The 70,579-nt window shown below is 42.5% G+C and overlaps 5 protein-coding genes across 10 annotated transcripts in view; all 5 read left to right on the forward strand.

Annotated features, from left to right (window-relative positions):
* Positions 1–4,359: 4,359 nt before the first annotated feature.
* On the forward strand, positions 4,360–10,148 carry LOC106603545 (etoposide-induced protein 2.4 homolog). The gene is made up of 11 exons (XM_014197382.3): positions 4,360–4,497; positions 5,678–5,825; positions 6,359–6,504; positions 7,109–7,169; positions 7,318–7,384; positions 7,499–7,623; positions 8,630–8,749; positions 8,970–9,081; positions 9,191–9,302; positions 9,434–9,508; positions 9,632–10,148. The coding sequence occupies exons 2-11, from the start codon at positions 5,784–5,786 to the stop codon at positions 9,795–9,797; spliced, it is 1,026 nt and encodes a 341-aa protein (XP_014052857.1). The 5' UTR covers positions 4,360–4,497; positions 5,678–5,783; the 3' UTR covers positions 9,798–10,148.
* A 1,595-nt stretch (positions 10,149–11,743) lies between these two features.
* LOC106603544 (dolichyl-diphosphooligosaccharide--protein glycosyltransferase subunit STT3A) lies at positions 11,744–20,068 on the forward strand. Of its 2 annotated transcripts, none has more exons than XM_014197378.3 (17): positions 11,744–11,944; positions 12,867–12,994; positions 13,154–13,214; positions 13,334–13,455; positions 13,803–13,948; positions 14,074–14,164; positions 14,258–14,364; positions 14,606–14,770; positions 15,014–15,194; positions 16,925–17,080; positions 17,236–17,327; positions 17,591–17,746; positions 18,004–18,309; positions 18,444–18,546; positions 18,937–19,125; positions 19,214–19,329; positions 19,721–20,068. In XM_014197378.3, the coding sequence occupies exons 2-17, from the start codon at positions 12,907–12,909 to the stop codon at positions 19,757–19,759; spliced, it is 2,118 nt and encodes a 705-aa protein (XP_014052853.1). In that variant the 5' UTR covers positions 11,744–11,944; positions 12,867–12,906; the 3' UTR covers positions 19,760–20,068. The 2 variants fall into 2 exon arrangements, with proteins under 2 accessions (XP_014052853.1, XP_014052856.1); XM_014197381.3 differs by lacking the exon at positions 11,744–11,944 and adding an exon at positions 11,964–12,045.
* An 8,597-nt stretch (positions 20,069–28,665) lies between these two features.
* LOC106603543 (cytoskeleton-associated protein 2) lies at positions 28,666–33,096 on the forward strand. 2 transcript variants are annotated; one of them, XM_014197376.3, is made up of 7 exons: positions 28,666–28,780; positions 29,068–29,136; positions 30,227–31,041; positions 31,147–31,501; positions 31,584–31,635; positions 31,807–32,071; positions 32,251–33,096. In XM_014197376.3, exons 2-7 carry the CDS (start codon positions 29,098–29,100, stop codon positions 32,525–32,527), a joined length of 1,803 nt encoding a protein of 600 aa, XP_014052851.3. In that variant the 5' UTR covers positions 28,666–28,780; positions 29,068–29,097; the 3' UTR covers positions 32,528–33,096. The 2 variants fall into 2 exon arrangements, with proteins under 2 accessions (XP_014052851.3, XP_014052852.3); XM_014197377.3 differs by having other exon boundaries at positions 28,668–28,780; positions 31,147–31,486.
* A 9,679-nt stretch (positions 33,097–42,775) lies between these two features.
* Positions 42,776–48,184, forward strand: LOC106603542 (52 kDa repressor of the inhibitor of the protein kinase). Its single transcript, XM_014197375.3, has 5 exons — positions 42,776–43,030; positions 43,584–43,704; positions 45,663–45,770; positions 45,888–45,924; positions 46,136–48,184. Exons 1-5 carry the CDS (start codon positions 42,942–42,944, stop codon positions 48,025–48,027), a joined length of 2,247 nt encoding a protein of 748 aa, XP_014052850.2. The 5' UTR covers positions 42,776–42,941; the 3' UTR covers positions 48,028–48,184.
* Positions 48,185–61,039: 12,855 nt separating this feature from the next.
* The window catches only part of LOC106603541 (uncharacterized), a 17,589-nt gene continuing 8,049 nt past the window's right edge, over positions 61,040–70,579 (forward strand). The window contains exons 1-5 of one of the 4 annotated variants that reach the window (XM_014197370.3): positions 61,040–61,342; positions 68,117–68,237; positions 68,867–68,977; positions 69,202–69,250; positions 69,509–70,579. The exon at positions 69,509–70,579 is cut by the window's right edge and continues 740 nt beyond it. In XM_014197370.3, the coding sequence (XP_014052845.3) occupies positions 61,242–61,342; positions 68,117–68,237; positions 68,867–68,977; positions 69,202–69,250; positions 69,509–70,579 (1,453 nt within the window). In that variant the 5' untranslated portion in view covers positions 61,040–61,241. The remainder of the gene's footprint in view (positions 61,343–68,116; positions 68,238–68,866; positions 68,978–69,201; positions 69,251–69,508) is intronic. The other 3 variants (XM_014197372.3, XM_014197373.3, XM_014197374.3) reach the window with 3 other exon arrangements.

Genomic DNA, 70,579 nt, shown 5'->3' on the forward strand with positions numbered 1-70,579 from the left:
TTAGAATTTGTAATGCACAAATTGAATACTTGAATTCAGAAATTGAACTTGTATTTCATGATTTGAAACTGAATTGAATATTGCATTAATTTTTACAATTCTATTTCCAATTGAATATTCAAATTCAATATTTATATATTCAGTTTCAATATGGTAGATATTGCATTCGTTGTCTGTGTATCAAGTTTACAAACTATAATTTCATAAGTTTATCAACGTTTCATATATTCAACTTCTCAGATTCAGTCTCTAAATTAAGATTGAAAACCAGAGACAACATCCTGATAGAATCAAACACTCTCTGTGGTCAACAGCAGCTTCTGGCGGTGTCTGAAGCCAATGTGGCATGTTAAATACATTTTCTATCTATGAATTTGGCTCTAGCGTTTGAACCATTTGGGTTAGAAGCTATTATGACCGTTTATGACCCATTCCTAAAAGCTAAGACTGTAACATGGATGTCCCTTCAATTCCCCTCTATGATGATTACAGGCTGCACAGAACACGTTAAAAGGGAGTGTGATAAAAACCTCAATTTGGCCCCCGTAAGAACATAGTTGAATAGCCCTGTCATTGCACTTCTAAGGATAGCCTTTCCACTCCATATTTAATCTTGCTCTTGTGACCTACTGGGTTCGAACTGGGTCTCCTGCCTGTCACAAGACTGTGTTGGCCCACTTAGCTAAAGCCCATAGGGATTAGTTCAGGAAGCTAACACAAGTCTTAAAGTTTATAGCAAGGTTACTCATCCAAAGAGCGTGGTTCATCGAACCACCTCAATAACATTTCACCCCCTTTGACCTCAAACTCAGATCCCAGAACCAATATAACTGACTGGGTTCAAAATCAGGCATACTGCACAACAATAAAATGTATTGTGGCAAACAGAAGCAGAAGGATCTGTGCACCCTATTTAATGAGAATGCGATAGAGATGGTTTGGTGATCCGTGCATGTGATGAGCAACTTCGCCTAAGATCTCAAGAAATGTGTTAGTTTGACTGATGGGATTCTAACCCAGGTCTCCTGTGCGCCAGAGAATGCCATTTTCAGGTCTCAGACGAGTTACTCATCACGTGAGCGTGGTCATTGAACCACCTGTGTTACACTTCACTCCCCTTTGACCTCTTCCTAAAAGAGACCCATCCAAGTCACAGGACCAATCCCTAGGCTTTAGCTCAAGAGGCTAATGATTTCTTAACACAGTCAGTCACTATACTAACAGTAACACATTTCTAACACAAACGAACTTGTCAAACTAACAAGTCTTCCGGTTTCAGGCAAGGTTCTCAACACATAAGCATGGATCACCAAACCACACTCTTTTATACGCAACCTTAAGTAACCTTGCTGGATCTTGACTTCTATTAGTGTTTCAGATTGGGATTTGTGAAACTCATTCCTCAGCCTAAAGGGTTGCCCCCTGTGCAATTGAATAAGGCCTTTTTCAATAGAGAGGTGGGTTGGAACGCTTAAGGTGGGTGGTCACGTATGTTTGCGAGGCATAGGTCCTGAGTTTGAGTCTCGGTATGAGCTGAATCACGGGGAAGCGGTACGTGTTAAGCAAGCAGTGTATCCTCCTTTACATTAACTTCCTTAAGTTATCCCTATAGGCTTCAGCTAAGTTGACTAACACAGTCTTGTGACATGCAGGAGACCCAGTTCGAACCCAGTAGGTCACAAAAGCAAGATTAAATAGGGAGTGGAAAGTCTATCCTTAGAAAGGCTATGGCAGGGTTATTCTATATTCTTATGGGGGCCAAGTTTTTATCCTTTCTAACATGTTCTGTGTGGCCTGTGATCATAATATTTTATTTATATTATTATTTATTTTTTACCCTTATTTTACCAGGTGACTGAGAACACATTCTCATTTACAGCAATGACCTGGGAATAGTTACAGGGGAAAGAAGGGGCGATGAATGAGCGAATTGGAAGTTGGGGATGATTTGTTGGCCTTACTGAAGAGCTCAGTGACTTTCAATGTGGCATCGTCATAGGATGTCACCTTTCCAACAAGTCCTTTCATTACATTTCTGCTGTGCTAGAGCTGGGCATGGTTGTGACGACAAGCACTTCGCTACACCTGCAATAAAATCTGCTAAATATGTGTGACCAATAAAATTTGATTTGATGAAGTATGTGTGGTTACATTGTTCAGTCTACAGTGGACTGCTCTGTGACAGAGGAACTCTTTTAACCTATTTTAAAAAGCTGGTATATCAGGGACAACATTTAAATGTTATCTTTTTTTTATTCATCTTCTTCCTCCTTATATGCTGCCCTAGCTTTCAGGTCTCAACTTTTCTCTCAAAGTGTTCATGTGGTTTTGGCACAGAGGAAAAGATAGACAGTGAATTTGTTCATATTGTTATTCATTCATATCCTGGAAAAGTGGTTGTCTCTCCATTGATGTCACACTTTGTTGGTCCCATTAGTTCCCAGCATGAGAATTATTATAGTGTCAATAAGCCCATCATTCAAAGTATTTTAGTAATGGGAATGGAAAAATTATGTAGGCCTTCTACGGTGTTAAATTGTATGAAATCCATGAGTGATGATTCCTTGGAACATTTTATTTACAAAACAAAACCCTACATTAGGCCTACATCAATAGTTGTCACAAGTGCTTCACCCAAGGGTCCATTCTAGAACAGGGGTGGGCAAACTTCTTGGCTCGAGAGCCACATCGGGATTTTGAAATTCAACAGAGGGATGCATTTTTGGGGGGACCAATTGTATGTTAAATTTGCAGGGGCCTCCCGAGTGGTGCAGCGGTCTAAGGCACTGCTTGAGGCATCACTACAGACCCGGGTTCGATCCCAGGCTGTGTCACAGCTGGCAGTGACTAGCAGCACACAATTGGCCCAGCGTCATCCGGGGTAGGAGAGTGTTTGGCAGGCCAAGATTTCCTTGTCCCATCGCGCTTCTAGCGACTTCTGTGGTGGGCCAGGCGCACGCACGCTGACACGGTTACCAGGTGTACGGTGTTTCTTCCGACACATTGGTGCAGCTGGCTTCCGGGCTAAACGGCATTGTCAACAAGCAGTGCGGCTTGGCTGGGTCGTGTTTCGGAGGACATTTTTACATTTTAGTCATTTAACAGACGCTCTTATCCAGAGCGACTTACAGTAGTGAATGCATACATTTCAAACATTTTTTTCCGTTCTGGTCCCCCGTGGGAATCGAACCCACAACCCTGCTGTTGCAAACACCATGCTCTACCAACTGAGCCACACGGGGCCTCATGGCACTCAACTTTCGCATCGCCAGAGTCCGTACTGGAGTTGCAGCGATGGGACAAGACTATAACTACCAATTGGATACCATGAAATTGGGGAGACATTTTTTGTAAATGTCTCGCGGACCGGATTGAAGTGCCCCACGGTCTAGAAGCATGGTTTAGACTACTCCTACAGTTTTGCTTCGGTACTACAGTTTAACTGACTCCTGGCCCAGAAAGAAAATTCCATAATGGCCACAAGTCAGGTTTGAAAATTCCTAATAAGACACTTTAGTCATCACCTTTATGCACAGAATATCAATTGAATTATTCCAATAATTGTCGCTGGGGACAATTTTTTCCATCCCTCACAGCCGAAGATAGTCGCTGCCCGCACTGCTCCCTGTTGGTCCGTATAAACTGATGCAACTCGGATATAGACAGTCCATGAATCGGCGAACATGAGTAGATTACCTTGAAAACAACGGACGGACAAATTAACAGTCTCCAGTTAATATTATACCTCAGTGGCTTCACCTGGCCTAAATCCCAAAAGTGCAAGCATAACAATGATTTATATACACTAGATTACTGATAGGGGTGCTGTGTTGAAGCCACCATGACTCCACCGTCGTAAAAAATATTTTGGAAGCTATAAAAATTCAAATGTATTTAATGTCTACGTTCATTTTTGCCACATTTATTATATTACAGACACCTTAATGCATACTTTTACATTATATTATGTGAGCTAAACATAAAAATACATTATTTTTTTAAATTCCTTAAAGTATAATTTGTTTAGATTACTAATGTTACTGTCCCCACTACAACAATGCCCATGAAACATTTAATTGAAATCCTGAGAATTCCATTCTACTCCTAATGGGGAGTGTCAATATGGCCAGCAGGAGGCAAAGCCTCTCAATGACCAATACATCAGCAATCCAGGGTTTATATACCTTATTGAAGCAGAAGCACTGTGGCAGGGCAAGGAAGAGACCTAAGGGGGACTAATAATCAACAATAGAACCATGATAATTGCCTTCATATCGTGTGAGTGAAGGGAAGTCACTCTGATGAAGTTCAACTTCAGTGGACACAACTTTTAGCCATCATTCCACACCACACTACATCTCCCACAATCCCCTTGGTTGGAGGTTGCCCAATACACAAATTACGGGCCAGGGGTTGGTTTGTTGTTGCAGAAGAAAGAGCTAAAGAAACAGTAATAAAAAAAGTGAAGATAATATTTAAGTGAAAGTGTCGCATGAGGTAGGTCATGGTGACTAAATGCTTGATTATCAGACCTGTCTTTAATGTCCGCTTGATTCAAGTAAATCATTTTCGTTGTTAGCTTAGCTAACAAGCCAGTGAGGCAAGTTAGCTTGCGTGCTAACTAGCTTGCAATGTTTGAATTTGATAGATTTAACGTTTGCTAAGTCAGCTTGCACCGTTTGATTTTGGACGATGTAATGTTAGCTAGCTAAAAAAATAAGTTAGCTACTAAAGTTTGTTTGACACCTAAAATATGAACTATTATTAAAACTGAACGTATGTACTGTATACTAGCTAAATAACGATCTACCGTTAGAATAACTAACGTTAGCTAACTAAGTAACGTTAACGATGTGGTTACTATACCATGTTTGGTTTTGTATGTGTTAGCTAGCGTTACCGTTTCAGTATTGTCTGCACAAGAAGGTCACAAGTCTTTTGAGGCAAAGCGACGTTTCAACCATGACTGGCTAACAACAGATGGCTGGCTAGCTAGCGAGAAATTGAATTCAGAAATGTTTATTTGATAACATTACCTGATAAGGTAGCTAACTGGCTATTCAATATAATAATGTCACCAATAAAGCCAGTGAACAATCAGTTTACAGACCCGCTGAGCAAAGTGATCCCGTTACTCTAAATATTTTCCTGTGTGAATCGTGATGTGACTGATGTTGACACAGCCAGGTCGCTTGGTTGGGTGGGTATAATTTGTGGAACGTTCCAATAGGAATCTGTTCCAAAAACTTCGTAAATAACAAGGTTGCCAACAAACAACACATACAAAGTTGTATAGCGGCAGAATAAGATACCGGGTAGGAGTGGGGTATTTATTTAATTTTTTTACTCACCGTCCACGTTTGTTCCGAAAAATGTCTGTCCTCACTCTGGTAGCCTATGGACAAACATTAAGAATAAGCTACGTGGTGAGTTGATGCTTATTCGGTAGCAAGTTAGCTAGGTGAATTGATCATGCTACTGTGTATGAGTTGTTTGTTGGCATCCTTGTACTTCACAACGTTTTTGGAAGAGATTCCTGTTGGAACGTTCCACAAATTATACCCATTACGCTTGGTTTGCCTCCCTGATGTGAATAAATATAGGCTGTATAACATGACATGTGCCTTTTAATATAATGAGACTTGGAGCAAAGTGACCCTGCTGCTCTCTCTAACAGCTTTCCAATGTGGTGTTGCTGGGTGTGACCCTCCCTGCCATGAGAGCTGACCAGGTCCCCAGCCACCCCTCCTTCTGCAGTTGATGGATCTGCAGCTGGTCTGGAGATGACAGACAGCATCAGGGCCTTCCTCCGCAATGTTGCGACGGTCAGACAGCAACACAACACACCCTGTCTGTCCACACACAAGTGATAGGCCAACACATAGGGTTAAAGGACTGTACAGCTATGACACTGAATCATGAGGATGTGTACCAACTACCAAGCTCTGTTTAGATCCATTGGGAACTATGTTTTTTAGTTAAATTGAAGCCATCCACGTGGCCCATTTAGCATTTTTCCTGGTTAATTAGTTTGTTTTTACACAAGACAAGTGAAATGTTTTGAGAAATTGTAAGCTTTTTGTTTTTGTCTTGTTTTCTCTAGTCTAAAGTGGCTTTTTTTACAAAATGAATTTACGTTTTATTTTAACTGTGCTACTACGTAACCAAGTGCATTAAAGCACATGCGACATGACTTAAATTATTTAAGAATGCATTTTGTATTTAAAACACTACTATTGAACTTTTCAACCCACTAAGTCTAACATAGTGTTGCGTATAACATTAGAAGAATGTGCTGTGTTAATTTCCTTTATAAGTAATTTACCCAGTCTGTGCATATTTTCTGTGTGTCCTACAGGGGACTAAGGACTCCATTTTGGGGATCGGAACTATCTCCAAGCTGGATGCCCGCATCCAGCAGAAAAGGGAGGAGCAGCGGAGGAGGAGAGCCAGCGGGGCCCTGGCTCAGAGACGGGCCCAGAGTGAGGAACGCAAACAGGAGAGGTAGGCACTGGCACGTAGGGCTGCAATACCCTATTCACACTGCCAAGCTGGGCTGTCCTGGTCATGTATCCACCACTGTTTCTGTAACTGTGAAAGGGTGATGGGAAAAGAGAATGTCAGAGCCAGCACACTTCTGTTCAGGTTGGCACAATATTGTGGGTATAAGAAAGGGTATACATGTTACATATCATAAAAGTCTACTGCTTAATAGACACTGATATTTTGCAAATGTATTTACATTTCTCCCTCTAACCTGATATGCTATTTCTAGTTGTGAAAGGTTCATATTAGGGGCTCAATTAAATCCTTAACGCAGAAGTTCAGTGCTATTGCGTGATTGATATCCAATTGAGCCGACATATGCACTGTTTTCTGTGAATGCAGTCTCCGCTAATGTGTGAACATGGCCTTTAAATTTACATTGCTCTATAGCACTGAACTTTCGCGATACAGATTGAGTTGCGCCCTAAGAGTTATGAGTAAAGCCCTTTAATATGGATCCTTGTATGCTGTCCGGTGTCCACGATAGGCCAAGGCCTATACCTTTTTGTGCCTATTAATGACAATGGTGGGTGACAATATCTTGTCATATTCTTTCTTTCAGTGAACCCAAATTAGCCAGTAGGATTTTTCAGTGCTGTGCCTGGAATGGGGGAGTGTTCTGGGTAAAAAAAATAACACTTTTCTATATTTTAAAACCATTTGATAAATTATATCATGCAAATACTGTATTTTTATGATGGGCAAATACTGTATGTAATACTACGTAGACATTGTTTGTGTTAGTAATCCCCCCTCCGATTCCCTTTGCAGCTCAGTCTGTTCCTCTTTTACCGGGTGTTTATTCCACTGCTGCAGACTCTGACAGCAATAATCATCGGTATGTGTGCCTGCCAGGAACAGTGGGGCGGGTTTACTCCATTATCACATGCTTCATAGTGATTTGTTAAGAACAGTGGTAAAACCTGTCACTCAAAGAGTCATTTCCTGCCAGGTGACCCCTCTCTCCATGGCAACGTGTGGTCCTGGCTGGAGTTCATATTGACCTCTGTGTTCAGTGCTCTCTGGGTGCTCCCTCTGTTTGTGCTCAGCAAGATAGTCAACGCCATCTGGTTCCAGGTGAGGCCTCTGTTAGTTAGGACACAGACGATGATAGAGATGTTTTGTGGTTGTTGTAACAAGGGTGGGATATAGCTGGTCAAGGAGAACTGATGCACAGTTGGCACTGGAGAGCACTAGTTGTGTATACTTTTAGTCTAAATGGAATCCTTGGGATGTCCCAACTCTGATGTCACCCGATTTGAAATTGAATACTGTTAGGTAAGGGTTAGGTAAGAGTTAGGGTTAGGTAAGAGTTAGGGTTAGGTAAGAGTTAGGGTTAGGTAAGAGTTAGGGTTAGGTAAGAGTTAGGGTTAGGTAAGAGTTAGGATAAGGGTTAGGTTTAGTTTTAGAGTAGGGACATCCCAAGGATCCCGGATAGTAGGGCTGCACGATATGGGCAAATCGTTTTTTTAACCAGTTATTGCGATTTTACAAAACACTTTGGTGAACTGTTGGAATCATAGAAATCAAACTATTATTTGGATTCTATGTTTGGTGTTGTTTGGAATGACAACTAATGAAAAGGCCTGGTACAGTCGAAGTTGTTGTGACGGGGTAGAAACCTAAGTGTTGGTCAGAGTTTCCCAGGGTACCTTTATTACATTTGAATTGATGGTGTTTTAAAGAAAGATTGGAGCCTCTTGCGATATGGGTAGTGTACATGTCGATATTGCAATTTGATTAATTGTGCATCCCTACAGGATAGCACTAACCATACCTTTTATCATAAGCCGATTTAATGAATAATGGGAAAGGGGGATACCTAGTCAGTTGCAGAACTGAATGCATTCAACCGAATTACGGTCTTTGTTGACGATATAGTTTCCAGCAATGCTTGGGATAGACTAGTGGCTTTGATACAGTTGAATGTCTCACAGTAGTTAAGAATTTCCCTTGTGTTATTGCTATGCTATCTATATTCTCTTCCAGTCTTGAATATTATTGCCTGAGGATCTTGTGAGACGTTAACCTCCCGTTTTACTGTGTAACACATGTTAACGCGCCCTCTGGTTGTCTGCTGTAGGACATAGCTGACCTGGCGTTCGAGGTCTCTGGTCGGAAAGCCCAGCCCTTCCCCAGCGTCAGTAAGATCATCGCTGACATGATCTTCAACCTCCTCCTCCAGGCTCTCTTCCTCATTCAGGTAGTACAGCAGTTGACATTCCCATGTGTCTTCAAGTTCATGAAGACTCACTATCAATCATGATCTCACTATCTGTCAAGAGGGTTCTCTAAGGTTATGTTGTAATTAAAACCTACAGGGGTCTTCGGGTTCAACACTGAGAGCTGTGATCCATTACCTTCAATGGTTCGAGTTAGTAATCAACATGTTACCTCATCTTGTCTTTGTTGTGGTCCTCTAGGGTATGGTTGTGAGTCTCTTCCCCATCGACGCTATTGGACAGATGGTCAGCCTTCTCCACATGTCTCTGCTCTACTCCCTCTACTGCTTTGAGTATCGCTGGTTCAACCATGGTGAGCCTCCTTTCTACTCAAAGATGTATTTCTTGTCAAAGTATTATACTCATTTTAGGTAATAGGAACTGATTCGATTCTCAACCCATTTGTAACCGTTTCATCCAAGGCATTGAGATGCACCAACGGCTGTCCAACATTGAGAGGAACTGGCCCTACTACTTTGGCTTTGGTCTCCCCATGGCTCTGTTGACTGCCCTCCCCTCTTCATATATAATCAGGTAATGCCACTAATGTCTTCTCTCTTTCAAGCCATGCATGAGACACTTCCAATATGCATACTTTCAGTCCTACTGATATCCCAAATCATTCTAATGATCAATTAAAATCATACTATTTTTTTCTGCTATAGTGGCTGTCTGTTCTCCATCCTCTTCCCTCTGTTCATTATCAGCGCTAACGAGGCCAAAACCCCAACAAAGCTATAGTGAGTATAGTGCACTGCACGCCCTAATAATGACCTGTGATCAAACTTATTCACTTGTGTGAAATCTTCCCTGCTCACTCACTCTTTTCTTCCCCCCCCCCCCCCCGTGTCTTCCACACACAGCCACTTCCAGCTGCGCCTCTTCTCTCTGGTTGTGCTGATTAGCAACAAGTTGTTCCACAAGACGGTCCACCTGCAGTCCTCCCTGAACTCGTCCATCTCCGCCGAGAAGCTGCCTACCTCTCCCCACGCCTCTCCTGCCCGCCAGAGACCCCTGCCCTCCCAGTGATGGCCACCGGGGGGAACGACAAGGGAGCAGCTCTGCTCAGTAAACCAATGGAGCAGTTGATTCTGTCTGTGGAAGGATGTCTCTTATCAGGACAGGAGGAGGATGTTTGGGTTAAAGCTAGGTTTTATTGTGTTTTTAACGATTTTACTACGGCCATTTTCATATTATTTTGGAGCACAGGTCAGGTGTGTTTTTAATGTGAATGACGTGTAAGGAGATTTAACTGCTGTGTGCCTCACACTCAAACACACAGGATTCTTATATCTTATTCTCATTAAAATGTTTTGTTTTAATAGTTTTTTATGTATGATGTGCCATTTTAGTGCTTTAAATTCAGCACAAGCAGTCATATACATTGTTTTTCTTCATTTTTTTTTTTTTTGTTCTGCTCTTTTTGATTGCTACTCCAATGTTTTGCTTGTTTAATCTGTTTATCACCCTGTGGCTGATCCCAGACTGCTTTGTATAAAACTCTTGATGTGGAAGAGAAAAAGGGTTACATTTTTGCCAGGACTCATGTTATGTTACTCTATGTTTTGAATGACAGACAGAGCTTTAGACACTGGTCACACGATCCTTGGTATTCCTTTGTTTGAGGAATCAGCACAGGGATGCAGCCAGTGACTAGATGTTCATCAAAGTGTGTGTGACTAAAATAAGCCCCTTCTCCATTGAAGGGGGTGACATGTTTGCGATGTTCAAAAGTAGAGCACAAGAGTTGTGACATGTACATTTTTCTGTGTTGCAAGTGACATTCCTTTCATACTGATGGGATGTTGTCTTGTAAATAAATAGCTGTTTCTCTGTAAAGCCAGGGCGTCACTGATACTCCTCTGGCCGGAAACCCAGGAATAATCTTGTGCGGTGAAAACAAAGGGATATTTTTTTTTTTTTTCCTATAAGTGCTTTCTTTAGACTAATCGTAATTTGTACACTTTCAGCATGGGAGCTGGTCTAAACATCCCACAAAAAATAGTATCCTTAATTAATCCAAATATATCACTGGTTGTTGTGTGTAAAGTAAGGCTAGCTGTTTTCTATAGTTGTGTATTAGACAGACAGGTGAAGCTGTATGACTGCTGCTTGGTCAGATCAGATGACACTGCCAAACTGCTTTATCTACTACTTTGTTCGACTCACTTCTGCTTCGATCAATTGTACACAACACTGTAGTGTAGGTACTAGGAAGATGTCACTGAGCTCCGTTCTGACTGATTTTCTCTTGAAGGAAGAAAGGAAGGTGTATAGTGCATACCTTAACAGACGGGAGAAGCCCTCTGTGTTTATATTCCCCTTTGAGCAGTGGCAAATCCAAACGGGCTATGAGGGATTTTTGTTTGACATATCACTTGGCTCTGAATGTTCAACCAAAACCTCACCATGGGGGTTACCATCAAGCTTTTACCTAATCTTATCTAATAGGTTGGGGGGGGGACAGTATGTAATAATTGTAAGTGCATAGTATTTATGTATCCAGATTGATATATGTGAGTGAGATTTTGTAAAAGTATTATGCCTAATTTCAATAAAATTGGTCAGTATACACTACATCTAATTGGAAGTCATCTTGATTAACACAATTATTTTAGTCTAAAATATTCTATAATAAACTGCTAAATGTTTCCAACGTGGATATTTTATTTAAAACATCTTAACATTTGTAAGAGAATTCAGAAAATGTTGGTGTTATATTAATGTCCCTATTGTAGGTGATACTTTACTGCATAACTGGTTGGAAACTATTAGACATATATAACAATGTTAAAAAAAACAAATATGGACGTTGTTTTTTATACTGCCAGACCAATTCTATCAAGAAGGGGATTCCCAGATTACTGTTCGATTTTGAGAAGCGCTCCTCCCTCACCGCTTTTTCCCGTTCACGTCACTGGCCATAGACCGGTACATCGCAGTTCAGCTTAATCGAACTCCCTCAAGCTATTTTCTCAGCATTAAGGACACGTCACTGGAAGGAACAGGGATTTATCCGGCCTGTTTGAATGATAGCTCATTAACGAATCAGGAATGAGATAGTTTCCTGAGGGCCGACGCAAGACCAGTAAACACGTTGCATAGCTTGGTTGGGCGGGATTCACCGGCACACAAGGTTGTGTGTGAGAAAAGTGTATGTAACAGGAACGGAGTGGGTAAGTGCCGCTCAAAATAGCTGGCAAATCAACGAGATAGATAATTGAAATGCCATATGGTTATGTTTGTATGCATATTCTGAAATTGTGTAACTTTGAGAGTAAGTGGAAGAAGAGCTTATGTTCATTCATACAGCTAAAGTTAGCTAGCATGTAAAAATAAGGCTCAGCCCAGATTCCATTCAATTCGAGCCGTCTTTTTTACAGGAACGGAAAACCCACCAGATGGCTATTTCTTGCGTTTAGGACAATACATGCATGCATGCAGATTATTTGCTAGAAAATTAGCTACATTAACGACATTCGCTAGCTACTTGCATTGAACTTGGCAATTCCTTAATGTCAGTTATTTAGCAAAATTTCTCAATTACCGGTGTTGCCATGTCTACAACATTAATAGCCTGGGTTAATTAATTTGGTTGGTCAAGGTAGAAAAATAACTATGAATGTCAATATAAGGAAAGTTTGCAACCTAGACGGAGTTGTATCCATTTCCTGGTTTGATTCCTCTCGCCACATCCAACCTGGCGGTGCGCGTGTCCTTATCTGGTTGGAACAGAGTTGGGCACGTCTTTAAACCCAGTCAGTGATTTAATTTGGCAAATAGTGTTAGTATTATAGAAATTGGTTAATAGATCGTGTGATGTTAAATACATTCGTCAAGTGAGTTTTTCAACAAACACATTTGGGGTTAGTAGTAGAACTTACTCGCCCAGAGTTTGTAGACTGAAGCCCCATGCTTTTAAACCCAGAAATGCAACAAATAAATAATTTTATTGAATAGATTTCATGACCGAACTACTGATCAAGCTACTAAAAAACTGAATGACTGCTGCTCTGACTCATGCACAAGCAATGCAAATGTGGAATGGTGCATGCTGCCTCACACCTACACGGTTAATTTAGATTTTCTTCCCAACAGGTACTAAGGGATAAGCTAAGTTATCCCTCCCTGCTTGAAGATGACGAAGTTGGGCTTCCTGCGGCTTTCCTATGAAAAACAGGACACGCTGCTGAAGCTGCTCATCCTGTCTATGGCTGCAATCCTCTGTAAGAACACACACTTGACATCCTTTTCTGTTACTCTACACTTATAGTATTCCTTATTATTATTATTATTATTATTATTATTGAGGGCCATTGTCACCTGACTCTGTGACATGAGTAGAGATGATTTAGACTTGTTCTTTATTTCCCCCTTATCCTCAGCCTTTTCCACCAGGCTTTTCTCTGTGTTGAGGTTTGAGAGTGTCATCCATGAGTTTGATCCGTAAGTCCACTACCTTATTTTATGATAGTCCCCCCCAATCGTTCAGATTGATGCCAGTTTACTATTTATAATTGAAGTGGTGTTTAAATCCCTTGTATGCTTCGTTTCTTCATCGTCAGGTACTTCAACTACCGGACAACCCGTTTCTTGGTAGAGGAGGGATTCTACAACTTTCATAACTGGTTTGATGACCGGGCATGGTACCCTCTGGGGAGAATCATCGGTGGCACCATTTACCCAGGTAGGTGGGATGACCTGTTCAACACAAGACTACTTGAAGTTATTGGGTGACTATCTAAACATTAGAATGTTCCACTAAAAGAGACTGTCCTGTGTTAAGGTGGCTTTGGGTCATCAACTCTGTCACCTTTTCCCCCCTGTCATAAAGATCCTGTCTGTGGTTGTGTTGGCCTTGTCCACACATTCTTCGGCAACAGCAAGCTAACACTGATAGAAGCTACTTGCCCTTTGTTAACTCTTTCTTTTCTGTCCAGGTTCCCCCAGGCCAATTTGCGCACTTCGTTGAGGTAGGCAGCTTCGTAGGTGTCGACTTGTCCTGTGTTAACTCTGTCCTGCCCTGTCCCCCAGGCCTGATGATCACATCTGCTGCCCTGTACCACGTCCTGAACTTCTTCCACATCACCATCGACATCCGTAACGTCTGTGTTTTCCTGGCTCCCCTTTTCTCCTCCTTCACTGCCATTGTCACCTACCACTTTACCAAGGAGCTCAAGGTAGGTTGCAGCACATCAGGTAGAAAGCATAAAGAAACAAAGGTAACCTACAAACTGAAAATGCTCAAGCGCTCTGAGATGTACTTGTTTCCATGGTTTTCATATCTACTGTCTACTTGTTGTAGGATGCAGGTGCTGGGCTCTTGGCTGCTGCCATGATAGCAGTGGTACCTGGCTACATTTCCCGTTCTGTCGCCGGCTCCTATGACAATGAAGGTATGGAACATGCCTCTTCCCCACAGACATGCCCCTCTAAAAGACTTGGCCCTTGTTGTGATCTTTAATATATTTTCTTGTTTTTCTGCCCAGGTATTGCTATATTTTGTATGCTGCTGACATACTACATGTGGATCAAGGCAGTCAATACAGGCTCCATCTACTGGTCCTCCATGTGTGCCCTGGCCTACTTTTATATGGTGAGACTAATGCCTCTAAAATAAAGGAAAATATAAGGATCATTGACAATAAGGAACTTTGAAACTGAAAATTACAGTAACTCAGTCCCTGCTAAAGGTTGACACTACTCTTATGAGGCTTATCTGAAGGAGGCTTACCATGGATCCGTTTTAAGATAAAGGGAAAATAGCAAACGGCATTGTTACACTATATAGCAAAAACGTTAAACCAAATGAATACAACCCTTATGTCTGTCTGCAGGTGTCCTCCTGGGGTGGCTATGTGTTCCTGATCAACCTCATCCCCCTCCACGTGCTGGTCCTCATGCTCACCGGCCGCTTCTCCCACCGTATTTACGTGGCCTACTGCACTGTCTACTGCCTGGGAACCATCCTTTCCATGCAGATCTCTTTCGTCGGCTTTCAGGTAAACACTTACCTGTATTCTCTCCCTTCCAACGCATACACAGCAGCTGTCCAGATGTTGCTCTGGACATGCAGTTAGGCTGCATGTTCTTGTGACTACAACATGGGTCCATAAATATAATGGCCCAGTATGATTTAAAAAAAAATATATATGATTATATATCCTATTATCACAAATGTTTGCCATTGGAGGGATTTTGGGATATTACACTCACTCCGTTCACCTCCTTGTCTCCCATTGAAGCCTGTGCAGTCGTCTGAGCACATGGCAGCATTCGGGGTGTTTGGCCTGTGTCAGATCCATGCCTTTGTGGACTACCTGCGCAGCAAGCTGAACACTCAACAGTTTGAGGTCCTCTTCAAGAGCGTAATCTCCCTGGTGGGCTTCGTCCTGCTTTCTGTTGGCACCGTGCTCATGCTGACCGGTAAGAAACTTTCCAATCCACTCAGGAAAATACTCTCAATTACAGCTTAAGTATTTCAACTCCGGGCCAGAGCAATGTCTCTACTCGGTAATGTAGGCTTCTATTTAGACCTGTATAGTTGTTCAAAGCCTGTTTGTTCTTGATGATTAACATATACACTGAACAAAAATATAAATGCAACAATTGAAAAGATTTTACAGAGTTACAGTTCATATAAGGAAATCAGTCAATTGAAATAAATAAATTAGGCCTTAACATGGATTTAACGTGACTGGGAATACAGAATATGCATCTGTTGGTCACAGATACCGTAATAAAAAATGTAAGGGCGTAGATCAGAAAACCAGTCAGTATCTGGTGTGACCTCCATTTATCTCATGCAGCGAGACACGTCTCCTTTGCATAGAGTTGATCAGGCTGTTGATTGTGGCCTGTGAAATGTTGTCCACTTCTCTTCAATGCCTGTGCGAAGTTGCTGGATATTGCCTGGAAATGTCAATCCAGAGCATCCCAAACATGCTCAATGGGTGGAATATCTGAGTATGCAGGGACATTTTCAGCTTCCTGGAATTGTGTACAGATCCTTGCGACATGGGGCCATGCATCATCATGCTGAAACATGAGGTGATGGCGGTAGATGAATGGCACAATGGGCCTCAGGATCTTGTCACGTTATCTCTGTGCATTCAAATTGACATAGATAAAATGCAATTGTGTTCATTGTCTGTCGATTATGCCTGCCCATACCATAACCCCACCGCCACCAAGGAGCACTCTGTTTACAACGTTGACATCAGCAAACTGCTTACCCACACAATGCCATACAAGCTGTCTGCGATCTTCCCAGTACAGTTGAAATCAGGATTCATCCATGAAGAGCACACTTCTCCTGCATGCCATTGAAGGTGAGCATTTGCCCACTGAAGTCGATTACGACACCAAACCGCAGTCAGGTCAAGAACCTGGTGAGGACGACGAGCAAACAGATGAGCTTCCCTGAGACTTTCTGATAGTTTGTGCAGAAATTCTTTGGTTGTGCAAACCCACAATTTCTTCAGCTGTTTGGGCAGCTGGTCGCAAAATATCCCGCAGTTGAAGCAGCTGGCTGTGGAGGTCCTGGTGTAGTTACACATGGTCTGTGGTTGTGAGGCCTACTGCCAATTTTCTCTAAAATACAGCGGTGGCTTATGGTAGAGAAATTAACATTCAATTCTCTGGCAACAGCTCTGGTGAACATTCCTGCAGTCAGCATGCCAGTTGCATGCTCCCTCAACTTGAGACATCTGTGGCATTGAATTGTGACACAACTGCACCTTTTTAGTGGCCTTTTATAGTCCCCAACACAAGGTGCACCTGTGTAATGATCATGCTTTTTAGTCAGCTTCTTGATATGCCACACCTGTCAGGTGGATGGATTATCTTGGCAAAGGAGAAATGCTCACTAACAGGAATGTAAATAAATTTGAAGTACATTTTATGCTTATGGAAAATGTCTGCGATCATTTATTTCAGCTCATAAACATGGGACCAAGACATTACATTTGTTATTCCTAGATCAACATATTCTCTAAATTTGAGATTCTGCAGATAAAAGTATTTTAGGAACATACAGATATGGTTAAAGATAAAACGCATAACCCTATACCCATTAAATATCAGAACCAAGTGATTTGGTAGTGCCTTGTTCATTTGTCTCGACTTGACTGTGTTGTGATTGTTGCATTTCTCAGGGAAGATCTCCCCCTGGACGGGTCGTTTCTACTCGCTGCTGGACCCGTCCTATGCCAAGAACAACATCCCCATCATCGCCTCTGTGTCTGAGCACCAGCCCACCACCTGGTCCTCCTACTACTTTGACCTGCAGCTGCTTGTCTTCATGTTCCCAGGTAAACACACTCAGTCAGTCTGAAATGGTAGTCTTGCTGGTGAAATGACACAGCAGAGTGATGTTTAGGTAAATGGATTGATCAGAATACTGTTGGGACAAAGGTAAAGAAACATTGCGACGATTTAATGAACATGCTTTTCTTCATACTGACAGTGGGTCTGTATTACTGCTTCAACAACTTGTCTGATGCCAGGATCTTCATCATCATGTACGGAGTCACCAGCATGTACTTCTCAGCTGTCATGGTAAGTCGGCCTGCAGATTAGCTCTTAAATGAGAGGAATATTTGAAATGTATAGTGTCTAATATTCCAATATTTACTTTTGTAGTAGGAATTGCACATGGTACCTGTCAGTGCTCCCCTAGGCTCGATCCATCCATAATATTCACGCAGTCTGGCAACGCTTGATTCGTTTTCCCCTATTGTATGTTGTGCAAGCAGATGAGCTCCCAGAAAGAGACTACGTAGCAAGTTATGTTCAACTGATTTGGCTGCTTCTTTCCTCAGGTGCGTCTGATGCTGGTCCTGGCCCCAGTCATGTGCATCCTGTCAGGCATTGGTGTGTCCCAGGTCCTCACCACCTACATGAAGAACCTGGATATCAGTCGGCCAGACAAGAAGAGCAAGAAGCAGCAGGACTCCACCTACCCCATCAAGAACGAGGTAAGAGAGGAAGGATACATCAAGGCATCATGATGCAATATTGGCCCCCAGATGGCACTGTTCAATAAATGGTGGTTAATGTCACCTAAATGCAGCTTTGGCATGTAGCCATTTGATACTGGATGTCATTCAACTGATGAAGTCAGGGCATGCATTTGATAAGGGTGATCTTGGCCGGGTCCAGTTACAACCCCTAGGCACTGTAGATCTGAAGGTAGTATTAGGTCCCTGATATCATGTGCCATTGTGTCCACCAGGTGGCCAGCGGGATGATTCTGGTCATGACCTTCTTCCTCATCACCTACACCTTCCACTCCACCTGGGTGACCAGCGAGGCCTACTCCTCCCCCTCCATCGTCCTGTCAGCCCGCGGTGGAGACGGCAGCCGCATCATCTTTGATGACTTCAGAGAGGCCTACTACTGGCTCCGCCACAACACCCCAGAGGATGCTAAAGTGATGTCATGGTGGGATTACGGCTATCAGATAACAGCCATGGCTAATCGAACAATTCTAGTGGACAACAACACATGGAACAACACGCACATCTCCAGAGTTGGCCAGGTGAAGTGTTTATTTTTTTTTTCTTCTCTGTATTGATTCCTTTACATGGGACTGACATGTGGCAATCCTATCATCTCTTAATGTGTGGTTGATACCTGTGACTTCTGAACTATATATGAACTGTTTCTGTGTAGGCCATGGCGTCCACCGAGGAGAAGGCCTATGAGATCATGCGGGAGCTGGATGTCAGCTACGTCCTGGTCATTTTTGGTGGACTGACGGGATACTCCTCGGACGGTAAGTCTACAAAGCCAGTGGAAACTATCAATGCCAATGACTCTATGCAATCACTCTTGGATTATTACAGCTTCTTATTATTATAGCTTCTTAACATATCTGTTTCAGATTAAGTTGTCAATGCCACATTCATGAATCAGATCAGTGGTAAATGCATTTATTGGTTTCATTTTTTGATAAGATAAATGCATTGAATTGAAGGATTTGTTGATATCAACATTTAAATGCATCTTATCTTTAAGGTTGTCATTCGATTTTTGGGGTGGGGGTCGCAATAAATTGAGGAAAACATGGGGTCCCCAGAAATTCTGGTAGTGAAAGTTTGAATACAACTGCATTAGATAATCTAAGTCATGCTTTGTGTCTGCCAACACGTCTCTCTCTGTGCAGACATTAACAAGTTCCTGTGGATGGTGCGCATTGGGGGCAGCACAGACACAGGGAAGCACATCAAGGAGCACGACTACTACACCCCCACTGGAGAGTTCCGTGTGGACCGTGAGGGCTCCCCTGTCCTGCTCAACTGCCTTATGTACAAGATGTGCTACTACCGCTTCGGCCAGGTCTACACAGAGGCCAGTGAGTAAACCTGCCTTATTATGACACTGTTTGTGTCAAGCTTCTATTCATCTTGGCCCAAGTCCTGATGTTCTAATCTTTGTTCCAGAGCGCCCCCCTGGCTATGATCGAGTGAGAAATGCTGAGATCGGCAACAAGGACTTTGAGCTGGATGTGCTAGAGGAGGCCTACACTACAGAGCACTGGCTGGTCAGGATATACAAGGTATATCTCCTCCTTGCTCTGTGGCTATGGTCTTCTACTCTCCTCTGTATTTATTCAGTCACCCGTACAGTACCAGGCCAATCCAGACTGTATCGCTACCGGCCGTGATTGGGAGTCCTATAGGGCGGCGCACAATTAGCCCAGCGTCATCCGGGTTTGGCCGGTGTAGGCCGTCATTGTAAATAAGAACCTTCTTAACTGACTTGACTAGTTAAATAAAATAAAAAATAATTCCAGAGGTTTATTAAAAAAAAAAAAACATTACATGTAGACTCTACATGAAAAAGTTGCGATGTGGGAGTATAAATTCTATTTCCTTATTTGATGCCAAGGAGTCAAAATATTTCTTTATTTTTTACGATTTATTAACGGTCTTTTTTACCTCCTTTAGGTGAAAGACCTGGATAACCGAGGGCTATCACGGACGTAAAGCCCTCTGACCCATCAGCGTTCATAAACCCCTTTTAGCACTGAGAAAGCCTTCCCCTGTGGTCTGCAGATGAGTGTGAAATTCAACTTTTTTTTTAAATTGTTTTTTTTTATATATACTTTTGTTGGGAATTGCAGAGATTATTTTTTTTTTTTTACCAATGTGGCGTTTCTCTCGTCTGGGAATGGCAGGAGGTGGTGTTTCATAATGTCAAATTATTTCTGCAATCAATGGCCAAAATAATATTGTCAGTTGGTGAGCTTTGATTTTTACAATGTGGTCAATAAAAGCGGGATAAATGTGACAATGGCATGTTGTCATTCTGGTTTTGAATTTGCGTTGTATTTACATTACCATGTCATCTTTGGCAGATTAGTTTTTCCCAAGAGCTTTGAGTCAAGATTTAGCAACCATGCAACTCAGAATGCTTTGTTTTGCTGAATACCAAATGCATACAATAAGCAATAATGGGAGATGGTATGATTTGAACTGGGGGGAAAAGAGGGTGGGTACTACTGTAGTTGAAGTCAAGTTTACATACACCTTAGCCAAATACATTTAAACAGTTTTTTGCAATTCCTGACACTTAATCCTAGTAAAAATTCACTGTTTTAGGTCAGTTAGGATCACACCTTTTTATTTTAAGAATGTGAAATGTCAGAATAATAGTAGAATGATTTTATTTCTTATCACATTCCCAGTGGGTCAGAAGTTTACATACTCTGTTAGTGTTTGGTAGCATTGCCTTTTAAATTGTTTAACTTGGGTCAAACGTACTGGGTAGCCTTCCACAAGCTTCCAACAAAAAGTTGGGTGAATTCTGGCCCATTCCTCCTGACTTGGCAGGTGTAACTGAGTCAGGTTTGTAGGCCTCCTTGCTCGCACATGTTTTTTCAGTTCTGCCCACACATTTTCTATGGGATTGAGGTCAGGGCTTTGTGATGGCAACTCCAATACCTTGACTTTGTTGTCCTTAAGCCGATTTTGCCACAACTTTGGAAGTATGCTTGGGGGCATTGTCCAGTTGGAAGACACATTTGCAACCAAGCTTTAACTTCCTGACTGATGTCTTGATGTTGCTTCAATATATCCATATAATTTTCGTACCTCATGATGCCATCTATTTTGTGAAGTGCACCAGTCCCTCCTGCAGCAAAGCACCCCCACAACATGATGCTGCCACCCCCGTGCTTCACGGTTGGGATGGTGTTCTTCGGCTTGCAAGCCTCCCCCTTTTTCCTCCAAACATAACGATGGTCAGTATGGCTAAACAGTTCTATTTTTGTTTCATCAGACCAGAGGACATTTATCCAAAAAGTACAATCTTTGTCCCCATGTGCAGTTGCAAACCGTAGTCTGGCTTTTTTATGGCGGTTTTGGCGCAGTGGCTTCCTTGCTGAGCGGCCTTTCAGGTTATGTTGATATAGGACTCGTTTTACTGTGGAAATAGATAGTTTCCTCCAGCATCTTCACAGGGTCCTTTGCTGCTGTTCTGGGATTGATTTGCAGTTTTCGCACCATAGTACGTTCATCTCTAGGAGACAGAACGTGTCTCCTTCCTGAGCGGTATGACGGCTGCATGGTCCCATGGTGTTTATACTTGCATACTATTGTTTGTATAGATGAATGTGGTACCTTCAGGCATTTGGAAATTGCTCCCAAGGATGAACCAGACTTGTAGAGGTCTACAAAACATTTTTTCTGAGGTCTTGGCTGATTTCTTTTGATTTTCCCATGATGTCAAGCAAGGAGGCACTGAGTTTGAAGGAAGGCCTTGAAATACATCCACAGGTAAACCTCCAATTGACTCAATTGATGTCAATTAACCTATCAGAAGCTTCTAAAGCATGACATTAATTTTCTGGAATTTTCCAAGCTGTTTAAAGGCACAGTCAACTTACTGTATGTAAACTTCTGACCCGCTGGAATTGTGATACAGTGAAATAATCTCTGTAAACAATTGTTGGAAAAAGTACTTGTGTTATGCACAAAGTAGATGTCCTAACCGACTTGCCAAAACTATAGTTTAACAAGAAATTTGTGGAGTGGTTGAAAAACAAGTTTTAATGACTCCAACGTAAGTGTATGTAAACTTCTGACTTCAACTGTAGGTAGGTAGTGGTACTTGTGTTCCTTTTCTGTGAAATGTGACCAAGTTTTTCTAAATGGGTCACCAGGTTCCTCAAGATCCAAGACTTGTCAGAACTTTTCGCTAAACACAATTTCTGAATATTAGACATTTCTTGTTAGAATTGCATCATGAGGATGTCGAAGAAACGTCTGTGGTTAAAAAAAATATATATATTAAATAAATTAGCAAGTATAACTAGAAGTTTGACATGATCTTCCAATAATGACCCTTGATGTGGAATATAAAACGCAGTGTACGGTTCTTTTGTTCGTGATCATTTCTCTGAAACAATGTTAAGCCTGGCCTAGTTATGGCTTGTGCTCTGTCAATCAAATGTGGTGGGTAGGATGCCTTGGTTTAAAGGTTGGCTGTATTAAGCATTCATCTTTTTAGAGTGTGAGTTGCGTCAAACACCCATGTAACTGACATGCCATCCCAAAATAATGTTGCGTCCCAAAGACAAAAAGGAGCTTCCAATATGTCAACTGAAGAGCCATAGGTGCTGGACTTTTACTGCTGGTTCATCCTGAAAGATCTTTTGCTACTTGCTGTTTTGGAATAGGAGTGTTCAATCAGTTCTGCAAGGTTTGTCTCATCAAATCCTTAATGGTTTTTCTTTTTAAATAGCCTTTAGAATGTATGAGCTTTCATTATGTATGATACACCTTAATTGCGTTGTAATTTCAGGTGAAGAAATTGGCTGAAGGAGATGTAGAAGGGCCAAGGGGGGCATCTTACAGTAATTTGGTTTTCAATGTTTTGGCTGGGAATTTGGATATACTGTCAGATCCAAAATGATTGTCACCAACCTTTTGATAAAAATTAGCAAAATACATATATATATATATATATATATATATATATTTAAAGGGGGAAATATTTAACAAGTAATACAAAAACAATTATTGCCACCCCTGTTTTCAATACTTGGGCACAAAGTTGTTCCTGTGGAAACAAGATATTGGTGTGCTCTGCTCGCCTTGGGCTGCAACATGCCCAGGTAGCCTTAGCATTTCCCCGGCTCCTGTCCACACTGTGCCCTCTTCACTGTGAAGAGCCTCTGTCGCAGGCTAGCACACGCCAAACTAGCCTTAGTCGACAGGACCCTAACATGGGGGCCGGCGTCCCCGATGGCTCACCAAAGGCGATGGATATCCCCACCGGGAATCGTGGAGCGACGGCTAGTGTGGGTGTCATCCCCACCAGTTCTCAGTGTGGACCTGCAGGACGTGTGTAAACGCGCTGTGAATAAACTGGTGATTCCCTGGCCCATTGCAGTAGCAGAGACCACTACGTCCCGCTACGAGGGTAAGATGCTACCCAAAGCCAAACGGGCAGCCAGGCAATTTCTACCAGTCTTCCCAGAATTGCCTGGAGGAGGTTACTCGTACCTGGAGAACATTTTTCTCCTCCAAGAACCCTGTCCAAGGTGGGTTGGAGTTGGACTGTGTTGACATGGTGGGGATTGGGTTTGCCCACATGCCCCCCATCGAACCCCTTGTGGCTTCCTATCTACACCCCAGCCAGAAGTCCTCCATGACCTTGACTGGCCCCAACTTACCAACCAAGTATGAGCGCTTCCAGCCCTCTGTGACAGAGGTGGTCTACAGGTCGGTCGCCACAGCGGTGAGGGCTCTCAGCACTGCCTCCATGCTCTCGGCATACCAAGCTGAGCTACAGGAAGAGCTAGTGGTCACACTGGAGCCAGGTCTATGGGATGAGATCTTTATTGCCACAGACCTCAACCTGCGTCTGCTTAAAGCCGCTGTCCAGGCGTCAGGAAGAGCAATGGGGCTCATGATATCCCAGGAGAGGGCTCAATGACTCAACCTATCCACGGTGTATGATAGTGAGAAGCTGTAGATCCTGGAAGCTCCAGTAGACCCTAAAGGCCTTTCCGGTCCCACTGTCAAGATGATACAGAAACGGTGTGAGGAGAAAAAAGAGGCAGGGTGAAGCCCACGAAGATACAGCCCTGTGCCTCGCCACACCTTCGCCCATGCTGCAGCAGGTCGACCCCGCCCCCCCCCCCCCCCCCCCCCCCTCGACCAGGCTGCGAGCCCAGGGCAGCAGAGAACCTTAGACCCTAAGAGACCCTGGTCTAAGAAGCCTCCCTTCCCACCCAGAGAACTGGCAAGCATGCACAGTGTCAAGCTGGGTACAGGGCACGATAGACAGGGGATACAGACTGCAATTCGCTTTCACCCCGCCTCGATTCAAGGGAATCATATACACTAAGGCTCAGGGGGAATCACCGCGTGTACTCTGGGAGGAAATCACATCGCTAATAGGGAAAAGGGCAATAAGAAATGTTCCTCCTGAGCAAAGCCTCTGCGGCTTTTACTCAATATTTCCTGGTTCCAAAAAAGGGGGGTGGCCATACACCTGATCCTAGATCTACGTGCTTTGAACAGGCACATGAGAAAGTACACATTCAGAATGTTGACACACTGCTCTGCTACGTTCTGTGTGCCCAGGTGATTGGTTCGTATCCGTCAACCTGAAGGACGCTTACTTTCGCATCTCAATATACCCTTCTCACAGGAAATTTCTCAGTTTTGCTTTTCAAGGTGAAATCTACGAATTTCTGGTGCTCCCTTCCGGCCTCTCACTGTCACCTCATGTTTTTATGAAGTGTACCGAGGCAGCCATAGCCCCACTCAGAGGGGCATTCGGCCGATGACGTATATAGATGTTTGTTTGCTGTGCGCGCAATCGAGATAAGAGGTCTTACAACAGTCAGCTTCTCTTGGAACACCTGACATTTCTAGGTTTCAGAATAAACACAGTAAAAAGTGTTCTGATTCCCACGCCGACAATCTCTTTCCTAGGTTTAATCCTAGATTCTGTATCATTCAAAGCTTTCCTTTCAGTGGAATATAGAATAACTTTACAAGATTGCCTAGCAGAAGGAACCTGGTCTCTTTGGAAACATGCCTGAGGCTACTAGGTTTGATGGCATCGGCTTTAGTAGTTATTTGGATTTTTGAATATGAGCGGGTTTCAACGATGGGTCTCTTCTCCAGGTCTGAGTGTTTGAGGAATGGTGCACTAAATCACAGACAGTGCAATTCCAGTGCTCTGTCCCAGTAATCCTGTCGTTTCTACAGGAAATATTAGAAAAAGGAAATGCCTTTTCTACTATTAAGGTATATCTAGCAGCTATTTTGGCTTGTCATGTGAGTTTTGGGAGCACGACAGTGGGTCAACACCCCCTTCTTGCCTGTTTTATGAAGGGTGCATGTCGTTTGAGTCCGGTGTCCAAACAGCTTGCCCCGTCATGGGATTTATCAATTGTTTTGGATGCTCTATGCCAACAGCCTTTTGAGCCCCTGAATCAGGTGGAGCTAAAGATGCTTCATTTAAGACTGCTCTATTACTAGCATTGGCCTCCGCCAAGTGTGTAAGTGACATTCACGCACAATTTGCACCCAGTAACAAATCAAATCACATTTTATTGCTCACATATACACGTGATTTGGTATCATTGCGGCCTAACTCCTCTTTATCCCAAAGATTATTAACCCATCTTTGATATGTCTTCCCCTTGAGCTGGTAGCTTTTTATTCCCCACTGTTTTTCTCTCTGGAATATCAACGGTTTTATATGTTGTGCTCTGCGCATCTACATGGACAGGACTAAGGGATTTAGAAAATGTGATCAGTTGTTTTGTTTCCTGGGCGAAACCTCACACAGGTAAAGCGCTCACTTAACAATGCCTCCCTCACTGGATAGTGGAGGCTATCGCTTTGGCCTACACAAGTAAGGGTCTTCAGTCTCCTGCTGGCCTACGGGCTCATTCCACTAGAGGAATGGCTACGTCCTGGGCTTTATTTAAGGGCATATCTATCCAAGATATTTCTCTCAGCAGCGAGTTGGCCTTCGCCTCATACATTTGCGAAGTTTTATAGGCTCGATGTCACTGCACTGACCCTGTTATGTTATGTGTAGGATCTTCTGAGGGGCAAAGCCCATTTGTGTGATACATTGCACAGGGCAGTCGGTCGTCAGGATAAGCTTGTCTGGCAATACAGGGGTCAGTATATCCCATAAGTGAAATAACGAAATTAATACTTGTAAGAGAACTTTAGGTTACGACTGTAACCCAGGTTCTCTGATAGTATGAGTGAGGTATTTCACTTATGGGGTATACTGACTCCTGTATTATTTTTGAAAGACTCAGATACACTGCGTTGGACCTTTTTTATAGGGTAGGAGGGACACCCTTCCCCGACACGCACGTCTCGACGTCCAAACAATCATGGCTGGCGTAGTGTAATAAAGGCTTCTGACGAATACGCTGGGGACGTATCCCATAAGTGAAATACCTCACTCATACTATCAGAGAACTGGGGTTAAGGTCGTAACCTAAAGTTTTTCAAAGCCAAACCCACCACTGGTGTTGCATGGCCAAAGAGCTCTATTTTAATGTTATCTGACCAAAGCACCGGTTCCAATCCAAGTGCCAATGCCATTTAGCAAACTCCAGGTGGTGCTGTGATCAGTTGACATACAAATAGAGCTCACTCTCTCTCATTCAAAGGGCTTTATTGGCATGGGAAACATATGTTAACATTGCCAAAGCACGTGAGGTAGATAATATACAAAAGTGAAATAAACAAATGAACAGTAAAAATTACACAAGTTCAAAAGAATAAAGTCATTACAAATGTCATTACGTGTATATATACAGTGTTGTAATGATGTACAAATGGTTAAAGTACAAAAGATAAAATAAATATGGGTTATTTACAATGGTGTTTGTTCTTCAGTGGTTGACCTTTTCCTGTGGCAACAGGTCACAAATCTTGCTGCTGTGATGGCACACTGGTATTTCACCCAGTAGATATTGGAGTTTGTCAAAATCGGGTTTGTTTTCGAATTCTCTCTCTCTCTCTCTCTCTCAAATGGAGGAACTTATTTAGAATAGTGAATCTGGTGATTTGCTTACATGCTACTGTATTGACCTAGGTCATTTGTGTAAGTGATTTTTATAAGTTACACTGCTCAAAAAAATAAAGGGAACACTTAAACAACACAATGTAACTCCAAGTCAATCACACTTCTGTGAAATCAAACTGTCCAGTTAGGAAGCAACACTGATTGACAAATTTCACATGCTGTTGTGCAAATGGAATAGACAACAGGTGGAAATTATAGGCAATTAGCAAGACACCCCCAATAAAGGAGTGGTTCTGCAGGTGGTGACCACTTCTCAGTTCCTATGCTTCCTGGCTGATGTTTTGGTCACTTTTGAATGCTGGCGGTGCTTTCACTCTAGTGGTAGCATGAGACGGAGTCTACAACCCACACAAGTGGCTCAGGTAGTGCAGCTCATCCAGGATGGCACATCAATGCGAGCTGTGGCAAGAAGCATTGCTGTGTCTGTCAGCGTAGTGTCCAGAGCATGGAGGCGCTACCAGGAGACAGGCCAGTACATCAGGAGACGTGGAGGAGGCCGTAGGAGGGCAACAACCCAGCAGCAGGACCGCTACCTCCGCCTTTGTGCAAGGAGGAGCAGGAGGAACACTGCCAGAGCCCTGCAAAATGACCTCCAGCAGGCCACAAATGTGCATGTGTCTGCTCAAACGGTCAGAAACAGACTCCATGAGGGTGGTATGAGGGCCCGACGTCCACAGGTGGGGGTTGTGCTTACAGCCCAACACCGTGCAGGACGTTTGGCATTTGCCAGAGAACACCAAGATTGGCAAATTCGCCACTGGTGCCCTGTGCTCTTCACAGATGAAAGCAGGTTCACACTGAGCACATGTGACAGACGTGACAGAGTCTGGAGACGCCGTGGAGAACGTTCTGCTGCCTGCAACATCCTCCAGCATGACCGGTTTGGCGGTGGTTCAGTCATGGTGTGTTATTTCTTTGGGGGGCCGCACAGCCCTCCATGTGCTCGCCAGAGATAGCCTGACTGCCATTAGGTACCGAGATGAGATCCTCAGACCCCTTGTGAGACCATATGCTGGTGCGGTTGGCCCTGGGTTTCTCCTAATGCAAGACAATGCTAGACCTCATGTGGCTGGAGTGTGTCAGCAGTTCCTGCAAGAGGAAGGCATTGATGCTATGGACTGGCCCGCCCGTTCCCCAGACCTGAATCCAATTGAGCACATCTGGGACATCATGTCTCGCTCCATCCACCAACGCCACGTTGCACCACAGACTGTCCAGGAGTTGGCGAATGCTTTAGTCCAGGTCTGGGAGGAGATCCCTCAGGAGACCATCCACCACCTCATCAGGAGCATGCCCAGGCGTTGTAGGGAGGTCATACAGGCACGTGGAGGCCACACACACTACTGAGCCTCATTTTGACTTGTTTTAAGGACATTACATCAAAGTTGGATCAGCCTGTAGTGTGGTTTTCCACTTTAATTTTGAGTGTGACTCCAAATCTAGACCTCCATGGGTTGATAAATTGGATTTCCATTTATTATTTTTGTGTGATTTTGTTGTCAGCACATTCAACAATGTAAAGAAAAAAGTATTTAATAAGATTATTTCATTCATTCAGATCTAGGATGTGTTATTTTAGCGTTCCCTTTATTTTTTTGAGCAGTGTATATAAAATGCCTCCCTATCCCATCTGGGGTGTTGCAGGCAGCCAGTAGTTTAGGAATTCTATTATGGTTCAAACATTCAAAAGTGCAGATGGATGCCTTCTCAGATGAACCCGCCCAGACCCTCCTCCAAAATGTCCCATGACCTCATCTCGAGACATTCGATTGGCTAAAATGAGTTTCCCCTGACAACATCCGGACCAATCTTATTTGCCATTATACAGCGCGAAAGTTGAATGGGTTTGTTTTGTGAGAGACGTTTTAGCTTTTGTCTGTGCCCGTCGGTTTTCCTCTTTGTTTGTCTACAATACATTCAATAACAAGGTACGTTCGCTAGTTAAACCTTCTGGATTGAAATTTACACCCGACTTGATAGTTTTCCAGCAACTTCTTACGCTCTGTTTCCAGTTAACTACCTAACGTTACGGGTTGCAAGCCAACGCGGTCGAAAAACGTTAATAATATAACATAGTATCACTAGTTACTAAACTGCTAGTTATGTAGTCAGCTAGCCGTAAAAACGTACGTTTTAGAATCAGAATTCCTTGTAAAAACTTTCCCCACAAATATTCTAACTCTGTTACTGATCACCTATATTTATATTTTTTTAGGGCAATAAGGGCCTTTTGTGCCGGAAGAAAATGGCCACAGTTACAAGAAAGAACACCAACTTAAAAAAGGTAAGGTAAATATGGGTGCGTTCGTAAATTGTCTCTGGCTATGTAATCCGATTTCAGAGCAGAATTACTGATGAATTTACGAACGCCCAACACCCGTTGAATATGGCGGGTGTCAGTAAACGTCGGGGAAAAAACGTAATTAAATTTTCAGCAGCACAGTCACCAACGGTCTGGATAACATGAAAACAGCCTAACCAGCTCTGCTAGGGCGAGGAAAATGGTCAGTGTGGTGTGTTCTCATTTTGTGTCTAGAAGTAGTTACCAAGCTAGCCAACGTTAGACAGTTAGCTTGGGTGCTTGACTGCAGTTGTGAGGTCAGAAGGCTTGGATCAATATTTTACATTTACATTTTAGTCATTTAGCAGACGCTCTTATCCAGAGCGACTTACAGTAGTGAATGCATACATTTTTTTCTCCGTACTGGTCCCCCGTGGAAATCGAACCCACAACCCTGGCGTTGCAAAGACCATGCTCTACCAACTGAGCCACACGGGACCAAATCGAGGCTGGTCTCAGATTGCGTCCAAAATGTCAGCCTAATCCCTGTATAGTCCACTACCTTCAACCAGGGCCCCGGATACAGGGAGCAGGTGTGGACTTGGTCAAAAGTAGTGCACCAAATATGGAATAGGGTGCAATTTCAGACAGCTTCAGTAGTTCAAACAGTTTAGGTAATCGATTGCCCTCACCTCATCATGGCTGGTGTAGTCTACAATTTCGGTACAAAGGTTACTGGACTTAATGGTGCCCAGGTTCTGCTGATTGCTCTTCCTGTTGCATGCGTCCTTGTAAATCATATAGGGGGTACCCGTCTCAGTCTGGGACTCAATAATGGCATGCCACACCTGCTGGGCCTTCACCACCCGCTTGACCCGACCCTCCTGCTCATACCTGGTATCGATCAACTTGCCATTGCGTTCAGTGTGCGCTCTGATCGTTCGAGGGCTAAACGCTCTGAATTTACTAACGCACACTGGCACTCCAGATTGAATTTACAACCCCCACCCACCCAAGTGTTTAGGGGTTGGACTATCTATGTATTATGTCTAATTTATCTGTGTTGTTTCTTTGTCCTGTCTGCTATTATTAGGGCAACAAAGAGAATGCCAAACCAACAAGTGGATCCACTAAGTGTTTAATTACCAGAGCTGCTCCTACTAAAACAGTGGCTGCTCAATCTGCTCCTCTGCATTCCAAGAGCAATAAAAAGGAGGACTTGGGAAAGGGAGAGAATGCTCTAAAGAAGGTCAAGACGGAGCAGAAAGATGTGATGGCAACAACCACTGGCGATACGAAGAGACGCAACACCTTGAGCCAAGCCTTTCTCACCAAACAGGCTGTCAGACAGAGAAAGCTGGTTGCAGAGGCCCCAAAGCCTCCAGCTACCGTCCCAGTTAAACCTGTTCCTGGCGCATACAAAGGCAAGGTTGTCCAATCCAAAATAAGCTCCTTCAGGAAGCCTAGTGGCCTGGAGGGAGGGCTAGAAAGCAAAGCAGCTACGATGACCGCTGTGCCCAAAGCTAAGAGCCAAAAGCCTGGAAATTTGACAAAGTCCAAATCCGTTGCTGATTTGCCTGGGCGTTGCACGTTTAAGCCCCCCCAATCATGTCAACCCTCAAGATCCAAGTCTGTGTCCAATGGGCCTCCTCCAGTCTCCAAGTGTCCAGTCTCAGCTATACGCCGTCCCATGGGCGTTCACTCTGCAGTCCCTCCTTTCAGAACTGCTCCATTTACCACAGCTCGCCCAAGCTCCACTAGGTCTGCCATGATATTTAAGGGGAAAGAGCTACCGCAGGGCACCAAGCCTAAGATAACAGTGGCAACTGACAAGAAGGTTCACAAGATTCCAGTTGCCAGCACCCGAAGCCAGTACAGGGCTAACACAGAGACTGCTGAAGAGAGAAGGTTTGCGATTATTATTTTTTAAATTACATTTATGAAAATTGTCATAACTTTTGGTACTTAGGTCAAGTGCTCAAAATTGTTTTAAGTTATGTTTTTGATTCCCAGGACAAAGCTGGCAGAGTGGCTGGCATCCAAGGGAAAGACTCTGAAAAGGCCTCCCATATCAGCAGTGGCACCCCCAAAGTCTAAACCATTTCTGCAGCCAGAGCCTGAAGTGCACCCAGAATCCACAGCTGTCTCTCAACTAAAGACCAATGTTGCACCTCAGCCCGTTGACCAGGAGCCACAACAACCTGTTGATGAGCCTGAACCGACTGTTTGGCTTAAAAACGACCAGGTGGTCATTGAACAGGAGGCAGCCTGTGCCTCAACTCCACTGACAATGAACACGACATTGGACCTGCTTGACAACTCTGATACAGATTTTCTTCCTGTTGATCCAGAGGTCAGAATGAATGATGTAAGAAACCTATATACGGTTGTTTTATTCATCAAAACTCTTAAATATAACCTCATTGCCTCTGTCCTATGTCTTATCACAGATTGTGGTCAACCTTAGTGATGCATTGGAGAAGCCCTCAGCATGTGTGGATGGTACATTTTGTGGTTAATGCATTTACATTCACAGCGAACACAAATACAGACAAATTTACTGCTCATTTGACGTCTGCCTAATTCAAATTATGCAACACAGACTCAAATCGTGTAAGTGATGAACTTGTTAACTGTACTAACGTGTTATGTTCATTGGTGTTTCTGTTTTAGAAGACCCGAATGAGAAAAGGGATGACTCTATAAAGAAAATGGTGGAGAGACTGACAAATAAGGAATTTGAAGAAAGGAATGAGTCTCCTGTGAATAAGGATGTTGAACTGAAGTGTGAAGTAGGAGAGGGAGCTTCAGAGCAGAAAGTAAGGAAGGGTTATATTGATGAAGTTCATGACGACGACTGTTTGATGGAGACGACACCAGAGGCAGACGGCACATCGGTGGTGAAATACAGTGTGAAGACAACTCCATACCTGCAAAGGTGAGATTTCTTGTCTTTAGAAATACCTGCTGTAATCCTGTTATAACATCACTTCCATTTATAGCAACTTCTGGAGGTCATGGAGAACAGCACTACTTTATGTCTCTATATTGAAATGTATAAACTGACATGGCTTTCAACTAATCACAGAATGCTGGCCATCTCTTTCCCCCTTCTAGTGTTAAGAGAAAAATTGACGGTGAGGCATGTGCAAGTGGTTCCAGGCAAAAGAGCACCATCAAGGATCTGAAGTTCCTGACACCAGTCCGTCGTTCCTGTCGCATCCAGCGAACGGCATCCCGCCTGCCTGGGATGCTGACAGACCATGACACCTGTGTGTCCTCGCTGGCTGAGCTGGTGAAGCTGGACGACGATGCCAACGCCTACATCTACAGGAGGAACCCTGCCCTTCTGGAGGACCTGCCTGGCCATCCCAAAGACCTGGAGAGGTTCTGAGTCTTTGGATGAGTGTGAAGAAGAGGCCTGAAAAGGAAGATAAAAAAAATAATAATAATATTAATAATTTTGGAGTTGATTGGCACTTTACAGAAGGGATATTAAAATAATGAAAATATATTATTTGCTATTTTACATAATATTTGTTAATCCAAATTGTGATAATATGGACTGTGTGGCAGACTAATATTACTGATCCACTAAGACTGGGTGCCTCAACTAGGCATGCCTTTTTGTTCTTCTGTTTCTTATTTCTCTTTGTGTTGTCACTTCTCATAATGAAGACTGGTTTGCTATACCTTGATCTTCTACACCTATTTTATTTGTTATTGTATATATTCTCTGTTTTTATGAATGTATTGTTTGTTCTTTTAATGGCAGAGTTGATATGTTAATATCTACCACAGTTTTACCATAGATTTAATAATGTACAACACCTTTTATCGGCAAATCTGTGTTGCCCATCAAGGAAAAGTGACATATTTCTTTTTAGCAAAATGGGTGTCTGGTAGAATTATTGCTGTTGCAATTTTAAATGGGAAATTCCAATAAATTGACAACTCACTGGATGCAACTTGCCTCTTGATAGACAGTAATGCTACCAAACAAGTTTTAGAGGGCCGAACATGAGCGATGTCAGAACTCTTTAAAAATGGCGTGTGTTGATTGAGCAGGAATATCTTTAACCAAACAACAGGTGTAAGCAGAGTTTCTACACCAAGTCAATGAGAAGTGAAAAATTATTCCTTAGATAATTGTCATGATTAACGCTGTCTTAAATAAAATGGTTAGCTTTTCAGGAGTCTTATGGCTTGGGGATAGAAGCTGTTAATAAACCTTTTGGGCCTAGACTTGGCCCTCCGGTACCGCTTGCTGTGCGGAAGCAGAGAGAACAGTCTATGACTAGGGTGCCTGGAGTTTTGGGCTATTTTTAGGGCCTTCCTCTGACACTGGTATAGAGGTCCTGGATGGCAGGAATCTTGGCTCCAGTGATGTATTGGGCCGTACTTACTACTCTCTGTAGTGCCTTGCGGTTGGAGGCCGAGCTGTTGCCATACCAGTCAGGATGCTCTCGATGGTGCAGCTGTAGACCTTTTTGAGGATCTGGGGACCCATGCCAAATCTTTTCAGTCTCCTGACGGGGAATAGGCGTTGTTGTGCCCTCTTTACAACTGTCTTGATGTGTTTGGACCATGACAGTTTGTTGGTGATGTGGACACTAAGGAACTTGAAGCTCTCAACCTGCTCCACTACAGCCCCGTCGATGAGAATATGGGTGTTTGCTCGGCCCTTCTTTTCCTGAAGTCCACAATCATCTTTTCCCTGATCACGTTGAGGGAGAGGTTGTTATCCTGGCACCACACTGCCAGGTCTTTGATCTCCCTATAGGCTGTGTCATTGTTGTCAGTGATCAGGCCTACCACTGTTGTATCATCGGCAAACTTCATGGTGTTGGAGTCGTGCTTTGCCATACAGTCATGGGTGAACAGGGATTACAAGAGGGGGCTGAGCACGCACCCCTGAGGGGCCACTGTGTTGAGGATCACCGCGGCAGATGTTGTCACCAACCCTTACCACCTGGGGGTGGCCCGTCAGGAAGTCCAGTTGCGGTATGCAAATTGGTGTGGGTCTAGGGTTTCTGGGGGTAATGGTGTTGATGTGAGCTATAATCAGCCTTTCAAAGCACTTCATGACTACAGACGTGAGTGCTTCGGGTCAGTAGTTATTTAGGCAGGTTACCTTGGTGTTCTTGGGCACAGGGACTATGGTGGTCTGCTTGAAACATGTTGGTATTACAGACTCAGCCAGGAACATGTTGAAAAATTTCAGTGAAGGCACTTGCCAGTTGGTCAGCGCATGCTCGGAGTACGCGTCCTGGTAATCCGTCTGGCCCCGGAGAGCGTGATCAGACTGTCGTCTGGAACAGCTGGTGCTCTCATGCATGCTTCAGTGTCGCTTGCCTCGAAGCGTGCATAGAAATAATTTAGCTCGTCTGGTAGCCTTGTGTCACTGGGCAGCTCATGGCTGTGTTTTTCCCTTTGTAGTCCATAATAGTGTACAAGCCCTGCCACATCCGATGAGCGTCAGAGCCGGTGTAGTAAAATTCAATCTTAGTCCTGTAATGCCTGTTTGATGGTTCGTCGGAGGGCATAGCTGGATTAGAGTCCTGCTCCTTGAATGTGGCAGCTCTACCCTTTAGCTCAGTGTGGATGTTGCCTGTAATCCATGGCTTCTGGTTGGGGTATGTACATACGGTCACTGTTGGGACGATGTCATCGATGCACGTATTGATGAAGGCAGTGACTTAGGTGGTGTACTCAATCCCATCGGAAGAATCCAGGAACATATTCCAGTCTGTGCTTGCAAAACAGTCCTGTAGTTTAGGATCTGCGTCATCTGACCACTTCCGTATTTAGCGAGTCACTGGTACTTCCAGTTTTAGTTTTTGCTTGTAAGCAGGAATCAGGGAGGGAGAGCTTTGTACGCGTCTCTGTGTGTGGAGTAAAGGTGGTCTAGAGTTTTTTTTTAATCTGGTTGCACACGTAACAGGCTGGTAGAAAACGTATTTAAGTTTCCCTGCATTTAAGTCCCCGGCCACTAGGAGCGCCGTCTCTGGATGAGCATTTTCTTGTTTGGTGCCGAGAGAGGCATTATTTTAACTCATTCAAAGAGGAGACAACTTTATTGATATAAGTAAGGAAATGGTCATCACATGCATGGAACTTCCTTCCATCTCATATTGCTAAAATAAACAGCAAACCTGGTTTAAAAAACGGATAAAGCAACACCTTGCGGCACAACGCCTCCCCTATTTGACCTAGATAGTTTGTGTGTATGTATTGATATGTAGGCTATGTGGCCTTTTTAAAAAATATATGTAGTTCTGTCCTTTAGCTCTTCTTGTCTATTGATGTTCTGTGTTATGTCATTCTGTATGATGTTTCGTGTTTGGTGTGGACCCCAGGAAGAGTACCTGCTGCTTTTGCAACAGCTAATGGGGATCCTAATAAAATACCAAATACATATTTGCACACAGGACACCTCCACGTCCCCCTCTCTCAGTGCCACTGGGCTTGTTCGACATTGCAGCCAACAGTGAAAGCTTGTGTCATAAATAACTAGTCATTATTTGTAGGTCAGTCAGTCACAATTGAACCATAATCCATTTAAGCAATAAGGCCCGAGGGGGTGTGGTATATGGCCAATATACCATGGCTAAGGGCTGTTCTTAAGCACGATGCAACGCAGAGTGCCTAGATACAGCCCTTAGCCGTGGTATATTGGCAATATACCACAAACCCCAGAGGTGCCTTACTGCTATAATAATCTGGTTACCAACGTAATTGCAGCAGTAAAAATAAATGTTGTCATATCCTTGGTATACAGTCTGATATATAATGGCTTTCAGCTAATCAGCATTCAGGGCTTGAACCACCAAGTTTATAATACGATTTTGAACCTCCAGAAAGGAAGAGAGGCCCATCTGTCTCCCTCCCGCAGGTGGCATGTTTTCGTTGTTTAGCCCACCAAGCAAGGAGTTTTTGTATGGAGGTCAATGAGTGTCGAATTTGGTCAAGAAAAAAACGAAGGGCTTACTTACTAAGTGAGGTTTATTTGATCGAATACACGTTTCGTAATGCTTAAATTAAGAGTGTACCGATATACAGTACCAAGCAAAAGTTTGGACACACCTACTCATTCAAGGGTTTTTCTTTATTATTCTACAATGTAGAAAATAGTAAAAATGAAGACATCAGAACTATGAAATTATACATATGGAATTATGTAGTAACCAAAAACGTGTTAAACAAATCAAAATATATTTTATATTTGAGATTCATCAAAGTAGCCACCCTTTGCCTTGACAGCTTTTCACAATCTTGGCATTCTCTCAACCAGTTTCATGAGGTAGTCACCTGGAATGCATTTCAATTAACAGGTGTGCCTTGTTAAAAGTTAATTTGTGCAATTTCTTTCCTTAATTCCTTAATGGGGTAGACAATCTGGACCCTCTCTTTCCAAAATTATCCTACGAAATTGTTGCAACCCCTATTACTAGCCTATTCAACCTCTCTTTCGTATTGTTTGAGATCCCCAAAGATTGGAAAGCTGCCGCAGTCATCCCCCTCTTCAAAGGGGGAGACACTCTAGCCCCAAACTGTTATATACCTATATCCATCCTGCCCTGCCATTCTAAAATCTTCGAAAGCCAAGTTAATAAACAGATCACAGACCATTTCGAATCCCACCGTACCTTCACAATGCAATCTGGTTTCCAAGCTGGTCATGGGTGCACCTCAGCCATGCTCAAGGTCCTAAACGATATCCTAACCGCCATCGATAAAAGACAGTACTGTGCAGCCATCTTCATCGACCTGGCCAAGGCTTTCGACTCTGTCAATCACAGCATTCTTATCGGCAGACTCAACTACCTTAGCTTCTCAAATGACTGTCTCACCTGGTTCACCAACTACTTCTCAGACAGAGCTCAGTGTGTCAAATCGGAGGGCCTGTTGTCCGGACCTCTGGCAGTCTCTATGGGGGTGCCACAGGGTTCAATTCTCGGGCCGACTCTTTTCTCTGTATATATCAATGATGTCGCTCTTCCTGCTGGTGATTCTCTGATCCACCTCTACGCAGACGACACCATTCTGTATACATCTGGCCCTTCTTTGGACACTCTACAAACAAACCTCTAAACAAGCTTCAACGCCATACAACACTCCTTCCGTGGCCTCCAACTGCTTTTAAGTGCTAGTAAAACTAAGTGCATGCTCTTCAACCGATTGCTGCCCGCACCCTCCCGCCCGACTAGCGTCACTACTCTGGACGGTACTGACCTACAATATGTGGACTACTACAAATACCTACGTGTCTGGTTAGACTGTGTAGTCTCCTTCCAGACTCACATTAAGCATCTCCAATCCAAAATTAAATCTAGAATTGGCTTCCTATTTCGCAACAAAGCCTTCACTCATGCCGTCAAACATACCCTCGTAAAACTGACTATCCTACCGATCCTTGACTTCGGCGATGTCATTTACAAAATAGCCCCCAACACTCTACTCAGCAAACTGGATGTAGTCTATCACAGTGTCATCTGTTTTGTCACCAAAGCCCCATATACTACCCACCACTGCGACCTGTATGCTCTGGCTGGCCCTCACTACTTATCCGTCGCCAAACCCACTGGCTCCAGGTCATCAATGACATTGACCTCATCCCGTCAGTAGATGATGCCTTGCTATTCCTTAAAAGTGCCTTCCTCACCATCTTAAATAAGCATGCCCCACTCAAAAAATGTAGAACTAGGAATAGATATAGTCCTTGGTTCACTCCAGACCTGTCTGCCCTTGACCAGCACAAAAACATCCTGTGGCGTTCTGCATTAGCATCGAATAGCCCCCGTGATATGCAACTTTTCAGGGAAGTTAGGAACAAATATACACAGGCAGTTAGAAAAGCTAAGGCTAGCTTTTTCAAACAGAAATTTGCATCCTGTAGTACTAACTCAAAAAAGTTCTGGGACACTGTGAAGTCCATGGAGAATAAGAGCACCTCCTCCCAGCTGCCCACTGCTCTGAGGCTAGGAAACACTGTTACCACTGATTAATCCACTATAATTGAGAATTTCAATAAGCATTTTTCTATGGCTGGCCATGCTTTCCACCTGGCTACCCCTACCCCGGTCAACTGCCTGGGCACCCTCCACAGCAACCCGCCAAAGCCCCCACCATTTCTCCTTCACCCAAATCCAGATAGCTGATGTTCTGAAAGAGCAGCAAAATCTGGACCTATACAAATCAGCTGGGCTAGACAATCTGGACCCTCTCTTTCTAAAATTATCTGCTGAAATTGTTGCAACCCCTATTACTAGCCTGTTCAACCTCTCTTTCGTATCATCTGAGATTCCCAAAGATTGGAATGCTGCCGCAGTCATCTCCCTCTTCAAAGGGAGTGACACTCTAGACCCAAAATGCTACAGACCTATATCTATCCTACCCTGTCTTTCTAAGGTCTTCAAAAGCCTAGTTAACAAACAGATTACCGACCATTTCGAATCCCACCGTACCTTCTCCGCTATGCAATCTGGTTTCAGAGCTGGTCATGGGTGCACCTCAGCCCCTCAAGGTCCTAAACGACATCATAACTGCCATCGATAAGAGACATTACTGTGCAGCCGTATTCATCGACCTGGCCAAGGCTTTCGACTCTGTCAATCACCACATTCTTATTGGCAGACTCGACAGCCTTAGCTTCTCAAATGATTGCCTCGCCTGGTTTACCAACTACTTCTCTGATAGAGTTCAATGTGTCAAATCGGAGGGCCTGTTGTCCGGACCTCTGGCAGTCTCTACGGGTGTGCCACAGGGTTCAATTCTCAGGCCGACTCTCTTCTCTGTATACATCAATGATATTGTTCTTGCTGCTTGTGATTCTCTGATCCACCTCTACGCAGACGACACCATTCTGTATACTTCTGGCCCCTCTTTGGACACTATGTTAACTAACCTCCAGACGAGCTTCAATGCCATACAACTCTCCTTCCGTGGCCTCCAACTGCTCTTAAATGCAGGTAAAACTAAATGCATGCTATTCAATCGATCACTGCCCACACCTGCTCGCCCGTCCAGCATCACTACTTTGGACGGCTCTGACTTAGAATACGTGGACAACTACAAATACCTGGGTGTCTGGTTAGACCGTAAACTCTCCTTCCAGACTCACATTAAGCATCTCCAATCCAACATTAAATCTAGAATCGGATTCCTATATCACAACAAACCATCCTTCACTCATGCTGCCAAACACACCCTGGTAAAACTGACCATCCTACCGATCCTCGACTTCGGTGATGTCATCTATATAATAGCCTCCAACACTCTACTCAACAAACTGGATGCAGTCTATCACAGTGCCATCTGTTTTGTCACCAAAGCCCCATACACTACCCACCATTGCGACCTGTACACTCTCGTTGGTTGGCCCTCGTGTCATACTCGTCGCCAAACCCACTGGCTCCAGGTTATCTACAAGTCTCTGCTAGGTAAAGCCCCGCCTTATCTCAGCTCACTGGTCACCATAGCAGCACCCACTCGTAGCATGCGCTCCAGCAGGTATATCTCACTGGTCACCCCCAAAGCCAATTCCTACTTTGGCCGTCTTTCCTTCCAGTTCTCTGCTGCCAATGACTGGAACGAACTGCAAAAATCTCTGAAGCTGGAGACTCATATCTCCCTCACAAGCCTTAAGCACCAGCTGTCAGAGCAGCTCACAGATCACTGCACCTGTACATAGCCCATCTGTAAACAGCCCATCTATCTACCTACCTCATCCCCATACTGTATTGATTTATTTATCTTGCTCCTTTGCACCCCAGTATCTCTACTTGCACATTCATCTTCTGCACATCTACCATTCCAGTGTTTAATTGCTATATTGTAATTACTTCGCCACCATGGCCTATATATTGCCTTAACCTCATTTACACTCACTGTATATAGACTTTTTGTTTTCTTTTGGTCTACTGTATTATTGACTGTATGTTTTGTTTATTCCATGTGTAACTCAGTGTTGTTGTATGTGTCGAATTGCTACGCTTTATCTTGGCCAGGTCGCAGTTGCAAATGAGAACTTGTTCTCAACTAGCCTACCTGGTTAAATAAAGGTGAAATAAAAAAATTGCCAGCACGCACATCTAGAAATGTTATGTATTCTAACATGCAGTAGATGGCGCTAACACGTTTAATTCTGAAAGGTTTTACATTTTTGTTTTTTAGCTGTCACTGGCTGTCTTTTTTTATTTTATTCATAACAAATCAATACAAAAACTACATAGGGGAACACATTTATAATTCTAACAGCTTTTTTTCCCCCAGAGTTTTTAACTGTCTTAAAATATAGTTCCATTTTTTTTGCAAGGTAATAAAATGTGGTGTTTTGCTTGTCAATTTACATTTGTGAATATAACATTTTGCCAAAATACTAATGAAAGGAATTACATAAAATTGTTTCAACTTATTTCTACCATAAGTAAAGAATCCAAGCAACACATTTCTTTGTAATAGTGGAAGATCTTCATAAATGTGTTCAATTATAAATCACCTGATGTCTTGCCACAGATTCCTTACATGAATACAATGCAAAAAAAGATGCAACACTGTTTCTGGGTGGTCATACAAAAGGTACAATATTTTTTTTTTACTTCTACATTTTTTAATTTTTTAATTTATTTTTTAAATATATTTTTTATTATGAACACAACAAATACCAACAAAAAAACCCCCAGAAATATACAAACAAGAGTATAAAACCTAACAGACAGGAAGGGGTATTACATATCAAGATGAATTTTCAATTTGTTAAATACTTTTATGGTGCATATTGCTTTTTTGTTTTTACATTTACTGATCATTTCAAAATAATATTTCAATTCTATCTTAAATAATGTGAAAAGGGTTTTATTCTCTGCCCACTTCATTTTAGGGACAAAGAATCTTCCATGAACGATAAACAAATTAACAATGAAAGTTAAATCAGGGTCCATATCATTTGGTTCAAAATAAAACATAATATCAGAGTCTTTCAAATTAACATTAATAGTTGTTTCTTTTAAAATAAAATCTTCTAACTCACACCAAAATCTTCTGACATAAGAGCAGTCCCAAAATAAATGATCAAGAGTCTCTGGGTCTCAATCACAAAATACACATTTGTTATCAATAGCTATTTTAAATCTGTGTATAATAAAGGTCTTTACAGGGTAGATTCTATGAATGAGTTTGTATGATACTTCTTTCACCTTATTAGATATACAATATTTACCAGATAACAACGAAACTTTGTTCCAGTTCACTTGTCCTAGGGCTGCATTCCAGTACATTTTAGCAGAGGGAATAGTAACATATTGACATAGTTTCCTCATATACATGTTATTACATTTATAGTTTAAAATGTCAATTCCATCTAATTGTATTGAGGCTACGAAATCCTCAACAGTTGCACTTGGAGTATTGTTATATTCTCCTAAAAGAAGAATAGCACCTTTAGGGACAGCTCTAACAACAATGTGATACTCCTCAGGAGTGAATGTAACATTGTGTGTTCTAATAAATTCTGGATAATTATATAGTTGTCCATCATTGTTCAGTAATTGTTTAACCCAAATAATGTTGTTGTCAAACCAGTTCTGAAAAAACAAATACTTGTTTTTGTATTTTATGTCTTTATTATTCCAGATTGTATACCTATGAGGGGAAAAATTGTGTTTGTACATGAGGTTCCAAGTTAGAAGTACTTGTTTATGAAAGTTTGCAAGCTTAATAGGGATTTTACCCATATCAAAGTTGCATTTGAGTAAGAATTCTAGACCACCAATTTGTTGGAATATTAAATTAGGGATGATTCCAGATGCAATCCTTATTTCTTAAATAGTTTTGCATCCATTTAATTTTAAATATTATATTAGAGGTTTTAAAATCCAGAGCATTCAACCCTCCCTCACTTTGGGTGCTATATATTACCGCTTTTCTTAAATAATGTGGTTTATTCCTCCATATGAAGATAAATAATTTCGTATCAACCATTTTAGTTACTGACAGAGGAACATCCAAGGCAAGGGAGGTATAAACTAATCTGGACAGACCTTCAGATTTTGATAAAAGTACACGTCCAGATAAAGAAAGATCTCTTAATAACCAGGAGTTAAATCTCTTTCCAATTTTCTCTACAATAGGAGAGAAATTTAAGTTGGCCCTTTCTTTCTGATCTTTGCTAACTGTAATACCAAGATATGTGATCACGTCTTTTATAGGGATATTACATACTGAGTTTAAGTCACGTCTTTTCAACGCAAATAATTCACATTTCCTATTATTCAGAGATAAACCTGACTTCATTATGATCTTTCAAAAAAAAAAAGTTTTTTGTTTTTGTTACTTCTTCATATAGTGGTTGGCAGGATAATATTTATGAATAATTTTAAAAGAAAGTTCCTTAATTTTGTTAGTAAGTATGTATGTGTGTGGCAACATCCAAACTTTTTTCCAAGTTTGGACATTGGAAGACATTATCAATAAAACCATTCCAATAAGGCATGACATAAGGTATAGTTGAAACAAGGCTCGTATATCTCTGTTGTTGAGTGGACTCCCTTCCCAATTGAAGTTGACATTTAAAACGGTTAAGGCATCCCAACGATCCCAAATAGCATTGATTATTGTGACAGACATGCGCACTGGGATGTGACGTTAGCAAAGCATTGTGGGAAGACGGTTTATTCGCGCGTCCCGTTTCCTCCAGGAGTCAAGGCCACATCTAGCACAGCAGCGCGCTCGTCTATTCTTTTGTATTTTCAGGGTAAAGTGAATATTCAAAATTACTTTTGAAAAGCAGCATATTAGCAAAACGAACAATGTCGAACTTTTGTGCTGCTCCGAATTGCACCATAAGAAGCAATGCGTCAGCATCGCCATTCTTCAGGTTTCCAAGGGACACTGAAAGGTATAGTACCAATCGGACTAAGTTGTGGTTCTTTGCTTGACATTACGTACTGTACTGTCTTTTAATTGCACGGTAATGTAGCCTAACGTTAGCTGTCAGCCAGAGATGTGCTTCGAGTAGTATCTAGCCTACTAGTTAGTTTTGCTGCATGCTCGCAGAGATAATTGCATAGCTAGCCTTTTGAGTTTTGTAAATCAGTAGGTCTTATTTTTAATACCAGAAAGCTAGCTTACTGGAGATGGCTTTCGGAATGACACAATGTTTTAGTTCGCATGTTCTTGTTAACGTGGCACAGGTGATTATACCATTGTCGTCTATGGTACTCATCACAGGAGGTTGGTGGCACCTTAATTGGAGAGCACGGGCTCGTGGTAATGACTGGAGCGGAATGGGTGTAATGGTATCAAATACAACAATTTGATGCCATTCCATTTTCTTCGTTCCAGCCATTATTATGAGCCGTCCTACCCTCACTAGTCTCCACTGAATCATATCTATGTTCAGTGATAGTTAATTGTATACATTTGACATTTGTTTTGTCTGTCATACACAGATGCAAGCAGTGGGTGGACAACTGCCATTGCAAGGATCTTGAAGATAAAACACCTGACCAGCTACACAGACACTACAGACTTTGTGTTAACCACTTTGAACCATCCATGATATGTAAAGCAGTAAGTGATGTTGGTGGACATTGGCTTAATGTTTTTTTTCCCCCTAAACGAAGCATATAAAGGTGCAACATGGAGAAATTGCTCTGTCATTTTCTGGTGGCTAAAATTGTAATGGTATAATTTCAGTTTGTCACAAAACAAGCAATGAAAGTGTAGAGGATCATTGTACCATCTAAACTGCTGTGAAATATATTTTCAATAACCAAAATATTGTATTTTCAGTTTGAAGCTGGTGTATAAAACCGAAAGTAAAAGATGCAAAAACGAAACTTAACAACAGGAAGCATATAAATGTATCACATAGAACTGACCTACTTCTTAGACTTGCGTTTAATGAGAATGATGACTAACATTTCTATGTGAATTTGGTCGTCACCCAAAAAGTTAAATATGTAGCTTTAACATTTGAAATGGATGTAGTTGAACAGAGATGTGCACCTCAGTGCTATATACCCATCAAATAGGTTAGGTTAACCTCTCTAGGGTATGTGGGACGAAATCGTCCCACCTAGTCAACAGCCAGTGGAATCGAGTGGCGCGATATTCAAATACCCTAGAAATGCTATTACTTCAATTTCTCAAACATATGACTATTTTACACCATTTTAAAGACAAGACTCGTTAATCTAACCACATTGTCCGATTTCAAAAAGGCTTTACAACGAAAGCAAAACATTAGATTATGTCAGGAGAGTACCCAGCCAGAAATAATCACACACATTTTTCAAGCTAGCATATAATGTCACAAAAACCAAAACCACAGCTAAATGCAGCACTAACCTTTGATGATCTTCATCAGATGACACTCCTAGGACATTGTTATACAATACATGCATGTTTTGTTCAATCAAGTTCATATTTATATCAAAAACCAGCATTTTACATTAGCATGTGACGTTCAGAACTAGCAAACATACCGAAAACTTCCGGTGAATTTACTAAATTACTCACGATAAACGTTCACAAAAAACAACAATTATTTAAAGAATTATATATACAGAACTCCTTTATGCAATCGCGGTGTCAGATTTTAAAATAGCTTTTCGGCAAAAGCACATTTTGCAATATTCTGAGTAGATAGCTCGCCATCACGGGCTAGCTAATTTGACACCCACCAAGTTTGGCGTTCACTAAACTCAGAATTACTATAAGAAAAATTGGATTACCTTTGCTGTTCTTCGTCAGAATGCACTCCCAGGACTTCTACTTCATCCACAAATGTTGTTTTGGTTCAAAATAATCCATAGTTATGTTCAAATATCCTCTGTTTTGTTCTTGCGTTCAAGACACTATCCGAACGGTGACGCGCGGACGCATGTCGTGACAAAAAAATTCAAAATATTCCATTACCGTACTTCGAAGCATGTCAAACGCTGTTTAAAATCAATTTTTATGCGTTTTTTTTAAAAAAAAATTTCCCTTCGTAAAATAGCGATAATATTCTGACCGGGAGACCGTCTTTTTCGTTCAAAGACTGAAAATGTAAAATGGACTCTTCTCGCGCACGCACGAACCCGTCTCATTGTTCTCAGATCGACCACTATCCAAATGCGCTACTGTTTTTCAGCCAGAGACTGCAAAGTCATCATTCAACGTTCTGGCGCCTTCTGAGAGCCTATGGGAGCCTTAGAAAGTGTCACGTTACAGCAGAGATCCTCTGTTTTTGACAAAGAGGGTATAGAAGGCCAAGAAATGGTCAGAGAGGGCACTTCCTGTACAGAATCTTCTCAGGTTTTGGCCTGCCATATGAGTTCTGTTATACTCACAGACACCATTCAAACAGTTTTAGAAACTTTAGGGTGTTTTCTATCCAAATCAAACATCAAAGTATATGCATATTCTAGTTTCTGGGCAGTAGTAATAACCAGATTAAATCGGGTACGTTTTTTAATCCGGATGTGAAAATACTGCCCCCTACCCTAGAGAGGTTAATCTCTTATCATCTTTCATATTTTCAGAGTCCTTACAGGACAAAGCTGAAGGATAATGCCACACCAACCATCTTTGACTTAACAAGCCACCTCAATAATCCACAATGTAGGCAACGCAAGAGGATTGAAGAGCTGGTATGGGTTTCTTCTGCATTTACCAAATCACAAGTCAAATACTCAGTGTATTTCTTACAATTTTTAATCGCTTCTTCTAACAGCTTGGTATTGACGGTTTCTCTCTTTCTATTGTAGAGTAAAGCTGAAGCAAGACCAATGAAAGAGAGGAAAAGTAAGTTGTGCATCCGATTTACGTTGAACAACAGTTTATTTGTTGAGGCTGTTTTACAATGTAATATGATAATAATCAAGGTTTAAATTTAATGACCAGTATATGAAGGATGTCTTTCTCTCTTCATCATAAGACAATGCACGATCACAGGACCCACAAGCAAAAAGTTACGTTAATCCTCTTTTCCCAATATTGATTTGTTTGTCTATAGAGGACTCGGTGGACCAGTCAAAGACGAACAAAAATTATGCGGAAGGTCAAGATGACCCTGAGACAAACGACACCACCCAGCTGACCTCTAAGGAGAAGGAGCACAGAGAATACCTCAAATCACTATTTGAAGTTATTGTAGTGTTGGGCAAACAAAACATACCTCTGAATAGACATACCAAGGAGGTGCAGGAGAGTAAGTGCCTTACTCCGAGCAACTTCAAGGCATTGTTGGAGTACCGAATGAATGCTGGTGGTGACGAAGCTCTTAGGAAAAGGTTTGAGATGAGTGCTATGAACACAGAGTGCTGCACCTTCACCCAGCAGATGCAGATGATGGAGGTCTGTGAGAGTTGCGTCCGTGAGGAGCTCTTACAGGAAGTCAGAGAGGTTCGCTTTTTCTCATTGGTCACTGACGATGTGGTTGAGATCTCTGGCGAGAGCCACCTCCCCATGTTCTTGCGTTTTTTGGACCAGGCCAACTGCTTGCGGGAGGAGTTTGTGGGGTTCCTTCCATTTGAGGGAGAAGATGAGACCCTGATGGAGAGGCTGCTGACTGAGGTGACAAAGAAGTGGGGTTTAAATATGGACTACTGTAGAGGGCAGGCCCACTTCAGCTCCGGTGTGCATTCTAGCAAAATTAAAGCCATTGCAACCAAACTCACAGAGATTTACCCCACAGCAGTGTACACACCAAGATCCACCTGTGCCTTAAATGCCTCACTGGCAAGTGGAGTGGCTTTGACAGGTGTTCAGATTGTCATGTCTACTTTCAAGAAGATTGAGTCTTTTTTCAATGAGGCTTCTTCATTGCAATTGGAGTTGGAGAATGCCATCTCCATTTTCTACCAGGGTAATGAAGAGAAGGCCAATGATCTGAAAGAGGCCTGCCGTACCAACTGGACAGTGAGACATGATGCATTCGAGGTGGCAGTCGATGTCCTGGAATCTCTTCTGCTCTGCATGGATAGTGTTCATGACAATGAAGATCTGAGGTGGAGTGACCAAGTCACAAATGATGCCTTGGAGATATCAGAGGCTCTGGCCGATTTTGAGTTTGTTGCAACGTTGGTTGTGCTGAAAAACACCCTGTCATTCACAAGAGCCTTTGGCAAGAACTTGCAAGGGCCAACGATGGATGTCTACTTTGCTGCCAACAGCTTAACCGCTGTGTTGCACTCGCTGAACGAGGTCTCGGATAACATTGATGTATACCATGAGTTCTGGTTTGAAGAGGCTGTTAACCTAGCCGCTGCACTGGAGATCCCGGTCAAGGTTCCCAGGCTCTACTTGAGAAAGCACCACGCAGAATCTGGAACAGAGATCCAGCCTGAGAGCTACTTTAAAGAACACCTGACCGCCCCGGTGGTGAGCCACGTCATCAATGAACTGAACGACCTCTTCTCTGAGAACCACCTCAACGCCCTGAGATGTCTGACACTCGTCCCTGCTGTCATGGGGCAGCTGAAGTTCAACACTTCTGAGGAGAACAACGTGGAGATGTACAGGAACGACCTTCCCAATGCAGACACTCTCCCCACTGAGCTGCACTGCTGGAGGGTGAAGTGGAAGCACCGGGGCAAGGTGGCCCTGCCATCCACCGTCCATGAGACGCTGCAGCTGGCTGAAGTGAAGTTCTTCCCCAACGTGCTTGCCTTCTTGAGGGTGCTCTGCAACCTGCCAGTCCTGAGCCTTGATGTCGATGGCGATGCTTCACGTAAACGCTTTCAGATGTACTTGGAGAACACACCTGACAAACACAGGTCCAAGAGTCTGGCGTTTCTGAACATACATTATAATGCCAGACATGACCTGGATGTCATGGTTGATAGTTACATTAAGATGTACCCTGAAAATGAAAGTCATGAGCAAGTATGCCAGCCTGTTGACTAAATTACTTGTTATTTTATGTTAGTAGTAGTCTGTCCTTAGCATTTGTGACCTGAGCTTACCTATCACCTATTGGATGTTTGATATGTTGAAACCACTTATTTTGGCTGTATATGTTTACCAATGCAAATATATAAATTTTTTGTTGTTGTAAAATCAATCGTTAGTTTTAAACTGCAAAAAGTATGTGGACACCTGCTTGTCGAACATCTCATTCCAAAATCATGGCCATTAATATGGATGGTGAAGCATAATTCATCACTCCAGAGAACGTGCTTCCACTGCTCCAGGGTCTAATGGCGGTGACCTTTACCTCTCCAGCCGACGCTTAGCATTGCGCAATGGAAACCCATTTCATTAAGCTCATTACAAACAGTTATTGTGCTGACATTGCTTCCTGAGGCAGTTTGGAACTCAGGAGTGAGTGTTGCAACTGAGAACAGACAATTTTTACACGCTTCAGCACTCAGCGGTTTCATTTTGAGCTTCTGTGGCCTACCACTTTGCGGCTGAGCTGTTGTTGCTCCCAGATGTTTCCACTTCACAATAACAGCACACAGTTGACCGAGGCAGCTCTAGCAGGGCAGAAATTTGACTGTCTTGTTGAAACGGTGGCATCCTATGACTTTGCCACATTGAAAGTCACTGAGCTCTTCAGTAAGGCAATTCTACTGCCATTGTTTGAGGTTGCATGGCCGTGTGCTCAGATTTTATTCACCTGTCAGCAACGGGTGTTGCATAAATAGCCAAATCCACTAATTTGAAGGGTTGTCCACATACTTCTGTGTGTATAGCTCCTTCAGAAAGTATTCATACCCTTTGACTTGTTCCACATTTTGAATAAAAAAAAATTGTGAAAAATATACATTTATTCCTTCTACAATACCCCATAATGACAGTGTAAACATGTTTTTAGGAGTGTTAGCACATTTATTGAAAATGAAATGCATTAATATCTCATTTGCATAAGTATTCACACTCGGTATGCAATATATATATCGGAATCGGCTGACATTAGCTAAAAATTTCTAGTTTAACGCCCAGATGTCAAAGCTGAGTGCATACCTATATAACGTAGGTACATGGTAAAACACAGCATTCCTAAACTAGCTCACAATGTCTGCTGTGTGGATCGAGCAGTCATTTGAAAGAGTAAAAAAATGTCAGCGAGACAACTCGAAGGCAAAGGGAAATCCATTAAAGCCAAGATAATGGAATTCATTGCCCTTGACAATCAATCGTTCTCTGTCGTGGGTGACGTTGGCTTTCGCGACTGGACGGACGATCACTACCAAGTGCGCTATTTTACAGATGTTGCACAGTAATGGCGTCACTACTATTGGCTTCATGACATGCATACCATGGAACGCCGTTTGGGTCTTTGCGTGTCAATGATACAGTAGCACTGTCAAAGCTATACAAAAAAAAATTGTAAACAGGCCACGATGTGTTTTACAATACCGCGTTGGTAATAAAGCATAATTTGTTCAACCCGCAACTTCTGGGATAGCTAGCTTGGTACCTAGCTAACACCAATACAACCAGCCTGAAAACAATGACCAGTAGAACCTGCAGTCATTTTCATTATTCTTAGCAATGAGTAAGTATTAGCTAGGTTGCCACTTTTTGTTCGGCTATTGAACTTAAGTTCAATTTCATGAAAATAAATTGCTAGTCAACAACCCTGTTGCCCAAAGCTAACATTATAAGCAGCCAGCTGTGAGTCTCGACGCAACGGGTTATGTGTTGCGAAGCTAGCCACAATAAGGATTAGGCACAATAGTGGAATTTGCAGTTTGCCTTCAAAATAAAAGTATGTCATTGACAGTAATGCAAATGAATACAAATAGAATTATGCCATATTTTTATTTTGAAAGCTAACCGCAAAGTCCACTATTGTGGCTAGCTTCACATAGATGGGTCTGACCACCATGAATTAAATAAGAACTGTCTTATAATTAGGGTTATTTTAGATGACACCTACTATATAGTTAGCTAGCTAACTATAGCTACTGAAACGGATGTCGTGTTATTTGACTTTTTTTTTTGACACGTAAAGACCGAAATGGCGTTCCATAGAAATCCTGGTTGAGAATGGAACGACTGAACAACGAAACAGCACAGCAAGTAAGTGAAATAAATAGGTTTTGATTATGTTTTACTGGTAATGGGGACTTATGTAAATGCAAACAAAATAACTTTTTGGTGTGTGTGTGTGTGTAACCTTTTATTTAACTAGGCAAGTCAGTTAAGAACAAATTCTTATTTACAATGACGCATGGACGACGACGGGTCAATTGTGCGCCGCACTATGGGACTCCCAATCACAGCCGGATGTGATACAGCCTGGATTTGAAACAGGAACTGTAGTGACGCCTCTTGCACTGAGATGCAGTGTCTTAGACCGCTGTGTGTGTGTTTTCAATAGTTAACTACTAGAATGCTTAAAAGGCCGCTAAAATTGTAAATATCGGTATCGGGTTTTTTGGCAAGGAAAATATCGTAATCGGCCAAAAAAAAGTCATCGGTGCATCGCTAATTCACTCACACCCCTGAGTCAATACTTTGTAGAAGCACCTTTTGGCAGCGATTACAGCTGTGCATCTTTCTGGGTAAATCTCTAAAGCCTTGTTCATACTGCAGGCCATAATGCTCAAATCAGTTTTGTTTTTCAAATCCGTTTTGGACTACAGACAGCAAGTTAGCTAAAAAGGACAAATTAGCTAGCAAGTGCTAGCTAGCTAAATTACCATAAATGTTTAATGCTTTTCGACCTGTCCCCAAATTAATAAATGTATTTTGTCCCCACACACCAAACGCGATCACGACACGCAGGTTAAAATATCAAAACAAACTGAACCAATTATATTAATTTGTGGACAGGTCAAAAAGCATTAAACATTTATGGCAATTTAGCTAGCTAGCTAATTTGTCCTTTTTAGCTAGCTTGCTGTTGCTAGCTAATTTGTCCTGGGATATAAACATTGAGTTGTTATTTTACCTGAAATGCACAAGGTCATCTACTCCGCCAATTAATCCACATATAAAATGGTCAACTGAATCGTTTCTAGTCATCTCTCCTCCTTCCAGGCCTTTTCTTCTCTTGACTTTATATTGCGATTGGAAACTTTCACAAATTAGATGCATTACCGCCACTGACTTCGTAAGTCGTTCGGTCACCTACGTGGGTAAAACCAATGAGGAAATGGCACATGGGTACATGCTTCTATAAACCAATGGGGAGATGGGAGAGGCAGGACTTGCAGCGCGATCTGCGTCACAAATAGAACTGACTTCTATTTTAGCTCTTGGTAACGCTGACATTCGTAGGCGCGCGCGAGCAGTGTGGATGCAATAATTGAATAATATAGATTTCTCAATTTATTTTGCAGCGCACGCGACGCGAGGTATTTTTAAAACATTTAGGGGAAGCCTGGTTTCTCTTGGCGTCCATGAATACATGCCACTGAATTTATGTTTATGCAACTGGAAATGTAATATGTAAACTTGTCTCGTTCCCAGTAAACACTAACACCTTTGGCCGACTTATCAAAATGCGTAGGGAATATGTAGTTTGGAGAGTGTTTACACATTGCAAGACATCACAATAGCATGTTGATGCTTGTCAGACATAAACAATTTAAAATGTAGACATTTATAAATACACCTGCAAGATGTCTTGCCAATTAGCAAACTTTCCATACTACATATTGATGTATCATGTATGCATCAGGGTTATGTTTAGATGTACAGTTTGTGCAATCTGGGTTGAAGTGCTCCCTCTTGTAAGACCAATTTGAATGAAATACAGTTGATGTAAATTGTATTCATTTTGTAAAAATGATCGTTAGAAATGAAGATAAAATAGTTTTTGATTCAGTCTAATGAGAATTGCAATTATTGTCATTAATTTGTTAATTACACCATTTTATTTGGGTTACCTGTTAGTTTGGGTGATAGCATTATCTCTGAAATAAATTGAAGGTTTTTCCTCATTGACTTTGATCACACGAAGCCAATATAAACACTGTATAATTATAACCAGATGTATTTTTGTCAACCACAAAGTTTTCAAACCTTTTCCATAGGCTCTTTGGTACAATCATTAACTCCTCTAGTCATGTAACGTGAGAAGTAGGCAGTACATTTCATGAGCCTTGTGGTATTCCGATATCACCTACTCGGTTGTCATAACTGTATTTTTGAAAATTCAGGATATCAAAATACATCTGATATTACAGTACTCTACTGCATACATAGAGGGAAAATACGCAGATATACACTTTTTACAAGATTCAGAGATCAATGAAGATTGTGACTAGAGAGAGTAAGGCTACGACCGGAAGTGACTTTTCGCAGCAGGTTAGGAGAGCATTTTAGCTAACCGTAACCTAAGTCTTCTAACCTGCCACGTTAATTATCCTAATCGCTACGAAAAAGTCACTTCCGGTCGTAGCTGCACTCCTATTAGTCAGAACCATTGAGGTAGATTAAGAACGGTCAGAACCCTCACTGCGCCATTCAAGCCTAGCGGTGTGTTAATTTTCGCTTTGCAAATGTCTCCATCCTAATTAAGTAGCTTGACTTCCGGTTTTCGGAATTTGCCTTCAAAATAAAAGTCTACGTAAAATGCTATACGTGTGATATTACAACATTTTTTGCAAAGTACATGACGTTAAAATTATGTAAACTAATTAGGGGGGACAAATCAAAATTAAAAAGTACTACTTTTTATACAAGAAAGTAGTAATTCTGCCGCCTCTGGTCTCTTGGCATTCTATTAACATATACATATATATGTGTGTGTGTGTGTGTGTATACTCCTGACTCTGACATTGTTTTTCATATTTAGATTCTTAATTCCATTATTTTACTTTTAGATTAATGTGTATTGTTAGATACTACTGCACTGTTGGAGCAAGCATTTCGCAACATCTGCTAAATATGTGTATGGACCAGTAAAATGTCATTTTATTTATTTGGCCCTCCGCTCAGTTCGGTCAAAGCTCTTCTCTGTCTTGGCACCCCATTGGTGGAACCCTCTTCCCCCTGAAGTTAGGAAAGCAGAGTCCCTGCCCATCTTCTAAAAACATCCAAAACCCTACCTCCTTAGAGTATATTTAATAATCACACAGCACCCCCCCCCCCCCCATTAAAAAAGGGGCTTTCTTGAATGAACATTCATACTTGTTCATTGTCACATGCGCCAATACAACAGGTGTAGACCTTACCGTGAAATGCTTACTTAACCAACAATGCAGTTCAAGAAATAGAGTTAAGAAAATATTTGCTAAATAAACTAGTCAACATTTTTTTAAATAAAAAGTAACACAAGATTACATAACGTGTACATTTTAGTCATTTAGCAGACGCTCTTATCCAGAGTGACTTACAGTAGTGAATGCATACATTTCATACATTTTTTTTTCTTCCTGTGCTGGTCCCCCGTGGGAATCAAACCCACAACCCTGGTGTTGCAAACACCATGCTCTACCAACTGAGCCACACGGGGGTACAGGTTAGTTGAGGTAATTTGTACATGTAGGTAGGGGTAAAGTGACTATGCATGGATAATAAACAGCGAGTAGTAGCAGTGTAAAAACAAAGGTAAATGTCAATAGTCCGGGTGGCCATTTTGATTAATTGTTCAGCAGTCTTATGGCTTGGGGGTAGAAGCTGTTAAGGAGCCTTTTGGAACTAGACTTGGGGCTCCGGTACAGCTTGCCGTAGGTAGCAGAGAGAAGAGTCTAAGACTTGGGTGATTGGAGTCTTTGACAATCTTCTGGGCCTTACTCTGACACCGCCTAGTAAATCGGTCCTGGATGGCAGGAAGCTTGGCCCCAGTAATGTATTGGGCCATACACACTACCCTCTGTATTTTTTTATTTCACCTTTTATTTAACCAGGTAGGCCAGTTGAGAACATGTTCTCATTTACAACTGCGATCTGGCCAAGATAAAGCAAAGCAGTACGACACGGACAACGACACAGAGTTACACACGGAATAAACAAACATACAGTCAATAACACAATAGAAAAAAATCTATATACAGTGTGTGCAAATGAGGTAAGATTAGGGAGGTAAGGCAATACATAGGCCATAGTGGCGAAGTAATTACAATTTAGCAATTATACACTGGAGTGATAATGTGCAGAAGATGAATGTGCAAGTAGAGATACTGGGGTGCAAAGGAGAAAGAAAAAAAATTACTATGGGGATGAGGTAGTTGGATGGGCTATTTACAGATGGGCTATGTACAGGTGCAATGATCTGTGAGCTGCTCTGACAGCTGAGGCTTAAGGTTAATGAGGGAAATATGAGTCTCCAGCTTCAGTGATTTTTGCAATTCGTTCCAGTCATTGGCAGCAGAGAACTGGAAGGAAAGGCGGCCAAAGTAGGAATTGGCTTTGGGGGTAACCAGTGAAATATACCTGCTGGAGCGCATGCTACGGGTGGGTGCTGCTATGGTGACCAGTGAGCTGAGATAAGGCGGGCTTTACCTAGCAAAGAGTTATAGATGACCTGGAGCCAGTGGGTTTGGCGACGAGTATGAAGCGAGGGCCAGCCAACGAGAGCATACAGGTCGCAATGGTGGGTAGTGTATGGGGCTTTGGTGACAAAGCGGATGGCACTGTGATAGACTGCATCCAATTTGCTGAGTAGAGTGTTGGAGGCTATTTTGTAAATGACATCGCCGAAGTCAAGGATCGGTAGGATAGTCAGTTTTACCAGGGTATGTTTGGTAGCATGAGTGAAGGATGCTTTGTTGTGAAATAGGAAGCCGATTCTAGATTTATTTTTGGATTGGAGATGCTTAATGTGAGTCTGGAAGGAGAGTTTACAGTCTAGCCAGACACCTAGAATATGTGGACAACTACAAATACCTAAGTCACAACCATCCAGAGTAGTGATGCTGGACGGGCGGGCAGGTGCGGGCAGCAATCGGTTGAAGAGCATGCATTTAGCTTTACTTGCATTTAAGAGCAGTTGAAGGCCCCGGAAGGAGAGTTGTATGGCATTGAAGGTCGTCTGGAGGTTAGTTAACACAGTGTCCAAAGAAGAGACAGAAGTATACGGAATGGTGAAGTCTGCATAGAGGTGGATCAGAGAATCACCAGCAAGAGCGACATCATTGATGTGTATACAGAGAAGAGAGTCGGCCCGAGAATTAAACCCTGTGGCACCCCCATAGAGACTGCCAGAGGTCCGGACAACAGGCCCTCCGATTTGACACACTAATCTCTGAGAAGTAGTTGGACCAGGTGAGGCAGTCATTTGAGAAACCAAGGCTGTTGAGTCTGCGATTTAAGAATGTGGTGATTGACAGAGTCGAAAGCCTTTTCCAGGTCGATGAAGACGGCTGCACAGTATTGTCTTTTATCGATGGCGGTTATGATATTGTTTCGGAGTTTGTGCGTGGCTGGGGTGCACCCATGACCAACTCGGAAACCAGATTGCATAGCGGAGAAGGTACGGTGGGATTCAAAATGGTCAGTGATCTGTGTAACTTGGCTTTCGAAGATCTTAGAAAGGCAGGGTAGGATAGATGTAGGTCTGTAACAGTTTGGGTCTAGAGTGTCTCCCCCTTTGAAGAGGGGGATGACCGCGGCAGTCTTTGGGGATCTCAGATGATACAAATGAGAGGTTGAACAGGCTAGTAATATGGGTTGCAACAATTTCGGCAGATCATTTTAGAAAGAGAGGGTCCAAATTGTCTAGCCCAGCTGATTTGTAGGGGTCCAGATTTTGCAACTCTTTCAGAACATCAGCTGTCTGGATTTGGGTAAAAGAGAAATGGGGGAGGTTTTGGCAAGTTGCTGTGGGGGGTGCAGGGCTGTTGACCGGGGTAGGGGTAGCCAGGTGGAAAGCATGGCCAGCCATAGAAAAATGCTTATTGAAATCTCAATTATCGTGGATTTATCGGTGGTGACAGTGTTTCCTAGCCTCGGTGCAGTGGGCAGCTGGGAGGAGGTGCTCTTATTCTCCATGGACTTTACAGTGTCCCAGAACTTTTTGGAGTTTGTGCTACAGGATGTACATTTCTGTTTGAAAAAGCTAGCCCTTGCTTTCCTAACTGCCTGTGTATATTGGTTCCTAACTTCCCTGAAAAGTTGCATATCGCGGGGGTTATTTGATGCTAATGCGGTACGCCACAGGATGTTTTTGTGCTGGTCAAGGGAAATCATGTCTGGAGTGAACCAAGGGCTGTATTTGTTCCTGGTTCTACATTTTTTGAATGGGGCATGCTTATTAAAGATGGTGAGGAAAGCACTTTTAACGAATAACCAGGCATCCTCTACTGACGGAATGAGGTCAATGTCCTTCCAGGACACCCGGGCCACGTCGATTAGAAAGGCCTGCCCTTCTGAAGTGTTTTAGGGAGTGTTTGACAGTGATGAGGGATGGTCGTTTAACCGCGGACCCATTTTGGACACAGGCAATGAGGCAGTGATTGCTGAAATCCTGGTTGAAGACAGCAGAGGTGTATTTAGAGGGCAGGGTGGTCAGGATGATATCTATGTGGGTGCCCGTGTTTACGGATTTGGGGTTGTACCTGGTAGGTTCCTTAATAATTTGTGTGAGATTGAGAGCATCTAGTTCAGATTGTAGGACGCCCGGGGTGTTAAGCATGTCACAGTTTAGGTCACCTAACAGTTTGAGCTCTGAAGATAAATGGGGGGCAATCAATTCACATATTGTCTCCAGGGCACAGCTGGGGGCTGAAGGTGGTCTATAATCAAATCAAAGTTTATTTGTCACGTGCACCGAATACAACAGGTGCACAGTGAAATGCTTACTTACAGGCTCTAACCAATAGTGCAAGAAAAGGTATTGGGTAAGTAAAGAAATGAAACAACAGTAAAAAGACAGGCTATATACTGTACAGTAGCGAGGCTATAAAAAGTAGTGAGGCTACATACAGACACCTGTTAGTCAGGCTGATTGAAGTAGTATGTACATATGGTTAAAGTGACTATGCGTATCTTATGAACAGAGAGTAGCAGTAGCGTAAAAGAGGGGTTGGTGGGTGGCGGGACACAATACAGATTGCCCGGTTAGCCAATGTGCGGGAGCACTGGTTGGTTGGCTCAATTGAGGTAGTATGTACATGAATGTATAGTTAGTGACTATGCATATGATAAACAGAGAGTAGCATCAGCGTAAAAGAGGGGTTGGTTGGGGGGGGGGGCACACAATGCAAATAGTCCGGGTAGCCATTTGATTACCTGTTCAGGAGTCGTGTGGCTTGGGGGTAAAAACTGTTGAGAAGCCTTTTTGTCCTAGACTTAGCACTCCGGTACCGCTTGCCATGCGGTAGTAGAGAGAACAGTCTATGACTGGGGTGGCTGGGGTCAATTTCTAGGGCCTTCCTCTGACACTGCCTGGTGTAGAGGTCCTGGATGGCAGGCAGCTTAGCCCCGTGATGTACTGGGCCGTATGCACTACCCTCTGTAGTGCCTTGCGGTCAGAGGCCGAGCAATTGCCGTACCAGGCAGTGATGCAACCGGTCAGGATGCTCTCAATGTTGCAGCTGTAGAACCTTTTGAGGATCTCAGGACCCATGCCAAATCCTTTTAGTTTCCTGAGGAGGAATAGGCTTTGTCGTGCCCTCTTCACGACTGTCTTGGTGTGTTTGGACCATTCTAGTTTGTTGTTGATGTGGACACCAAGGAACTTGAAGCTCTCAACCTGCTCCATTACAGCCCCGTCGATGAGAATGGGGCCGTGCTTGGTCCTCCTTTTCCTGCAGTCCACAATCATCTCCTTAGTCACGTCGAGGGAGAGGTTGTTATTCTGGCACCACCCGGCCAGGTCTCTGACCTCCCTATAGGCTGTCTCGTCGTTGTCGGTGATCAGGCCTACCACTGTTGTGTCGTCTGCAAACTTAATGATGGTGTTGGAGTCGTGCCTGGACATGCAGTCGTGGGTCAACAGGGAGTACAGGAGGGGACTGAGTCCGCACCCCTAGGGAGCTCCAGTGTTTAGGATCAGTGTGGCAGATGTGTTGCTACCTACCCTCACCACCTGGGGACGGCCCGTCAGGAAGTCCAGGATCCAGTTGCAGAAGGAGGTGTTTAGTCCCAGGATCCTTAGCTTAGTGATGAGCTTTGAGGGTACTATGGTGTTGAACGCTGAGCTGTAGTCAATGAATAGCATTCTCACATATGTGTTCCTTTTGTCCAGTTGGAAAAGGGCAGTGTGGAGTGCAATAGAGTGCATCATCTGTGGATCTGTTTGGGCGGTATGCAAATTGGAGTGGGTCTAGGGTTTCTAGGATAATGGTGTTGATGTGAGCCATTACCAACCTTTCAAAGCACTTCATGGCTACAGACGTGAGTGCTACGGATCTGTAGTCATTTACGCAGGTTGCCTTTGTGTTCTTGGGCACAGGGACTATGGTGGTCTGCTTGAAACATGTAGGTTTTACAGACTCAATCAGGGACATGTTGAAAATGTCAGTGAAGACACCTGTCAGTTCGTCAGCACATGCCCGGAGCACACGTCCTGGTAATCCGTCTGGCCCTGCAGCCTTGTGTATGTTGAACTCTTTAAAGGTCTTAGCTGATGCTCTCATGCATGCCTCAATGTTGCCTGCCTCGAAGCGAGCATAGAAGTGATTTAGCTCGTCTGGTAAGCTCGTGTCACTGGGCAGCTCATGGCTGTGCTTCCCTTTGTAGTCTGTAATAGTTCGCAAGCCCTGCCACATAAAATGAGCGTCGGAGCCGGTGTAGTATTTAGCCCTGTATTGACGCTTTTCCTGTTTGATGGTTCGTCGTAGGGCATAGCAGGATTTCTTGTAAGCTTCCATGTTAGCTGATGACCGCTAGCAGTGGCTAACTGACTTCTAGCTAGTTGGCTAGCTTCTGTTGGGGGTTCCAGTTCGTGTTAATTGACAGTCCAGCAGGCATCGGCTGTGTAGCCGAATTATCATAGGGTCCAATGAGCAGCACTAGATGAAACGGGGATCAGTTCGGTAGTCGTTGACTATGTTGAGCGAGCGGGAGACAGGGCCTTCAGGGAACTAGCAGGCCGGGGCTAGCAGATGGATCATCACCAAACATCCACGACCCAGAGGCTGGTTGAGAGCACGTTGGCCGAGTTACGTCAGCAGACCAGTTGTGATGGATCGGCGGGGCTCCGTGTTGACAAAGGGTCTAGGCCAATAGGCAAGAGAAGTGTTGTAGTTGGTGTACTTCGTTTGCTAGCCGGGAGATGGGCCTAGCTTGGGGGTAACTGGTGCATGCTTCTGGACAAGGGCGTTAGCCAGAATAGCTCCTCAGTAGCAACTAGCTAGCTACGAAGATCCGGTGTAATGGTTCAGAGATTGCGGCAGGAATCCGGTGATGTAGTGGAAAAGAGCAGTCCGATATACTCATGGCTGGTGTCGCGCTGTACAGACTGGCAGGTATTATCCAGGCTAAAGCCGCATGAGTCCGAGCTAAAGGTATAGACCGCTAGCAGAGGCTAACAATGACTAAATAGCTAGTAGCTAATTAGCTGGACAGCTTCCTGATGGAGGTTCCAGTTATAAGGTCTAAAAAAAAAATAGCTGATCTATCACATTGGGTGAGGCGGGTTGCAGGAATGTATATTTATTTTTGAAAATGGAAAAAAGAGATTGAAATGTTTACGAAAAAAATTAAAAATACTATATTTACATGGGACGAAAACAAACACGTCTTACTGCTGCGCAATCTTGGATTATACTGTAACGCCTTACGATTGGATGCCGAGCAGTTGCCATACCAGTCTTTGACACAACCGGTCAGGGTGCTCTCGATGGTGCAGCTGTAGAACATTTTGAGGATCTGGTGACCCATGCCATATCTTTTCAGTCTCCTGAGGGAGGAAAAGGTGTTGTCATGCCCGCTTCACGATTGTCTTAGTGTTTTTGGACCATGATAGTTTGTTGGTGATGTGGACACCAAGGAACTTGAAAATATCGACCTGCTCCACTACAGCCCCGTTGATATTAATGGGGGCCTGTTCGGCCCTCCTTTTCCTGTAGTCCACAATCATCTCCTTTGTCCTGCTCACATTGAGGGAGAGGTTGTTGTCCTGGCACCACACTGTCAGTTCTCAGACCCTCTCCCTTTAGGGTGTCTCATCGTTGTCGCTGATCAGGCCTACCACTGTTTTCGTCTGCGAACTTAATGATGGTGTTGGAGTCGTGCTTGGCTACGCAGTCGTGGGTGAACAGGGACTACAGGAGGGGACTAAGCACGCACCACTAAGGGTGTTGAGGATCAATGAGTTGCCTACCCTTACCACCTGAGGGTGGCCCTTAAGGAAGTCCAGGATCCAGTTGCAGAGGGAGGTGTTTAGTCCCAGGGTCCCTAGCTTAGTGATGCACTCTGTGGGCACTATGGTGTTGAACGCTGAGCTGTAGTCAATGAACAGCATTCTCACATAGGTGTTCCTTTTGTCCAGGTGGGAAAGGGCAGTGTGGAGTGCAATTGATATTGTGTCATCTGTGGATCTGTTTGGGTGGTATGCGAATTGGATTGGGTCTAGGGTTTCCGTGATGATGGTGTGTTGTGAGCCATGACCAGCCTTTCAAAGCACTTCATGGCTACCGACGATTGTGCTACGGGGCAGTAGTCATTTAGGCAGGTTACCTTCGTATTCTTGGGCACTGTGTGGTACATATCCAGCAACACTCCATATTATTCAGAGCCCCATATATAGATTTTACAGTACCCACTGAGTACTCCCCACCCCACTTTTACATAGGCACAAATTATTTATTTTTCCTCTAGAAGCCAATATGTAATGTATGCACAATTTACTTTGGGGGCATATATTTGACCTTGGAACATGTTTTAAAACACACATTTAATGCAATTGTCACTTAAATATGAACAAATAATAATCATTATTAATGTTAAGATTATTATTTTTCATTCAACTTAATAAAAACATTTTAATTACATTTTTCTGCTACGTAGGGAACTTTGATTTTGAACGTTTTCGAAATTCCGTGACCCGGAAGTACTTTTCTGGTGTGGCTGACAAGACTGATGTTCTTCCTGATTTATGAACACACAGGCAACTTACTACACCACGCAACAAATCAACTTTTCCCTGAATTAAATAATGAACTTAGCTACAAAGTTAATTTCAAGACTTTGTGCTAATATTGAGCTAAAGATTCAAAACGGGTGGATTTCTGATTAATTTCACGATGCACGACTTCTGAACGACCAGTGAGTGCATGGATCCCAAAATGCCCAAGCGCTGTGCCGCACCAAATTGTAATATCTACACAGATAAATCAGACGTCCCCTTTTTCAGATTCCCTTTGGACCCGAAGGGGTAAGTTATGTTAAATAGTTTTCAATCCCTTATTAACTCAAGCTACTTTTACAGTTATCTTTGTATTCCTAATTAGCATTGAAACAGTACGGAGTCAGCTAGCTAGCTAACCTAGCTTGTGCTAGCGTTGATGGTAATAGTTAATGTCAATGATGGAACTAGCCAATTAGCTTGCTAAAAGGCTACATTCTGTTTGAGGAATCGGATGCAGTATTATTTATCTAAGGATCCACGAAAAGTCTGTTTTAGTGAGAGGGTAGTCTCTGTTGAGCCCACAAAGTTATGCAAACTATCTTTAATCTGACAACTTCCTCTTGCAATTGTGTAAATAACACAATTGGCTAGCATACTATCTGGCTTTGATGTAGCTAGCAGGTAATAACAACCTCCCCATGATTATGGTCCAAATATGCTGATGTTGAGACAATGCATTTGAAGTCCATGAGTGTGAGGTTCATGAATATAAATCCCCCGAAAATAGTGATTAGAAATGGAATATTACAGAAGTAAGTTCATGGGGCCAAGGTTGTCATTTTTTTTCTATTCGTTTTTCTATTTGAAATAAAGTTTAGTTTCAGTTTGTTTTCAGAGCTGATTTGCATTTATTTTCAGATGTATAAAAATACGTATTGTTTTTATTATTTCGTTTTAAGTTTTCGTGTTGGGGACAGAAATCTTGTGTGGGACAGCCCCAAGGTTCACCAAAGTATAGACCAGGCCCTTGGATAAAAAAACAACAACAATTCAGTCGGGGTCTCAACTTAGAATAGTAGCAAGTTAGAATATTAGTACACACAAGGTGCAATTTTGAAATTTGGTTGTGTGTCATCTGTTTTATTCTTGTTACGTTCACTGATGGTCACTCAATTAGACCATTTAGCTAACATTTTTGAGATTGGTAAATTAGTCTAGCAGCCAGCTACCGGAACTTTGTAGTCATGGTCGAGATACCGGCCGGGGTTGCCCCCATTTGATTTTATTAGTCAGTCTCACTCAGATATAATATTGAAAACTGCAAACATTTCTCTCCACCCTATAGCACAATGTGTAGTATTGCAGGAAATTAGCTGTAAAACATATTTTTTTTATGTCCCTCCATGCACCCTCTGTGACTTCTATGACGATTTTAACCCACTTAACACAAGCATTTAACCATCATTGTAAAGCCGTAGTTATTTTGTTGATTTGACAGTCATTTCTCAAGATTATTATTTATCTATTGTGATTAGTGATGCGTTTACGTCTGTCCCTCAATTTAAGGTCAACCCTGTTATGTGAACGGAACTCTCATTTTAATATGGTGAAAATATTTTAAAAGGAATAGATTTTTTTAAAGAAACATTGAACATCTAATTGTCAAATCATAGCATAAAAGGTGAGTTCTACTCTTTTTGGCAATTTGATGTTTTGTGGTGGATAACTAACCCTGTTAGTTTTACCCATAGACAGATTAGAAATGTTTTAACAATTCATATTTTTTTGTGAAGCATGCTTTCAATTGCAATTCACTGTTGCACACAAAACACTTCCATTCCCCATCTCAAAAGAGGATTTATGGGTGATTTTAAGATGAAACCTGTTACTTAATTACTTAGTAGGTGCTTAGTATATTTATTTTTAGGAGTTGGGGAAAACCTGTTTTTTATGATGTTGAACATGTTAAGGCATTAAACCGCTAAAGCCTCCATTATACCAAAATTACAGTGCCTTCAGAAAGTATTCATACCCCTTGACTTATTCCACATTTTGTTACAGCCGGAATTCAAAATTGATTTAAATAGATTTTTTTTTCTCTCACCCATCTACACACCATACCCCATAATGACAAAGTGGAAACATGTTTTTATACATTTATGCAAATGTATTAAATGAAATGGACATAAGTATTCACACCCCTGAGTCAATACATGTTACATTCACCTTTGGCTGCAATTACAGTTGAGTCATTCTGGGTACGTCTCTAAGTGCTTTGCACACCTGGATTGTACAATATTTGCACATTATTATTTTCAAAATTCAGCAAGATCATTGCTAGACAACAATTTTCTGTTCTTGACATATATTTTCAAGCTGATTTAAGTCAAAACTGTAACTCGGCCACTCATGAACATTCATTGTATTCTTGTTAAGCAACTCGTGTAGATTTGGTCTTGTGTTTTAGGTTATTGTCCTGCTGAAAAGCGAATTCATCTCCCAGTGGAAAGCACACTGAACCAGGTTTTCCTCTAGGATTTTGCCTGTGTTTAGCTTAATTCGGTTTCGTTTTTATTCTGAAATACTCCCCAATCCTTAGCGATTACAAGCATACATAACATGATGCAGCCACCACTATGCTTGAAAATATGGAGAGTGGTACTCAGTAATGTGTTTAATTGGATTTACCCCAACTATAACACTTTGTATTCAGAACAGTTCATTTCTTTGCCACATATTTTTCATTATTACTTTAGTGCCTTGTTGCAAACAGGATGCATGTTTTTGGAATATTTGTATTCTGTTCAGGCTTTCTTCTTTTCACTTTGTCAATTAGGTTAGTATTGTGGAGTAACTACAATGTTGTTGATCCATCCTCCATTTTCTATCACAGACAAACTCTGTAACTGTATTAAAGTCATCATTGGCTTCATAGTGAAATCCCTGAGCGGTTTCCTTCCTCCCTGGGAACGGATTTAGGAAGGACACCTTTATCTTTGTAGTGACTGGGTATATTCATACACCATCCAAAGTGTAATTAATAACTTCACCATGCTCAAAGGGATATTCAATGTCTTTTTCATTTTTGTTTTACCCATCTACCAATGGGGCCATTGGGAAACCTCCCTGGTCTTTGTGGTTGAACCTGGTAGTCGTTCAGAAATCATGTTAACCACTATTATTGAACACTGTCCATGCATCGTATTATGTGACTTAAGTAAATGTTTACTCCTGAACTTATTTTGGCTTGCCATAACAAAGGGGTTGAATACTTATTGACTCAAGACATTTCAGCTTTTCATTTTTTAATAGTTAGAAAATATATATCTATATAATGCATTTTAAAAATCCATGTTTGACATTATGGGCTATTGTGTAGGCCAGTGACAATCTAAATTGTAATACATTTTAAAATCTGTGTAACACAATACACATTTTAAACAGTAAAGGGGTGTTAATACTTTATGAAGGCATTGTATATCTAAATCCAAACTGGTTTTCCAGCAGGCTACTAAGAGAGGCACATCCAATGTTCAAAATGTAGCCTTTTTCTGTTCTACAGATTAAAGCCAACAATTTCTGGTGGATTGATAATGAATCCCTGTTTTAATTGAAGCCATACAGAGTTGGTTACAATTACAGTTTCATCCTCCAGACAGAACAAATATTACATCAAATAATATGGCTGAACTACAATGTACTGATAGAGGGGGAAAACTATAAGGAAGGTATCATGTTTATGAATGGCATTGTAAATAAGGATGGTAAAATTGTCACACAAGCAAGGTGTAAGGAGGTGTGTACAATACAAAAGTATAACCAACTCACTGCAGCTCTGCCACAAAAATGGACAAGACAATTGCTCAAGAGAAAGGAATTCATTGTTTTGTCTAGCTCCAATGAAAACCTTGCATGGCCTAAAATGACTGGTATAAATTGTAAAATGTATCAGTTTCACTTAAAATTGAGATGTTTGACAACTATGCAGCATTCAATTCCAGATTGTTGGGAACAGATTTTTTTAAAGTCCCAATTCCATGCAAATAGTCTGGGTAGCCATTTGATTAGCTGTTCAGGAGACTTATGGCTTGGGGTTGGAAAATGTTAAGAAGCCTTTTGGACCTTGTGAGCGCTCCGTTACCGCTTGCCGTGCGGTATCAAAGAGAATAGTCTGTGGCTGGGGTCTTTAACCATTTTTAGGGCCTTCCTCTGACACCGCCTGGTATCGAGGTCCTGGATGGCAGGAACCTTGGCCCCAGTGATGTACTGGGCCGTACACACTACCCTCTCTAGTGCCTTGCGGTCGGAGGGCGAGCAGTTGACATACAAGGCAGTGATGAAACCAGTCAGGATACTCTCAATGGTGGAGCTGTTGAGCTTTTTGAGGATCTGAGGACCCATGCCAAATCTTTTCAGTCTCCTGAGGGGGAATAGGCTTTGTCGTGCCCTCTTTACAACTGTCTTGGTGTGTTTGAACCATGATAGGTTGTTGGTGATGTGGACAACAAGGAACTTGAAGCTCTCAACCTGCTCCACTGGAGCCCGTCAGTGAGAATGGGGGTGTGCTTGGTCCTCCTTTTCCTGTAGTCCACAATCATCTCATTTTGTCTTGATCACATTGAGGGAGTTGTTGTTATCCTGGCACCACACGGCCAGGTCTCTTACCTCCAAATAGGCTGTCTCATCGTTGTCGCTGATCAGGCCTACCACGGTTGTGTCATTGCCAAACTTAATGATGGTGTTGGAGTCATGCCTGGCCATGCAGTCATGGGTGAAGAGGGAGTACAGGAGGGGACTAGGCACGCACCCCTGAGGGGCCCTGTGTTGATGATCAGTGTGGCAGATGTGGCAAAAGTCCAGGATCCAGTTGCAGAAGGAGGTGTTTAGTCCCAGGGTCCTTAGCTTAGTGATGAGCTTTGAGGACACTATGCTGTTGAACGCTGAGCTGTAGTCAATGAACAGCATTCTCACGTAGGTGTTCCTTTTGTCCAGGTGGGAAAGGCCAGTGTGGCGTGCAATAGAGATTGCATAATCTGTGGATCTGTTTGGGTGGTATGGAAATTGGAGTGGGTCTAGGGTTTCTGGGGTAGTAGTGTTGTTGTGAGCCATGACCAGCCTTTCAAAGCACTTCATGTCTACAGATGTGAGTGCTATGGGTCGGTATTCATTTAGGCAGGTTACCTTAGTCCCTGTGCCCAAGAACACTATGGTGGTCTGCTTGAAACATGTTGGTATTACAGACACAGCCAGGAACATGTTGAAAAATGTCAGTGAGGACACTTGCCAGTTGGTTAGTGCATTCTCAGAGTACAAGTTCTGGTAATCCGTCTGGCCCTGTGGTCTTGTGAATGTTGACCTGTTTAAACGTCTTAATCACATCAGCTACGGAGAGCGTGATCACAGTCATCCGGAACAGGTGATGCTCTTATGCATGCTTCAGTGTTGCTTGCCTCGAAGGGAGCATAGAAGTAATTTAGCTAATTTGGTCTGCTCGTGTCACTGGGAAGCTCACGGTTGTGCCTCCCTTTGTAGTCTGTAATAGTTTGCAAGCCCTACCACATCCGTTGAGTGTCGGAGCCTGTGTAGCTTTGCCTGTTTGATTGTTCGTCGGAGGTCATAACGGGATCTCTTATAAACGTCCGGGTTAGAGTCCTGCTCCTTGAAAGCGGCAGCTCTACCCTTTAGCTTAGTGAGGATGTTGCCTGTAAGCCATGGCTTTTGGTTGGGGTATGTACGTACGGTCACTGGGGACGACATCATCAATGCATTTATTGATGAAGCCAGTAACTGTGGTGTATTCCTCAATGCCATCGGAAGAATCCTGGAACATGTTCCAGTCTGTGCTAGCAAAATAGTCCTGTAGCTTAGCAGCTGTTTCATCTGACCACTTTATTAACTGAGTCACTGGTTCTTCCTACTTTAGTTTTTGCTTGTGAGCACGAATCAGGAGGATAGTTATGGTCAGATTTGCCAAATGGAGTGCGAGGGAGAGCTTTGTACACGTCTCTGTGTGTGGAGTAAAGTTGGTCTAGTTTTTTTCCTCTGGTTGCACATTTAACATGCTGGTAGAAATTAGGTAAAACGGATTTGTTTCCCTGCATTAAAGTCCCCGGCCACTAGGCCTCTGGATGAGCGTTTTTCTGTTTGCCTATGACCTTATACAGCTCATTGTGTGGTCTTAGTGCCAGCATCGGTTTGTGATGGTGAATAGACAGCTACGAAAAAATATAGATAAACTCTCTTGGTAAATAGTGTGGTCTACAGCTTATCATGAGATACTCTACCTCAGGCGAGCAAAACCTCGAGACTTGCTTAATATTAGATTTCGTGAACCAGCTGTTGTTTACAAATATACACAAGCAACTGCGCAGGTCCTAATCCAGGCATTTATCATATCCCGTTTGGACTACAGCAATTGTCTGTTGTCTGGGCTCCCTGCTTGTGCCATCAAACCTGTGCAATTTATCCAGAATGCAATGCAAATAGATTTCTGATTTGAATAACATTACTACACATATCAAGCTAGCAAACAGTACGCTTTAACTTGCAATGAGAACATCTTCTGGATAAGAGTGTCTGACGTTTCAGATTTACATTTTAGTAATTTAGCAGACTACATTACAAGAACAAATCAGTCTGGGGTCAGATGTTAACAGAATGTGTAATTTAGCCCGTTAAACACAAACTGTCTCTAGAGAGAATTAGGCAGGTCTGATGCTGATTAAAGAAAGGAAAAGTGGTGTGTATTTCCAGTAGTTGGCTCCACCGTTACATGGCAAAAAAAGTAATTAACTACTGAAAACACTAATTAGATTAGAATATTTGATTTTGGTTTGGGGGGGGGGTGGTGGTAGCATCTAACAATTGGATTGAATTCTTTCTTGGGCACTGCTCGGTGATGCCTTTTTAATCACAATGTTCTACTGATTACGGATATACCTTCCATTTTCGCTAAACAGGTACATGGTTTGCTAGTGATATGCAGATTTACCTCGTTCATCAAGGTGTATAACATGGGCTAGGGGCAGGCCTATCCATATTGCAGTTCTGAAATTTTATCCTGTTAATTCTTCCTTTCAGATGTAAACAATGGTTGAATAATTGTCATCGAACTGACTTGGAGCCAAAAACCCCTGAGGAGTTGCACAATTCCTTCAGAATATGTGCAAATCATTTTGAGCCTTCCTTGATCTGTTGTGATGTAAGTATCTACTGAAGAAACCATTTATATTTACAAAAAGCATTCCTTTTATACTTTCATTCAGTTGTTTTGTTGTTCAGTAATAGTGGGGACTTGAGTTAGACTATCTATTCAGGAGCTGCCTCATCTATGCATTAGCCAATAGACCCAATGAGCGGGTTTGGGATGCTGGCTTAAATAGTGTGCAATCCCTTATTAACTGCACTTTTAAAGTTATGTTATTGCTCATTAGCAAGCTAGCTAAGTTGCTCCATTGAAACACCTCCCGAGCTTGCTAGCTAAGCTAGCTTGTGCAATATATCATATTCTTTTGTTAATGGATTTCAGAATAAAAACTCTTGCACACCCCAAATAACGTCTTCTCACGTGCTTAGGATAATAAAAAAACTGTAGTAGAATATGTCTCCCACGTACTGTGTGATGTGAGGTTTAAGTCATGTAGACCTTTGTTGGGACTAGCTTAATCATAATGCACTCGGTTTTTCTGAAGGCCACTAAGTAGGTCGTCATTGAAAATAAGGTTTTATCACTATTAAAAGGTTCTGCTTCTCACTGGAGGTTCTTACTGTCAGGCATGCAACAGTGGCAATAAAGTAGTCATAATAAGGATTTGCTTGTTTCTTTTTCAGAGCAATTTAAGAACATCCTTGAAAGAGGGTGCTATGCCAACCATATTTGATTTTACAAGCCATTTGAACAATCCATCAGGCCGCAACGGGAATAAGAGAATAAGAGAACCTGTAAGTATTCTGTCATGTTTAAACCACACAATGTTGTACCCCATATAGTCATCCTAACCTGATCTCAGTAAGTGTGTATATGTAGTCATCCTAACCTGATCTCAGTAAGTGTGTGTATATATATATATATATATATATATAGTCATCCTAACCTGATCTGTGTATTATCTGATCCTATTGCATTAACTCCAGTCTACAGCTAATTATATATTTTATTCCTTTAGAGTGAGGTGGAGTTTGCAACCTTGAAGAAAGCTAAAGGTGATTGGTTTGGTAAATCAATTTCTTTTTCTCGTTTGTTTTACCATAACAATTTAAGATTCCCATATTTAGCAATCTATTTTCCTACCAAAAATGACATTTAAGTAATTGGTTCATAACTTCATGGCAGTGCATAGTCATGTGGTCTCTATTAGGATAGCTCTCTAAGAAAAGTACACCCTTTTAATAGGATATTTGTAGAAATGTCTCAACATATTTATTCAATTAAAAAAATTCAATCACATGTCCATGTTTTCTCCTTTACTTCAGAAGATGCTCCAACTGAGGTGAAAGATAAGCCAGGAGAGAATAGTGCAACATGTGATCTACAGCAAGAGGACCAAAGGAGCGAGGATGTCTCCAACTCCAAAGCAAAGGAAATCCTTAAAGTCTACTTCAAGGAAACTCTTGCCTTCACTGGATTCAGCATAGGGAATAATGCAAACCCAAACACTGATGAGCCGATGGGAGGCCACAGGGGACAACAGTCTCTCAACCCCATCTGTGTTGAAAGAATTGACCAGAAAGAAGTCCTCCAGTTCAGTGAAAACCTCATGCGGGAGGAGATCCGGAACAGTTTAAGGTTGGCACGTTTTTTCTCCATTCTGCTGCAAGATGTCACAAACATAGAGGGAAAATATCAGATCCCAGTTTTCATCAGGTCCGTCACTGTGGCAGGTTTCCCTCAGAAACACCTCATGGGGTTCCTGCCCTGTGATGCAGATGCTGAGGGTTTGTTTTACATGCTGCTCTCAGAAATACGGAATAAGTGGGGGCTGCGGATGGAGCATTGTCGAGGACTCACCTACCTGACCACAGGCATTCTATGTCAGAAAATGAAAGATCTCACCAGCAGGATTCTGCTGGAGTTTCCTCAGGTAGTGCTAGCACCTAGTGACCCATACGCCTTTAACATGTGGCTCATCCGCTCCATGCCCATGCCTTCCATCCAGAAGGTTGTGAACACCGTGGAGGAGGTCGCCACAATGCTTAGAGGGTCCCCAGATCTTTGGGAAAGACTGGAAGGGAAGATCAAGTCATCTTACGGCCACCTTAAAGGTGAAGTGGACAGGATCACAGAGGCTTGCCAGAACACCTGGGAGTATGGTGTTGATGCCTTCCATACCATGTTGGACATTCTTGAGCCATTCCTCGCCTGCATCAATGAGGTGTGCTCGGCTGCGAACGCAGACACTGCTACTTGTGAGCAGATGGCCAAGCTCAAGCCGATCCTAAAGAACTTCAATTTTCTCATCACCCTGGTTGTTCTGAAGAATACCCTCTGTTGTGTGAGCATCCTCAACCCGAGTCTCAGGGGAGCCATCAGCATCAGCAGCACCT

This window comes from Salmo salar, chromosome 04 (assembly GCF_965601325.2).
Source record: "Salmo salar chromosome 04, fSalSal1, whole genome shotgun sequence".
Taxonomy (NCBI): domain Eukaryota; kingdom Metazoa; phylum Chordata; class Actinopteri; order Salmoniformes; family Salmonidae; genus Salmo; species Salmo salar.

Coding starts and splice junctions, on each gene's coding strand:
- LOC106603545 (XM_014197382.3), top strand. CDS start 5,784: ATGACAGACAGCATCAGGGCCTTCCTCCGCAATGTTGCGACG. Junction 7,170..7,317: donor GGAATGGGGGAGTGTTCTGG/GTAAAAAAAATA, acceptor TTCCCTTTGCAG/CTCAGTCTGTTCCTCTTTTA. Junction 9,303..9,433: donor CCCTCTTCATATATAATCAG/GTAATGCCACTA, acceptor TTTCTGCTATAG/TGGCTGTCTGTTCTCCATCC.
- LOC106603544 (XM_014197378.3), top strand. CDS start 12,907: ATGACGAAGTTGGGCTTCCTGCGGCTTTCCTATGAAAAACAGGACACG. Junction 13,949..14,073: donor ACTTTACCAAGGAGCTCAAG/GTAGGTTGCAGC, acceptor TACTTGTTGTAG/GATGCAGGTGCTGGGCTCTT. Junction 14,165..14,257: donor CGGCTCCTATGACAATGAAG/GTATGGAACATG, acceptor TTTTCTGCCCAG/GTATTGCTATATTTTGTATG.
- LOC106603543 (XM_014197376.3), top strand. CDS start 29,098: ATGGCCACAGTTACAAGAAAGAACACCAACTTAAAAAAG. Junction 31,042..31,146: donor GAGACTGCTGAAGAGAGAAG/GTTTGCGATTAT, acceptor TTTGATTCCCAG/GACAAAGCTGGCAGAGTGGC. Junction 31,502..31,583: donor CAGAGGTCAGAATGAATGAT/GTAAGAAACCTA, acceptor GTCTTATCACAG/ATTGTGGTCAACCTTAGTGA.
- LOC106603542 (XM_014197375.3), top strand. CDS start 42,942: ATGTCGAACTTTTGTGCTGCTCCGAATTGCACCATAAGAAGCAATGCG. Junction 43,031..43,583: donor TTTCCAAGGGACACTGAAAG/GTATAGTACCAA, acceptor TGTCATACACAG/ATGCAAGCAGTGGGTGGACA. Junction 43,705..45,662: donor CATCCATGATATGTAAAGCA/GTAAGTGATGTT, acceptor TCATATTTTCAG/AGTCCTTACAGGACAAAGCT.